This window comes from Micromys minutus (genome assembly GCF_963924665.1).
Source record: "Micromys minutus genome assembly, chromosome: 13".
In the NCBI taxonomy this organism is placed as follows: Eukaryota; Metazoa; Chordata; class Mammalia; order Rodentia; family Muridae; genus Micromys; species Micromys minutus.
Genome location: NC_137982.1, coordinates 7,770,474 through 7,820,965, shown reverse-complemented (window position 1 = coordinate 7,820,965; position 50,492 = coordinate 7,770,474). Strand labels below are relative to the sequence as shown.

The 50,492-nt window shown below is 53.7% G+C and overlaps 1 protein-coding gene across 1 annotated transcript; it reads left to right on the top strand.

The window, feature by feature from the left end:
- Positions 1-21,201: 21,201 nt before the first annotated feature.
- On the top strand, positions 21,202-50,030 carry FIBCD1 (fibrinogen C domain containing 1; the record flags this gene model as incomplete). The annotated part of the gene is made up of 7 exons (XM_080927563.1): positions 21,202-21,273; positions 27,966-28,439; positions 32,168-32,327; positions 32,609-32,745; positions 44,840-44,936; positions 49,139-49,318; positions 49,771-50,030. 7 exons carry the CDS (start codon positions 21,202-21,204, stop codon positions 50,028-50,030), a joined length of 1,380 nt encoding a protein of 459 aa, XP_080783689.1.
- Between the last annotated feature and the right edge of the window lie 462 nt (positions 50,031-50,492).

Sequence of the window (50,492 nt, the reverse complement as noted above, 5' to 3'; positions counted from 1 at the left end):
GTGGTGCCATTTTCTGGGTTTGGGTTCTGAATTATGTTAGAGAAAGAGCCCAGCACAGGCCTTCCTTCTTGGCTCTTGACTGTGGGTGTGGTGGCTGCTTTGTGGGGAGTGTGTGTGTAGGGGGGAGTGTTTGTGTAGGGATTGTGTGTGAAGTGTGGGGGAGGGAGTGTGAAGAGATGTGGGGGGGAAGTTTGTGTGTATAGGGAGTGTGTGGGGGAAGTATGTGTGGGGAATGTGTGGAGAGGGAGTAGGGGAAAGAGTGTGTGTGTGTGTGTGTGTGTAGGGAGTGTGTGGGGGGACTGTGTATGTGGAGTATGTGTGTGGGGAGGGTGTGTGTGAAGTGTGTATAGGGAGTGTGTGGAGGCAAAGAGAGAAAGAGGGAGAGAGAGAATGAGTGTGGTTGACTGAACATGCAGTGCCCCGCCCCCACGCCTGAGACCCAGAAATGGCAAGGCCTCCTCCTGTTCCATGTGCAGATGTTGACAATGCCTCTAGAAAGTGTCCACAATAGCTTCCTCATCTTGGATGTATATAGAGTTCTTAAATCCTCAAAGCGAGGACTTCCACGCTCTGTCCTAGGAAAGGTGACACCCCAAATCACTCACAAGAAGCAGTCTTGATGCAAACTGCAAGAGGATTTTTATTCCAAGCATGCTGGGGCCCACAGTTGTACACCATGCAGGGGTAGAGGACCGTGGACCCCGAGTGCAGGATCGGGACAACTTTTATAGGGTTCACAACAAAGCCCGTGAATCCCAAACCAATCATGGCAAAGCCTGCAAATCATGAACCAATCATTTTAAATTATCTAAGCCTGTGCTTTCTAGGCCAATCATTGTAAACCATCTAAGCCCGCACTCCATGGACCAATCCTGTTCCCTATAGTCTCATAGGTCTGTATTTGCATGGTCTCCTGGGTGGGGGTGACAATGGCACTCAGGATAAGTCACTAAGGTGGGGGGGTTCTATGGTGCAAGCAGTTTGCAGAAGCCAGATAAGTGGTCAAGTCAGCTTATCTCCTGTTAACTTACTAGGCCCGGCTTGTGTATCCAAGGGCCTGTCCTACGCTCTTTCACCCAGTTTCATACAGAAAGCTGCTCCGGAACTGCAAGTAGTGTGACCTTATATCTACTTACTGGCAGAGAGCAGGGTCTGTAATTTGAGTTATTTAGGGGTTCTTAGGTGCGGGGGTTAAGGCTCCTTTAGCTTGGGGTCCTTGGAGGGGTTAGGCTATATTTTTTATCCTTTCAGCGTCTATTCTCCTATGAAGAATAGCTACACTTCTCTTCCTGTAAGTGGCCAAAGGTGACCTGTGAAGATGGTTTGCTACTCTTTTGACCCAGAAAACCCCACAAAGTCATGCAAATCCAGAGGTTCAAACCTTCGTGTTCACTTTAAGAACAAAGGGAAACTGCCCAGGCCATCAAGTGTATCCATATCCACAAAGCCACCAAGTGTCTGACGGATGTCATTTTAAAGAAGCAATGTGTGCCATTAGAGTGGTATATTGGTGGAGTCGGTAGGTGCGCAAGGCCAAACAGTGAGACTGGACACAGACGGTGGCCAAAAAGGACTGCTAAGTTTTTTGCTGCACATGCTTAAGAATGCAGAGAGTAAGGCTGAACTTAAGGGTTTAGATGTAGATTCTCCAGTCATTGAACACGTCCAGGTGAACAAGGCACCTAAGATGTGCCGGCGAACCTACAGAGCTCATGGCAGGATTAACCCATACATGAGCTCCCCCTGCCACACTGAGATGATCCTCACTGAGAAGAAACAGATCATTCCAAAGCCAGAAGAGGAGGTTGCACAGAAGAAAAAGATATTCCAGAAGAAACTGAAGAAGCAAACGCTCATGGCACGGGAATAAATTCAGCATAAAATAAATGCAGATAAAGTAAAAAGAAAAAAGAAAGAGAATAGCTACACCTACCTCCTCCTTCAGTTGTGTGTGTGTGTGTGTTTGTGTAAACCTACCTCAGCTCAGATGTGTCAAATAAATGCACTGAGTTTCTGAGCTGTTGGAGCATCTCTGTCAGAGCAATGGGCCACTGGACTCCAGCTTTTCATACACACACCTATTGTTTCTTCATTCCTCATCTCCCCAGGTAGGTCAGACCCTAAGCTGTGAGCTGCAGTACTGCTGCAAGACACTACCAGTTTTGTTTGTTTGTTTGTTTTGTTTTTGTTTGTTGCCTGAGTGATGCCCTGTGACCTGGAATTCTGACCCTTTCTGCCCTAAGTCACTTCTCCCCCAGGGTATTTTATAAAAGGAAGGTGAGTAGGGCAGTATTTGTTAACTCTTCATTCCTTTTATAGGGCTAAATAGTATTCCACAGTCTCATGTGTCAAGATGACACTGTTTTCCTCCTGACTCATCTGGAAGAATATGTGTCCCCAATGCTTGTCTATCAGGAAAAATGCTGCCTGGGATGTGTGTGCTGGGATGTGTGTGTGTGTGTGGGTGTGGGTGTGTGCTCGAGCAACTGTCACTTTGGCGGGCATTTTACCTGACACCTGAGCATGGAGTGAGTGCCTGGACCTGTGGCCACACTGCTGCTCTCCACATGCCAGGGCATCAGTTAGCATCACCAGCCGGATTGTGTGTTTTCTTTGCTCTTTGGGGCATCAGCTGCACAGGTGTGAGTGGTGCTCAGCACCTCTGCCGGGAATCCTGGGAATGACCCTCGTGCTTGGCGTACACTCCTACCCTTCTCATCTCCTCAAATCACACTGCGAGGCCAGGCCCCAGAGTCCTGCCATCTGTCCTGTCCACACCAGTGGGAGCCAGAGGTGCTCAGGCTGTGATCCTTTCTGAGGTCATTGCACCAGTCCCAGCATTGCCACCCACCTCTGACTCTCAGGGTCCCTCCCTGCCAACCTCCTTCCCTTCAGCCCCCTGCTGTGAATAATGTTTGGATATTTTAAAGTCTCGTGAAAGGAAATTAATCAAAGACGATTGTATAAAGTCTAAGATATTTACTGCTTGACTCTTTGGAGCTGAGGGATTCTATTCAGCTTAGTGGGGTAACTAAGAACAGGGCCTACCAGCCTGGGGCGTGGCCGTGAGTAAGGTTGGAACAGTGTCTCCCATCTGTGCCTCGCCCAAGGCCTAGGTGCTGGCCTGGGATCACACAGCCCACGTTCCCCTCAGCCTAGGCTCTGCCTGGATCCCTAATACCTTCTCCTCTTCTCTTCCCTCCCCCCATCCCAGGAGGAGGTAAAGAATGTGACACCTCAAAGTGGGGCATTAAATTTTAATGGGGGCCAATGCATATTTAATAGGGCTTAACAAAGCGTCCTTAAAGACATCCCAGACAGCCCCTGGGGGCTAAGGGCAGGCTGCTACAAAGGCCGGCCTGCCCGCCATTGCCTGTGTCCCCTCATCTGTCTATGGTGGCATCCTGGGACAACTTGGCATTCCAAACTCCTGCCAGAGCCCAGTGCAGGCCCCTAGTCTCTGAGGGAACTGTCCTTCCATTATTAATATTTGCGAGCTGTCTGATGAGCCCCCGAGGCAGGCGGCCCAGTCACAGCTCTGCGACTGCAGGCTCAGCATAGCCCTTCTTCCTCACATCGCAGCTAACACCAGGGACCACTGTTGGAGGTAGAGGGTCAGAGAAGAGGCATGGGCAGGTCCCCCTGAGGCTCTGTGATGAGGAGATCGATGCCTGACTTAGTCTAAGAATCCTGGTGTCTTGGATTGACTCCAGGCCCTACTACTGGCCCTGAATGATGGACCACATGGGTTCCAGGACTTTCACTCTACGGTCCCCCACTCCCAGTCTACTTTCAGACTTACCTTAGACATTTCTGGGGGGTCTCCAAGGGTCTTCAAATGAGGAACTCACCTGTACTTAGGGGTACTCCCATGCAGAAGAAGCTCTTCCAACCCTGGATACGTAGAGTACAAGGACAGCCCTGGTCCTTTCACCCCAGCACCCTGGCATTATCTTTGCTCTCTGGTTGTACAGACAATGTCCCATAGCCTCCAGCCTGCACCAGTAACCCACCTGGGTTATATCCACACCTGGTCCACACTTGGGTGACTGTTGCCTCCTGTAGCCCACCTGGCCTATGTTCACACCTGGGTGACTGTTGCCACCTGTAGCCCACCTGGGCTATGTCCACACCTGGGTGACTGTTGCCTCCTTGCTTCCCCCATGGGACTTTCCAAAGCCCACCCTAGCTCAGTAGATTCATCCTGAGGCTTTAGAACTTTGGCCTAGTCCTGGCCCTAAGCTTCCCCTTGAGGGGAACTAGTCCATGTCAAAATGTTCAGGAGAAATTCCTGCTCAGAAGTTCTCTTCACAACCACTTCTCTGATACCCATAGCTGGCATTGTTCTTGCTCAGACCCCCACACCCCCCATGCTCACCCCTCACCTCTCTCACACCCCCACCCCACACACCCATGGTTCCAGTGACCATACCTGTCCTGACCTCTATGCAGCTTCCAGCTGACACTATTGCATCAAGTCTCCAAGTCCCTGGCTCTCTCGCTGAAGGAAAACAAGCCCCTCATTCCAACCCATAGGGACACTTTCTAGTTCCCCATACCATGAGGGTCTGGGGGTCCACAGAGATGCACAGACCAAGCATTCTATTCTGTGCTGGTCAAGAGTTGAGCCTTAAAGCAACCCAAGGTGACCTCAAGTCTTCCAGGGTCCATCCTCAGGATAGTTAATATACACATTCTTATGTATATATGTGTCTGTGTATGTGTGTGAATGTGTATATAAGTGTGTATGTGTTTGTATATGTATGCATGTGTATATGTGTATATGTTTGTGTATGTGTGTATATGTGTGTATGTGTGTATATATATGTGTGTATATGTGTGTATATGTATGTATATGTATGTGTGTATATGTTTGTATGCGTATGTATATGTGTGTATATATGTGTGTATGTGTATATGTATATATATGTGTGTATATGTTTGTGTATGTGTGTATATGTGTGCATGTGTATAAGTGTGTGCATGTGTGTATATATGTGTGTATGTGTGTATATATGTATATATGTGTATATGTTTGTATATGTGTGTATGTGTGTGCATGTTTGTATATGTGTGTATGTATTTGTATATGTGTGTATCTGTTTGCTTTGTGTGTATGTGTATATATGTGTTTGTATATGTATGTATATGTTTGTGTATGTGTGTATGTGTGTGTGTATATAATGTGAATACTTGCATAGGTCAGAGGACAGACAGCCTCAGGTGTCATTTGCCAGGGAACATCAACCTTTCATTTGTAAGAGATGGACTCTGTCACTGGCTTGTCGAGTAGGCTGTGCAGTAAACCTCAGGGGCCCACCTCTCAGACTTTCCCATTGGGTTCTGAGACTCCAACTTCCCTGATTAAACTATGTCTGAAGTCCCAGCATATGCCTTCTTCCTCACATCACCTGTCTCAGCTGACATAGCAATACAGTCACCACCTGGGCTAGCACAGGGCCCTGATCTACACAGAATCTTGAAATTGCCTGCTACTGTGTTAAGGGAGATGGTTCTATGCCATGGGCAGACCTGGGTGTTGGGGACAGAAATGTAGGTTAGTGCTTGCTTGGCACATCTGAGACCCTAAGCTGAGTCCCCAGCATAAGAGAGAGGGCACGGGGGGAGGAGAGAGAGAGAGAGAAAGAGAGAGAGAGAGAGAGAGAGAGAGAGAGAGAGAGATAGAGATAGACAGAGAGACAGAGACAGAGAGAGAGAGAGACAGAGAGACAGACTGACAGACAGACAGACAGACAGACAGAGATAGAGAAATTGCACAAAGAAGCAGACATCTGTGCCTGCAGCCCCTGGCTCTCTGGAGAGACTTCCATGAGACTACATTGTGTAGCTATTGTACTTTGAAGAGATCTCAAGAACCTGGGCATGGTAGCCAAACCTTCAATCCTGGTACTCAGGGGCAGATCTCTGTGAATTTGAAGCAAGACTGGCCTACATAATGAGTTCCAGGCCAGCCAGGGCTACAGAGTGAGTCAGGATTCAAGCTAAGCAAACTTACAAGACTCAGGAAGCAGATGAACTTCAATAGTTAGAAAGGGGCCAGTGAGATGGCTCAGGAAGGAAAGGTGCTTGCTGCCAAGACTTGAGGACTTGAGTTCAATCCCCAGGATCCACAAGGTAGGTGAGAAGCAATTCTTACAAGATCTGACCCTTACAGGCAGCCATAGCTCTCACATGCTCCCCCTCCGAACAAACAGATGTAGTCAAAATTTTAAGCTTAGAAAGTTGCACGTTTCACAAGTCAAAAACAGTAAGCAGCCTCCAGGGAGGAGAGCCTTTCTGGTGCAGCTGACAGACATAGGGAGCTGCCACCCAGGCTGTGGTCACACACACTCCTGTGCTTATGGCCAGTCAACAGACCTGAGTAGAGTCATTAGAGTTTGGGTTTGTCACCTACACCCTATCTGATGTGAACAGAAGTTAATTCGTGTCTCATCAGGAAAAGTCACACAGCAGTGGGCAGGAGAGGCTGAGGGAGGAAACGGGACACCAAAGTGACCAGAGCATTAAGAGAAACAGACCCAGAGCAGCTCTGCTTCTCTGTCTCTGTCTCTCTCTGTGTCTCTGTCTCTGTCTCTGTCTCTGTCTCTCTCTCTCTCTCTCTCTCTCTTAAGGGGGAGCTCCCAGATGATACTTTGTTTCAACAGGGCTTCACAGTTAAAGCTTTGCCAGACACTTCCTTTGACAGATGAAGAGGGGACTAAGACAGGACTAGGAGATTCCCCTGGGGCTTAGGCATGCCCTGGACCAGTGAGACTCTGCAGTGCAAGGGGTTCTGCTACCTTGGGAGCAACTTGTCACATCGTTGCTCAGAAAGAACCAGGTGTCCTTTAGGCTCCCCAGCCCCCTTTGTGTTTCCAGCCCCTCCCCAGCAGCCCACGCCCACCCTCCAAGCTGGCATGCATGAGCCCAGCTCACATGTGCATGTGTTTTCAATTCCTTTACCATTTGTTATCTTGTTAAAAAAAATACATCTTCTTCCAACCGTCCTGGGAGGCCTGTGAGTCCGTGTCTAAGATGCTCTGGTCCCCAGACTCTATCTAGAAGATTCTCAGTGTTGGAAGCTGCCGCCCTGCATCTGGAGATGGGTGGGTGCCTGGCCCAGGGACATGGCCCTTCAGACAGCGGCCTCCACCCTGGCCTCAGGACTTGTGACATGAGAACTGAAAGAAAACCCCAGTGCTATATTTTGGGATCCCATTCGGAGACCTTAACCTGTACCCTCCAGCCCAGGGACAGTGATTCCGTGGAGGCCGTCTCCGGTCAGATGAATCAAGACTGCTTCACCGGAGGATGGTCTGTGTACTGTGACATGTTAAACCCTCTGCTACAGTTCACCCCTCTCTTCCTTCTTGTAGCTGAGTGCCCTCTCCTCCCATAGGGCCACCAACCCTGGACCTCAGACTTGTTTTGGAGCCTCTAGAGACACAGGGTGTGCGTTTCCTGGCAGACTCAAGGCGGTGGTAAGGAGGTCAGATGGGCCACTCTACTGACCACTTTGATCTGGAGAGTTTAGAGTCAAGTTGTAGGGCTTAGACAGAGCAGTCGGGAGAAACTTCCAGAACAAAAGTCAAATCTAGTTTCATCTCCCATTCCCAGTCAGTGTTCCTGAAACCTCCCCTTCTGCAGGGCCTCAGGGGTGGGGGCCCAGGGCAGATGGCAGGGCCTTGGTCAAAACACTCTTACCCTGTCTCCCCACAGGCTTCTCTGAAACTCCAGTCCCAGGAGTCGGGGGCAACCTTGGTTTATTCCACTTGGCTCTTTTGTGAGCCCTCTGAAGTTCATAATTTATGGGGACCGTAAGGGACAGAGTGTCAGGTGGGAGCCATGAGCAGCAAACCTAGGCCAAAAATAGGCTCTTGCCTCATAATCAGGCCCCACAGGTGGCCCTGAGCTGGCATGGCTTTGGAGCCTGGTAATCAAGGAATTAATGCTGGGTCTGTGTGAGTGGGCATGCTTTAGCTCTGGTACTGCCTGTTCAAGGGTGCGGATTATATCTGGGAAAATATCTGGTGGTCTCTGCAGAGAGCAGGGCATGGAGACTTTGTGGAGATGGATGGGAGGGGGTAGAGATAGCGCAAGTGGTGGAGCGGGGATGGTGGAGGTGAAGGCGGGGTGACAGTCATGGTGGTGGTTGTAATGGTGATGATGGCTGGTGGGAGTGATGGTGGGGGCGTGACTGTGGTGAAGGTGCCGGTGATGGCAACAGTGATGGTGATGATGAAGGTGGGGATGAATGGAATGGTGGTGATGGTGGTAAGAGATCGATGGCTGAGGGGGTGATGGCAGTGAGGGGGTGATGGCCATTTCGGTGATGCACGTGTCCTAGTCAGGTTTCTAGTGCCGTGATAAAACACCATGAACCAAAGCACTTTGGGGAGGAAGGGGTTTATTTCAGCTTCTAGCTCTACACCATAGTCCATCCCTGAGGAAAGTCAGGGCAGGAACTCAAATAGGACACGAACCCCAAGGCAGGAGCTGGTGGAGGGGTGCTGCTCACTGACTGTTCCCAGGCCTTGCTCTGCAGATAGCCTTCAGGCCTACCAGCCCAGGGGCGGCACCACCCGTGGTGAGCTGGGTTCGCTCACATCAATCATTAATCAAGAAAATACCCTACCGACTTGCTCACAGAACAGTCGAGTGGGGGGCATTTCTCAATTTGGAAAAAGGTTCCCTATTTCCAAATGACTCTAGCTTATGTCAGGTTGACACGACTAGCCAGCACAGTGAGCGAGGGGTGTGAGAACAACTGTGACCCTGTACCCCCTGTACCTGGCAGGAGCAGACATGGCTACCCAAGCAGGCTTGGCCTATTCTTTGTTTTTTTTTTTTTTTTTTTTTTAATCTGAGAATAAACAAGTAGAGACTTTGAAAGATGCTGTTTCTTGCCCATGATCCTTAAAAGCAGCAAGGCTGGCCCCAGTACCCATGCCTGTTGCCTCCACTGCTCTGGGCCCTGCTTCAGGGATGCAGAAGCTGATCAGCCAGAGACGCACCATGGTCCACATCTCTCCCTTTCATAATTGACCACACTGTGAGCCTGTGTGCACTCAGCGGCCCTTCTGCAGAGTGGTTTTGTGTTTCTTATCTCTTTGACTTCTGTAAGGAAGCTGGTTAACAGATGGGGAAACTGAGGCCAGAGAGAAGCTATAACCTAACAGAGGCCACAGAACACAGATGAGGAGGTCACTTACCCGCCCAGAGTACCTGACTCCTGGGTTCTCCCCTGGTTTCCCTGGAGCCCCCAGCTGGGCCCTCATGCTCTGGGACAGGGAAGAGTATCCTAGGCAGGTCGGATCACGCTCCTGAACATGGCACCAGACTCTGTCTCAATGCCAGGAGGAAAAGGACCCCACACTCATCCTACTGTCCCTGTGGTGGGGCCTCCTGGCATGGGGACCCAGCTGGGCTATAGTCCCCAGTGCCCAAGCTGCTGAAGGCAACATGAAGAAACAGAACCAGATGCCTCTATGAATGCTCCTGGCGTTCTCCCCTCTCTGAAGGCTGGAGCTCCCCAAATGCTTGTACTTCCTCTCTCTGCTTCCTGGCTGCTGTCTCCAGGTCCCCCACCCTGCAGGTGACAGTCCCCAAGACAGGCACCTCCCGGCCAAACTCAATGGCTAGCCTAGCAGTCCTGCAGTTCCCCAACTCCCAAATTGCTCCCATTCACTGGCCAAAGCTCTGCTGGTGATCCAGACTTCCACACTCCTGGCCAATCTATCCATCCCTGTGCAGGGGCCTAGTCTACCTGACAGGTCTCCACCTGTCTCTTATCTTCTCCTAAGAAGCCATGGCCTTGGCCAGCCCCCAGAGGCCTCCTGCAGAGGAAATGAGGGTCAGCTGTGCTGGAGAAAGGTGACTTTTGTTACCTCCTGGGATCAACGAAGCAACAGAGACAGGGCTGGGTCCCTTGGGGATCCTGCTGCTTTTGCCCATTGGCTTGGAGGAAAGTCAGGTCCCCAGGAGACAAGCAGATGCAGAGGCCCAGCTCTGTGTCTTGAAGACCCTTGTTGGGTTGCCTCTCTCCCTGATGACCCTCCACGCCATTGGTCCCAGGGTCTTCTGAAGAAGGAGCTAGAAAGGGGCTCCTCTGGACATGCTGAAGGCCCCGGTGGGCCTCAGTTTCCTATCCGGAAGTCAAGAGGGCTAAACCGGCTGGCTGTTAGCAGCTCCTCCCGTTCTGACATTGCAGGGATGGAAACAGCCCCCACCCCTCCTGCCCCACTGCAACCCCATCTCCATCACTAAGGGAAAATAAAAAGAAAAAACCCCCACCACCCACCCCATCTAATCCTTTGCCGGCTTATACCACGCAGCTCAGCTCTCTCTCAGCTCCTCTGGGGGATGATGGAAATGTGAATTTAAATAGAGTTATGTTGAAAGAACATTACCTCGCATGGTCCCAGCAGGGAGAGGTCCTGCCGAGATGCCGAGGCGGCCGGGTGAGGCCGGCTGTTTATGAGCAAGGCCAGCACCTTTGGACAATTACAATCAGGACAGCTTGATTAGCCCTCCTTGCCTCACCCCTTCTCATGAATCTCTTTAATAGCTAGCTGCTTTCTTTTGGGGCGCTGGGGCCTGCTGCTGAGAACTAGCCACGGGTAGATAATCTCCAGGTGGCGCCGGCATGCCATTGGCTGCTAACCCAGACTCAGCACCAGCTTTCTGGGCAGCTGGTTCCCCTGCCTCGCAGGGTGACCATCGCCCGGGACAGGATTAACATGGCTGTCTGCTCTGAGCTAAGGCTCCAGACACAGAGCTCTTGGGCAGAATGGAGTGGGTGTTACAAGCTGGGAGCACCCAGAAGGCCCCTTTTCCCAGTCTACAGCCTAAGCTGGACCATCCTATACCACCTGAGTGACAAGGAGTCCGCTGTCTCTCCTGCTGGCTTCAGAGTGGGTGACTGTGGGGAGGGCAGGGTAGGCAGGATTGTGGGAAATATTCTTCATGGAGGTATCCGGGCTGCCTGGAAGAGGTGGCAAGCCGCAGCTGGCCTTGTCCCCAAGGTATGCCTTCATCCTGGAGTTCACAGCAACCCCGGAGGGGATGGTCAGGAGCAGAGTAGAGACAAGCTTGCTGAGGGGTACAGTTCTAAGAGGTACAGTTGACCCCAAATATAGTGGTGGTGATGAAGATGACAGGGTAATATAATAATGCTTCTGTTGGTGATGGTGATGGTGACAATGGCGGTGATGAGGCTGTTGATGAAGGTTGATGAAAGGTTCTGGCTACAGACATTTTTCTACCTCCTCTTCCCCCCCCCCCCATCCCTCAGCAGCAAGCTGCCTTCTCCCTGTGAGGACCATACTTGTGACACCATATGGGGGGTGGTCCACAGGGAGCTGCTCTGTGACTGAAAACAGATGAAGTCAGACCTCCTTCCTTTATTCATTCATTCATTCATAATCAAGTCCGCCGTGTGCCGGAGCAAGCATAGTCCCTCGCAGCCTTGCTTCTCTGTGGCAGTGCAGACTGCAGGACAGGCCTGAGATGTCAGGATGGAGGCTGTCCCGTGTCCTCGGGTGCAGAGAAGGCTGGAGTCTTTCCAGAAACCCTGGGCTCCAGACACTGTGGGAAAGAAATCCTGAGATTGTAAAAGCAAGGCCAGGCTGGGAGAGGGGATGGGGTGTCTTAGAGATGGGCTTGGCCTCTGACTCGGTAATTCCCTTCCTGGGAATCCATCTAAGGGAATAATTAGCGAGATGCTTGGGAGTCTTCACTGTGATGCCGGCTGTTCACGGTGCGTTATTTATCAACAGCTACAAAGTGGAAATAAATGTCCAAAAAGAAGCAAGATTTACAAACACACAGCTCCGCCATTCCAATTCTGGAGGCAGGCCACATTTGCGGGGGGGGGGGGTCCAGGCTTCCCTGGGTGGCCTTTTGAGGTCTTTGTTCCCTCATCTGTAGATGGGATAACCTTACTAAGAGATGGCTCACCTGTGGAGGGTGAACTAGTTAGTATCTAGAGCACCTCTGGACACACCCCCTAGAGCACCTCTGGACACACCTCCTAATGCCCGTGTCAGACTTGCATTTGGACAGGAGGTTTAGGATATTTGCCATGGCACCTTGAGGGCTCCTACTCAGATCTCCCTTGTCCCTCTGGTGACCCCAGTTGTCTTAGAAGATTCTTCCTAAAACCACAGGCCAGACACACCCTTCTGAAAGGTCTTGGATGGGCCACATAGATGCTCTGGAGCATAAAGGCACTGGCTGCTGAGCCTTGTGGCCCGAGTTTAATTCTCAGGATCCCACTTAGTGGAAGAGGAGAACTGACTCCCAAAAGCTGTCCTCTGTTCTCTACTTGCGTGGAGCACAATGTACATATGCATGTATGTAACGCACACATACACATACCAGCTCGTATGCATACACACAAATGCACACGAAAAATAAGTAAAATGTAATAGAAAATTTAAAGTAAATCAAATAGACACGTGATTTGAGAAGGTTAAGAACATGGACCCTTCGCCCAGCCTGGTGATGCAATGGTGTATGTAGTTAACCACAAAGCCCACCTCTGTTCAGCCTGAGGGGCAGCCCCTCTGCACTGAGGACACAGATGTCACATGCCCCCCATAAAGACAGACTGTGCCTGGTGTCAGGCTATGGTCTGAACTCTGGTTAGATCACAATTCACTGATGGTAACAAGTCTGCCTACGTGGTATTGGCTGCCTCATGAGCTTCCCAGCTATACATACCAGAGAGATCTGCTGATGACCCCAACGCACTGAGGTCAAGAGGGGACAACGCCAGGAGGAAAGGTGGCCATTATGGGCTCAAACCTACAGTAACCTAGAAAACAAGTCAGCACTGCCTTCCTCAAAGGTGAGCTCTGAAGGGGTCTGTGACTAAGGGTTGTCCCCGGACCAGGGTGCAGTTGCATGCTTTGATGTGGTCTAGAATGGCAAGTGCCCAGAGCTGAGTTCCCAGAGGTCAGAGGTCTGACAACACAGGCTGCGATGGGCTGTGGGAAATATTGATGAAATCGGTTGCTGTTTTCCTGTCTAAGCCCCAGGGGCTCACACTGACACACCCCCCCTCTGTCTCCAACAATGCCAGACAGCATACACGAGGGCAGGGAAGCTCAGCTTCCTACCCAGTGCCTACCCAGCATGCACCAGGCCCAGGGTCCTCTATCCCCAGCACTACATAACCCAAGTGCGGTCGCTCCAGCCTCTAGTCCAAGCACTTGAGAAAGGCAAGAGGGTCGTCAACTCAAGGTCATCCTTGACCACACAGCAAGTTCAAGGTCAGCCTGGGTTACACGAGACCCTGTCTCAAAATTAATAAACCAAACACAGGTTTGAAAGAAGTGCTCTAAACCGGTAACAGAGACGGTTTCTAGACCCAGTAGTGGGTGACCTTTCTACATGTATTCAAGATCACTCTCCTCTGCTTGTGCTGCTTGTGCATTAGTTAGCTACGGCTTCGGCAGTGCCGGGTAACAAGCATTTCCAACACGGCGGCTTACTACACAGCATCTATCTCTCTGACTGGCAGCTCAGCTGGGGACAGTAGCTCCTCAGAGCCCTGAGAGGAATGCAGGAGTACCTCTTAGGTTGGTCTGCGTGCCCTGGCTCCAGCTCCTGCTTTCCCTGCTCCATCTCTTACAGCCATAATTGGCTCTCTTCTGTCATGTCTACATGATGGTTGCTTTCCTCCCAAACTGGGAGCCAAGACATATCTTTGGGTCCTTAGGTTGCTTCAGGTCACACCGGCAATAGGACAGAGTGACATTAACCCCACCCCCATCTGCTGTCTGCCAGGCCTCCCTCCTGGCTCTCTCCTAGGCCCGCCCCACACTTGTTCAGCTGCCCCAGTCTGAGCTGCTCCACCCCGTGCAGTCTCTGCAGCCTCAGTAGTGGCCTGCCCCAGCTGCCCTTAAAGCTCATGCAAAATGCGGTAACTGACCGACAAAGATGTCTGCTGGATGTTGCTTCCCCTACCTCTGCCCGAAAAGTCCACAGTGCTTCCCATACTGAGTGGTATAAAGTTGACACGGGTTCCCTGTCTTGTATCACACAGCCTTCTTTCTGTCTCTGACAGCCTCTCTCCATTTTCCTGTCCCTAATACCTGCCAGTTCTATTGGGACCCCAGGACCTTTGCATCTGCTTCTTCCTGTGTCTGGTGAGAGAGAGAGAGAAAGAGAGAGAGAGAGAGAGAGAGAGAGCTCCCCCTCAGTGCCTCCCTCTCTTCTCTGAAGATGAGCACTCAGCAGCTCTTCCCTAGTACTGTAGCTAACACCCTAGGCTCAAACTGCACATAGTAGCGCTTAATAACTATTTGCTGAAGGTGCTTGCTAGCAGATTGGCTGTGGGAGGGGAGGGAAGCGGCAGAAGGGAAAGCTAGAGAGACAGCTCCAAGTACTGAGGGGTCAAGGGGTCGGCTGAAGTCTCTGCGAGGCCAGGAGGTTGTTACTGTGCAGTGACACCTGTCACTTCGGCCGAGGGTCTGAGCAGGACTCAGAGCACAAACTTCCAACTCCAAGGCCAGTTGGGAGACAGACTCCAGCCAGTCACGCTTTCGTGATTGTTCCCACAGAAAGGTTGGGTACATGGCAAGGGGCCGTGGGGCTCAGGATCTCCCTGCAAGTGTGAGTGTGGATGGATCCAACTGCGCAGGAAAGAAAGGAGGTAGCCCTGGGGGGGGGGGAGGACCAGTGCTGTGTTCTCTGCGGGGAAGGGGGCTGGGCACTGAAGCCCACAACACTGGGAGGAGATGATGGACAGTGCCCTTCCTTCCCACTGACACTGTTTCTGAGTGTTGACCCATGCGTCAACCTCCTTGGAAGCACACTGACAGCTGAGCTGCCTGCCCTCTGGCAGGCAACACTGAGAGTATCCAGGGAGGCAAAGCTTTCCCTGGGGATAGACACCCTTCCCTTCAGTCTAAGAGTCCACATGGAATGAGGCCTGCTGGCCTGCTGGGCATGGTGTGATGAGGCAGCCAAGGGACAGAGTGACAGGTCCACCTGGGAGCATTGTCACCACCCAGATTGCCACTGAGCAGCGGGGAAGAGAACCATGTGGCTGGAGTCCACACTTTGTGGGCAGGGGTGAGTAGTGGAGCCGTCACCACCAACGCCAGCTCCTTCGGGGTTAGACACCCTCCCACTCTACGCTCCTGCAGAGCGCCTCGAGGGTGTGCACTAGGTGTGTGTGCACCAGAAACATGTGCACAAGGGCTCGAAGCAGTGCCAGCACCATTCCTTACAGCCCTGAAGAGAAACAGACCAGATGCCCACCAACACAGAGACAGCAGCAGCAGAGCCACAGGTGGACCGACGGTCAGGAACACACACAGGCGGAGGAACTGTAACCTTAGGGGGGCTTCATGCTCTCTCAGAGCCTCAGTTTCTTCACTGAGTGAGCCAAAGGTTCCCCAGGGCTCCCTGGTCAGCCAATCTATCCTGAAAGGTGGGCCTCAGGTCCCAGCGAGGACTGTCTCTGAAGACAAGGTAGATCAAGCCCAAACAGGGACACTGGAGACTGGCCTTTGGTACCTGCTCCCTTCCTCAGGACTCACAAAAAGGGAAGAAAAGTGTCTCCACAAAGCTGTCCTCTGACCTCCACACATGCTCCGTGGCACAGGTGCCTGCCCGGCCCCACTCCCAAATACTCATAAATTAAATTAAACAATTTAAAGTAAAGACTCTTGAGTCTGGAGGGAGAGCTTAAGTTCTCATTATGGTTTTTAAGAGATGAGCAGTCATCCTCCATGGATTTCCCTCACCTTCCTGTCACATGGTAATACAGAGGGCGCTCAGAGGCCAGCCACATGGCTGACACTTAAACCAGCTGTCCTGGGACACCCCAGTTACTTCCTGTCCCTCCTGCTTGGGTTTCCTGCCTAGTGGTGGACTCTGCAGCTGGGGTTACCCGTTCCCCAATTCTCCTTTCTCCTGCCTCTTCTCCCAGCCTCAGGGGTGCCAGGGTCTTGAGAAGCACACATCCTCCACGGGGCATGCATGTGTGGGCTAGCTCCCACCTTACCTGCAGGGCTCTCTTCTCTGTTTTCTCCCCACCCTCCATCTGGGCGGGTCTTTACTTCTCTTGGGTTTCTTGTATCTCTTGAGCTCTGCTCTGCTCTCTCCTTGCCAGTGAACCTGAAGCCTTCAATTAATGTGTGTGTGTCTGTGTGTATATGTATGTATGTAAATGTGTGTATGTGTGTCTGTGTGTGCATATGTATGTTTGTGTGTGTATGCATGTGTGTGTGTCTGTGTATATGTGTATGTGTGTATGTGTGTATATGTGTGTATATGTGTATGTGTGTGTATATGTGTATCTATGTGTGTGTCTGTATGTGTGTGTATGTGTGCACATATGTGTGTACATTTATGCATGTGTGTATGTGTGCATGTATGTGTGTATGTGTATGCATGTGTGTGTATGTGTGTGTATGTGCATGTGTGTATATGTGCATGTATGTTTCTGTGTCTGCACATGTGCATATTTACATGCCACAACACTTGTATGGATCACCTCCCCACTTTTTTTTTCAAAGACAAAGACTTCAACAAACCTGAAGCTTGCCACTTCGGTCACACTATCTGGCCACCAAGTCCTGGAACCCTGTTTCTACGCCCTAGTGCTAGGAAGAACAGAGGTGCTACACCCGGCTTTTATGTGGGTGCCAGGATCCTCATGTTTGCAGAGCAAGCACTTTACCCAGTGAACCATGTCTATCTCCCCAGCCCAGTGAACCTCCAATTTCGACAACTAAATGGCCCATCAGACTGCTCCGTCCAATAAAGCCCAGCTTTCTTCCTGAGAGAAACTCCGCTGGAATGTTCAGAATGACATATTCCCTCCGTGCCCTGTATTTACCGAGTGCTGAGTATATCTCAGAGGCTCTGGGAAATGTGCTGGGGACACAGGGATGGAAGGTGCCATTCAGGAAAGGACTGTACTGTCCCGCTCCCGGTCACCAGCACTGGCTGTCACAGTTCAGCCTTGGCGCGTGGTCTCAGATGTAATGGTAACATCTGACACACTCACCCCAAGATTCGAAAGATGCTGTCCGGTGGACTCAAAGCATGGACACACAGTAGAGCTCTCTCTCTCTCTCTCTCTCTCTCTCTCTCTCTCTCTCTCTCTCACACACACACACACACACACACACACACACACACACACTCACACACACATATACCACATACTTGGTTTCTGCTAATTCTTGCCTTTGATAGCAGCCTCTGGCTTGTCATCATGTTGACAAAGCAAAAGTTAAAAAAAAAAAAAAAAAAGAAGAAGAAAGAAAATAGAAAGAAATCTACCCAGTCACTCGGACTCCCCCATCCTTGCCCAGCTTGGCAGCCCCCCACCCCCGCCTTTGTATTATGAGTTTGTGTCAAGGTATGTTGGATTCTAAATTAAATGTCAGCCCACTGTACATTTCTGGCTCCAGTGCAGAAAATGAGGCGCTGGCTCTGGAGCCCATCCAGTTGTTCAGCTCCCCGCTTCTAACCAAGAGGGTGACAAGCTCACTGAATCACTGCACGGCACCTTCTCATGCCAAGGGGAGCCAGGATGAATTTATTTTTAATGATAAATGTGACTGTCAGAGGTGAGTTGAAACCGCTTTACCAGAAGAGTGAAGTTCCCCGGGGCAGCGTACGGGGAGAGGTGGGTGGATGAGGGCCAGAGGTCTTGACCTCCTGGCCCACTGCCTCCAGGTCTCTGGAGACAGGCACATTTGACATGCAGCCCACGTTCCGGAGCTCTGCTGCGTGCAATGCTCTCTGGGAATATCGGAGAACAGCAAGTGCTGTGACTTTTGAGGAGATGGGCTCCAGCAGAGCACAGCCCAGGATTCACATTCTGGATCTACCAGCTGCTGTGTGATCTTCGCCAAGGTGCTTAATCCCTCTGATCTTTCAGTCACCTCGTCTTTAAAATGGACATCTTACCACCGTTCACAGGTCTTTGGAGAGGGGATAGAGTGTGAAATCTGTTGATACTGAAAATGAACGGTGTTCCACGTGTGAGGAATCCTTACTCAACTGTTGACAGCACAGTTTTAGATGGTTGGGTAAATTATTTAATTATTTATTTTATTATTTTATTTCTGAGTCCATTTTACCATCCTTAAATGAGGCTAGTGATAACTCTGATCTGTCAGGGGAGCTGGGAGAACCCTGGCACCACACAGGGCTGTATGGAAGGGTAATGCTTCACAGATGGAGGCCACTTTGACCCGTCCAGAGGCATGTTGTCACTCTAGACCCCTAGCTACTCTCTCTCATCTCCTCTCTGCCTCTCTTCACTTCTGTCCTCGCCGTCCATCCTATACCCCTCCCTGTGAAGACAACCAGAAGCCATGGCCCCCTGTTGCACCGCAGTGAGGGCCCTGTCGAGGACAGCTACCTTGGGCTAGCTGACAATTTGTAATGGATGGATCCAGGATCAGAAGGAAGGGCAGGACTCGGCCAGTTAGATCCTCTCTCTAGAATTTCAACTAACATTTCCAGACGGGGTAACTGCCTGACAGTAGAAGTTAGCACACTCAGGGGACTTCTAGAAGGAGGAGGAGGGGGAGGCAGAGGAGCAGAAAGAGGAGGAGGAAGAGGAGGAGGAGGAACAACCACCACCCTATATACATGGTGAGCCAGAGAGGAGGGATCATGGTGTCAGCCAGTTCTGGATTAAGCCTTTGTAGTTCATGAGTCCTGAGTTCTATCTTCCACGAGGCCCTGCCTGGTCCGCAAGCTGACTAAAAGGCTGCTGTTGCAGTGGTCAGCATGCTAAACTCAGCCATACTTGTAGGTGACGCTTGGTCCCTATCAGCGTGGTAAAAAGTCACAGGCCATTCGGACGGTGTTGGTCTACGCTGCGGCTTCTCCCAAGAGCTTCTCCTTTGTAAGTTCCTCTCATTCATTCACACATCCCGGTGGGGATGGTGAACATGTGTGCTCTGGGCTAGTGCAGTGCACAGGGATGAGTATGCTCATGCCAACCCCAGGTCACCACTGGTCCTCCTGGTGTCACCTGAGCACAGCTGTTGTAGAGCAGTGGTAGGGCCAGGTCACCCCCATCTGCACCCCAGCAGGCAGGAGAATTGGGGACTCTTGCTGAGTAGGTGACAGGTCCCAGCAGCAAACACTGCCCGGAGGAACCGCTAGGTGGCTCCCGCTTACCTACCTGTCCTTCCACAGGCCCTGAAGCAGATGTCTAGAAGGCTCCCCTGCACACCTGCTTGTCAAGTTCACTGTGTCCCACTCAGCAGTTGGCTTCCCTAGTCTTAACCATCAAAGTGGTGTCCCCTGAACGAAGTTTCCACGTCCTAAAGAGGCCAACAGCTCTCCGTGAACACCCTGGGACCTTTGGACCCCTTCCCCCTGTTCAGGACTTCCCAGGGTTATTTTTAGTGCACCCCTTGCCTGGTGTCAGAATTCTCTCTGGACACTGTGAGATCAGACTTGGAATCCCTAAAACCTGCCTCTTGTGAGGGGTCTGGAAAACCCTTGATCTCATCCATTCTTGCTTGCTCAGTGAGGACACAGTCTTCGAGAATATGAAGCGGGCCTGAGGTTACAGGAGCCCTAACCCCTCAGATGCTTATGTATGGTGCCTGCTTCTGAATTCCAGAAGAGAGAACCTTTCAGATTGAGGTGCTGTTGACCCTCTGGATACAAGGGGAACCTATGTCAAGAGAGGTTTAGTGGCCAGTAATCACAGTTTCCTGCTTAGGCCTGAAGGATCTCTGGGTCACCTTCAACCTTCTTAAGTGATGGGGGTGGGGTTGGGGCGGTGCGGGGCAACACAGGTGCATCCTTAAGGAGCCAGCTTCTGACCCCAGCCTGAGGTTACTGGGCGGCTAGCTGGTGGGAAGCCGGGCTGGGACTGCGGAGAAACACCAGTCACCAGTAAGTAATACTGGAAGTTCGTGGATTGTGGAACCGCGTTTCTGGCTGGTGAAAGTCTGGGATGGCATGTGTCCCAGTGCCTAGCTCCAACTGTGATCCCAGGGACCACTTTGCTTGTGTTAGGCTCCGGCCCCACCCTCACAAGGCCTGCCTCATGCCTGCCAGACACCTAGAGGGACGGGACGAGAAGAGGGACGAAGACGAAGATGGGGCGACAGACTGGAAACCGGTGGGAGAGAGACGACGCTGGTGCCAGAGAACAGCAAGGCGGCCAGAGCGCCCCTGAGCCGGAAAACAGCTTTAAGAAATAGCGGGGGGCCCAGGCGTCTCTGCGGAGCTGGGGGAAGGGCGGCCGGCGGGGCGCGGCGTGGGGGCGCGTGGGAGCCACGCGGTCGGAGCCACAACAGCAGCTCGTTAACCGCGCAGATTAAGGACTTTGTCAATTACCTCCGAAGGCTGCTCGGGCGGATTAAACGCTTTAAAAAGTGTTGCTGGTGGGAGGGACGACTGAGAAGCCCCCACTGGTGGCTCAGGTCCCTCCTCCAGTGGTTGGGATAGCTCCAGGCCGGCTTTGGCGGGCGGGGATGGGGGGCGAGGTGTAGGCGGGGACTCCGGCTGGGTAGATGCCACGGGGGCGTGCAGCAGCCCAGCTGCGGAGTCGAGGACTCCAGCATCAGGCCCCAGGGTTGGAGATTAGCGGGCCACGCGCACACTTGCCCCGGGACCTGGAACCCCGGATCCCCTCAAGGGACACTAGGTCTCCGCTTAGCCCCTTTCTTAGGGGTGATCCCCGCACCTGGGGACTTAGATGAGTCCTGCCCCAGAGGAAGTTTGCGCGGGGCGCCGCAGGGCGCGCAGGTTCCTCGGGGAGCCCGTGGCTGCCGTCACGCCCGCTACTGCTGGCTAGTTCCCCCCCCCCCACACCAGTGACCGGGCTGGGGCGGGAAGTCACTCTTAGAGCCCTCGGGGACCGCGCGCGCGTGCCCGGGAAGCCGCGGGGAGCAATAAAAGGCCCTGAGAGTCCGAGACGAAGACGCGGAGACTGAGCCGGGAGGAAGAGGGCGGAGCGCGCGGGAGGCGCGGGAGCGGGACGCGGGGACGGCGCGGCGCGGGCGGCTCTCGGAGGCTCGCGCCCGCGCTCCCAGCAATCACACGCGCTCACACGCAGCCTAGCTTGCGGCCGCCGCTCCCGGGCCACCCCGGATCCCCGGCACCGAGAGGACCTCCTGCCAGTGCAACGCACCCTGCGCACCCCTCGCCTCCTTTGCGCTCGCCCTCGCCCCGCACCCCTGCGGGTCCTGAGGGAAGATGGTCCACGAGCGGTGGAAGACCGTGGGCGGCGCGTCCCAACTTGAGGACCCACCGCGCGACAAACCGCAGGTACCCACGGGCGCGGGGACGGGTATGGGGGCTGGAGTTTGGGGAGCTTGTGTAGAGCTTGTGGGGAGCACCTGCTCTCCTCTTCCCCCTCAGCGGAGACTTGAACTCTAGGTACCCTGCAGAAGGCACCCTCTGCAGCCAGTCCCCACCCCCATCGGAGACCCCTGTGCTTGCTCCTGCAGAGGGGAGAGAGGACCTATAGTTGGTTGTGGATCAGCCCTTCAGTTGGGGACAGCCGACAGATGACCGGCGCGCAGAATCCCGTTCGCCCACAGCCTCACTGGGGGTCCCTACACTTGCAATTTCTTAATCTGTGCCAGGCGCTCCGCGTATCTTTTTGGGCTTCAAAGCAGGACCGCCCCCCCCCCCGCCCCAGGTCTGCCCTCTTTACCCAGGCGCCCAAATTCAATTGGGGAACAGTAAATATTAATCTCCTATAAGAAGCCTAGGCACTACGATTCTCCGACTTTAAGAACAGGAGAACAAGGCTCAGGGAGGTCCCGCTGCAGCCCGAGGCCACACAGCCCTATAGGGATTTGAACTTGGGTCTGGCAGATCCTCCTTACCTACTGCCTCTGCAGGGACAGTGAAGTGTCCCGGCTTGGAGGGTGCCCAGGGCTGTGCACTGCACCAGCTGGGACAGAGCAGGGAGGGGCTGCTGAGGTACTGGGCATCCAGTTTCTGAGGCAGAGGGGTGGCCGCAGGACTGCCCCAGGCTGAGCCATCAAGGGACTGGGATAGACAGGCGTATTGAGGAGGCCATTCGCCTAGGAGAGCAGATAATGGGGCTGCCCGTTTTAAATTTTAAATTTCTCCCAGACAGATGTCACTGGGGAAGGAACAGTGAGAGTTTGCAACCAGAGAAGGAGGAGGTGGCAGGGGCGGGCGTGGCTACCCCTCACGATTCCAAGCTGCAACCTGCCTTTCTTTCAGAGCAACACTGGTCTGGCAAGGGGACCAGCCAGCTACAGTTTGCAAAGCTAGCTCTCCAGAAGTAAACGTTTCCCACATCCCAGATGAGGATCAGGGAGGTTGAATGTGCCTAAGCCACACAGCGTGTAAGCCAGAGAGCAAAGACTCTACCTTCCTAACCTCAGACTGGTTCCATCGCCTTTCTGGGTGGTCTGTCCACTTTGCCTCCCTTAACTCTTAACTGTTCCCATCTTCACTGTGTCCCCAGGTGACAGGGCCCTTCCTGCTGAGATCTTGAAGGAGCAGTGGAAACTTCAGGACTTGTCCCCAAGACTGCCCCAGCCTGGTCCAGTCTTCCCTCCCTTTGGTACATTATGGGTCCTAACTGCTTGTTTCCCTCTCTGGGCCACATTCCATTTCTAGACGTTTGCTCTCTCATTTGATTGACACCACTAGGCTCCCAAATACTGCACACCCAGGGACACCCTACTTGTTCTACTCTGTGTGGGGAAGAGGCCGCCTCCTCTTGGAGGTCTTCCTGGTTTTTTTAAAGTGTGCCCCTGGTTCTGGCCCTCCTCCCCTTGGAGTTCCCTGGAGCCACAAGTTCCACCATTGCCCCTCCCCAGGTTGATGCCTTTTCTGGAAGCCCAGCTGAGGTAAGGGCCATTGCTGAGGTCAGATGCTTGAAACTCTGCCAGGAGGAGCATAGGAAAGGAGGGGTGGGGGTTTCTGGGGAGTCTGCTAAAAATGGGGCTTCAAGGTGTCCTGGGCCAGGTGTGGCCTCCCGGATTCTGCTGCCCTTGGGAACCAGCTTCCAGCTGCATCAGGTAGAGCCCAGCTAGGTCTTTGCTGGATTTGGGGGTATCAGATACCCCTTCCTTCTTCCATGCCTACTGTATGCTGTCGTGGCCACACAAGGCAGGGGATGGGAGAAAGAGAGGTACGCCTCAGCTCCCCCCTTGTTTTCTGGTTATATCTTGATCCCTGACATGCTTGCGTTTCTTGTTGGTGCATCTGTGAAAGGGAGCAATCATTCCCTCTTCTTCCTCACGCCACCTGGCATGACGGGGAAGACCAGTGAACTTGTGGTGTATTTGTAAACCTCAGAGTGCCACGCACCCACACACAGGCTGGTTCTCCAAGCAGCCTGTCCCCTGTCACAGCTGCCCTCTCTGCTCCCACTGGAAGGAGACTGCTCCAGCATCAGGCTAGCTCACACCCTTGCCTGTCATGTCTTGGTCACACCACCCTAGGAGGCTTGCAGATGAGCACACGGGGGCTAGGCTGTTTGGGAGGTGAACCAAACCTGTGACCTCTGGAAGCAGATGGGGCAAAAGGGAAGGGAGGGAGGGAGGGAGGGAAGGAAGGAGGGAGGGAGGGAAGCCTATTCTTCCCTGAACTGGCCGCTTCCAGAGCTTAGTCATTTAGCCAGGCCTGAGCAGAGGTTCTCACCCTTCCTCACAGTCAGGTATGGCTACTTCCGGAGATCTTACTGGACCTGCTCTACCTGGCTGTGTTTCAGAACTGTCTGCTCATTGGATGGATGACAAATGGCTGGCTCCAACTTCATTAGGGTATCCTTCCTGCCCCCTGTACAAGGTCTTGTGGACCTTGGGGCGGGGAGATGAGGAGCAGTGAGACTTGTCAAATAGAAGACTCTAGAAGCACACAAGGGGTCCCCTGGGATCTCTGTAAGATGTCACTCTGGACCATCTCCTTGGAGGGAGTGGTGACTTCTTGCTGAGCGGGCCCTGAGCCGGCCTCTAACAGTCAACCTTCCAGCTGGGCTTCAGCCTGTGTTTCAGTTATTCCAAAACGAGAAGCATCCCAGTGAGTGAGGAGACCACTGTGGGAAGCCTTTCCTGGGGTCCAGCTTTAACCCCTGTCCATTACTTCACTCTATGGCTGTTTGTGGAGACCCTACATTACACCAGGAGATGCAGCCTAGGCCTCAGGGAAACACAGAATACCCTGGGGACCAACCTACAAGTCACAGGCCATGGTGGACACCATAAAAGGAAGACTTCTCCTTCTTCCCACTTACTAGACTATGAGAAGTCACCATCAGATTTGGGGTGAGGGAGGAAGAGTCCACTGGAGGCACACCCCTTCAGCTGTCTCTTGAGTCAGCATGGCTTGCGTGAGGCTCCCAGGACTGGCAGAGATGGCCATGGAGAATCACATAGAGCTATGTTGGTGACATTTGGCTGAGAAGGGCCTGGGTAGCTGTGGCCCAGGGGAGAGAGCAGCAGACACGGAGAGTGTGCGCTTGGGTCTGGGCATGGCTAAGCTTCCTATGTGTGGGGTCTGGAGGGGTGTAAGGGGCCAGTATTCTGTCTGCTCTGTGTTCGGGCCACAGGTGATGCTGGTTTGAAACGGGTGATAGAGATGTGGACAGGTTGGGGTACAGAGCTAAGGCTCAAGTGAGCCATGTGGAGGAGGGCAGGGTCTGGGGGCCTGTCACAGACACCTGTGGAGACAAAGCGAGAGCCACGCCCGGGTAGTGACAGCGTGAGTATCTTAGGGCCCCTAGGAATCATGCTGCAGACAGCACCACCTTTGTCACCTTGGGTACCTTCAGTGGCTGCTCCTAGAACCTTCCAGAAAGCCGGAGCTCCCCAGATCTTTAGTGCACAGCCAACAGCACCAGTCTTTCCCAAGCACAGCTGCAGCCTCTGGCTGGGGCTCCCTGGAGGGGAAGGCAGAGTGGCCCTCCAGATACCCTGCCTCCCTGGCCCACAAGAGATAACCTTGTTCCTAATGGCTGACAGCCAAGATGAGGCGTTCTGTCTCGGACCCTTGGGACTGGACCACCAGGGAAAGCAAGCTGAAGGGGTGTGTGCCATATGCGGGATTGGGGGTTATCAGGACCCCTTGGTATTGAACCTTGTCCCCCAGATTCCAAGTTCTCAAGGGCTGGTGGCTCCAAGAAATATACTGGACAAATGTTACCTCCCAGTTAAAGGTGTTTTGGGAGGCTCCTCAGCAAACCCCACTTAACTTTCCTTTAGGCAATGGCTTACTTTTTTTTTTTTCATTTTCATTTTATTTTGTGTGGTGGGCGAGCAGGGTTACATGATCCACAGTGCATGTATAGAGGTTCCGAAGACAACTTTCGGGAGCCAGTTCCTCCTCCCTCCTTTGTGTGGGTTCTTGAGACTGAACTTGGGTTGTCAGGCTTACCAGCCCCTTTACCTGATGAGCTTCTCACAGGCTCTGCCAGGGGCTGCGCAGGGAGCTGCTGCTGACCCCATTGCAGGGATCAAAGACATCCCTTAACCTGGGAACCTTCAACCCCATCTCCTGACTCCGGCTTCCGGTTCCTTCTAGGCACTGCGCCTTGTCCTTGGGAGGCTCTGTACTCCCTCTTCTTGTATGTGAAGGTTGGGGTCCACCTTGCACTGCCTGGCCAAAGACTGATTAATAAACTCCAGCCCAAGGCACCGCGCTGGCCGCCCAGCCTGGGCCCCTTATTATCTCCGGCGATTTCTCTGCCAGGCACGTAAGCCGAAGCCTATAAAAGCGAACAGCTCTTCATCTTTAAGGTTGATCTCTGAAGACTAATTCTCCTCCAGGAGTGAACTGCTTCTTCGCTGAGCTCCCGTGCCACATTGGCTCCAAGGGACCCTGCAACTCCCTCCACCCTCTCCATCTCTGTCCCCTCTGTCCCCACTCCCCTGGGAAGATGTGTGCCCAAATCCATCAGGATGAAGTCCTGGAGATGTTGAGCCTCCCCACCCGCCCCCATGCTGGCTGGAGGACCTTAATGATACAAAATCAGAGGACACGGCTTGGAGATGCTCAGGGCAAGGTGTCTCCTGATGGGTCAGAAGCTGGTGTAACAGCCATTTAACTGCCAACATAGTTGTGTCCCTGAATCTCCAGCCTTGCTTCTCAGGGAAGGAATGTTGGAAGACATTCAACCCATGGCCATCCAGCCTCAGGTGTCTTAACACATTCTCCCCCACCCCCACCCCTACCCCCACCGAGTCACCTTGGGACTGGATCTTTGCTTCCTGGGCCTCAGTTTCCACATCTTCAAAATGAGTCCGACCACAGCCGGCAGTGCCTGCAGGCTTCAGGGGCAGGGATGAGGCGCATAGCTGAGGGAAAGCACCAGGAGCTCCCTGCAGGCTGCTGGCCTGCCTGGGCGAGGGCTCTTGGTTCAGCCTGGGGCTGCCACCATTCTATGTGTGCCATCATGGAGAGGAGGTAGTCCTACCTCAGACTCGAAAGCTCTGGCTCTGCCAGGAAATCCTGAGGCTCTGTGGGGCCAGGCATCCCAGCTTGTCCCAAAGGCATGGCCTGGCCCACCCACCTTTCCTGCTTCTGTGTATTCATCCGCTTCACAGGTGAGGACTTACTTACCTGTGCCCGGTGGTCAGACTGGGTATGGGGCCGGACAGATTTCCTTCCCCATGGCTTGCCCGTTCCTGGACCCCCAGAAACGTTGTCCTCAGTCTTTGTCAGAGCCCTTTTCATGCCTCCAGCAAGGCCAAGAATCAAGTCTATAGACACAGGCTCCCCCTGGAGCAGACACAGGGTCCGAGCCCTTCTCATGCCTCTATTGGAGTCCCAGAGCCTGGCTCGTGGGACTTGCTTTGAGTGAAAAGGTGATGAAATCTGTCTTGAGATGCCTATGGGAGCAGTCACTCCATGCTGGGGCAAGGGGAGAAAGCAGTCAAGGAGAGCTTCCTGGAGGTCAGCCCTTTGCCACCAGCCTCTGCTGCCAAGAGAGTCAGGAGATGGTGTTTGAACCGTTTGCTTCACTGCTTTCTCAGCAGTAAATGCAATGGGTATTTTCTATATGGCTAGGGAAGCAAGCTAGCCACCAGCTACACCCAAAAGGTCTTGCCATGTTTGAGAAAGGGAAGGTGTCCTCCCAATGCAGAGGACACGCGGAAATAACACTCTGGGTGGAAGATAAAAACCACCTCCAGATGCTCCGCGCGCATTGATCATGAGATAATAAAAGCCACTAATATTTATTGCAGAAGTGTAACGTGCCCGGCACGGCTCCAAGGGCTTTAATATACTAATTCAGTTAAAGAGGTATCTCCAGTTCAGGAAGTTGGGAATGTAGGGGCAGTGTGTGGGAGCGAATTTGATATAGGAGGTGCCTGCCCCCTCCCTGAAATCAGGGGCACAGATCCAATCAGAATGCTGTTTCTAATTGGCTGTGTGACTCTGGGCAGATCCTTGCCCTCTCTGGGCCTCTGTTTTTCCCATGTATAAACGTTCAGGGGCTATGAATGGCCTGGTAGAATGAGTGGGTCCCCAAGGCATTTGTTGCCACACAGCCATGGCACCATCTTAAATTACAAGTGACACTCTGGCTTTGGTTTCAGCTGTTATTAAGCCCCTGTTAGGACAGCTTGGTGCACCAGCCCCATTCTTATAGCGACAGCTCTGCCCGGTATGTCCCTTGCATCTACATGATGGCCTGGGGATGTCTGCGTCACCTCAGCCCTTCTCCACAGTGGCCTCAGAGCTCCTCTGCCTGGTTCTCTGACCTTTGTCCTGTCAGGGCCCTGCTCTAGGAAGAGAGCTAGGCAGAGAGATGTCTCAGTGCTCTCTGTCCCTCCCCTGTCCCAGCCTCTTTGCTCTCTCTGCCTCTGTCTCTCTGACCGGTGTACAGCTTTCTTTGAAGTCTTTTGCCTTTCTAGCCTCCTGAGCCTCCCTGGGCACAAGCTGGCCTCTAACATTTGCCTTCTTTTCCCCTGTCTGTCTGTCTGTCTGTCTGTCTGTCTGTCACTGCCTGTGTCCTGGGCTGACCTAAGCGAGCAAGCTGCAGTTACGTCCTGTGCACAGTGCTCCTGTCCCTTGCAGTGCTGCTGGCCGTGGCTGTCACCGGCGCGGTTCTCTTCCTGAACCATGCCCATGCACCAGGCACAGCGCCTCCACCCATCGTCAGCACGGGGGCTGCCGGGGCCAACAGTGCCCTGGTGACTGTGGAGAGGGCTGACAGCTCCCACCTCAGTCTCCTCATCGACCCTCGCTGCCCCGACCTCACTGACAGCTTCACCCGCCTGGAGAGCATCCAGGCCTCCGTACTTCGGGCACTGAGTGAGCACCAGGCACAGCCACGGCTGGATGGTGCCCCCGAGCTGTTGGACGCACTGGCTGACCAGCTGCCCCGGCTGCTGGCCCGGGCCTCTGAGCTGCAGGCTGAATGTGCTGGGCTGCGCAAGGGACACAGCCTGCTGGGCCAGGGCCTCAGCACCCTGCAGAGTGAACAGGGTCGCCTCATCCAGGTGAGGGTAGGATTTCCATATTGCCGTGTGTGTGTGTGTGTGTGTGTGTGTGTGTGTGTGTGTGTGTGTGTGTGCGTGTGTGTGTGTGCACGTGCGAACTGGATTTGAGGGGTGGGGTCACAGGCACCGTTTGCTGAGTGTGTAATGTCCACAGTCTCAGTCCCTAAGTGGGCCTTGTTCTTTCATTTGGGGAGGGCTGTGTTCTCACATCTATGACCCACTGGCCCCCACCCCAGCCCCACATTCACAGTAACTCTGTAACCCTGTAGACCCAGGACTAGCGGGGTTTCTCAGGCTGACTGAGAGGCTGGGAACTGTAGCAAGGTGGGCACTGCCTCCCTGGCGCCCCCCTCCCCAGACCATCAGTAGCTGCAAACTGAGCTGGAGAGGCTTGCAGCTTGGTCTTGGTCTATCAAAGGACAACCCAGTGTCTTGGGGGGGGGGGGTGCGGCTCTGCTCATTTGCCTCTGCTCTGTTCTGAGCTGCTCATAGCTTCCCGGGGTTGCTGAGCCACTGTGGGGAAACCCAACCAGACCCTTGGCCTCGAGACTCCACCCCCACACCCCGCCCCTGCCAGGTTCCTTCGAGGATCAAGTGGAAAAGCTAGAAGCTCTCCTTGTAGGAGAGGGGACTCAGGACTGTCTCCTTTGCCTCTGCCATTTTCAGAACAAAACCAGAGGCCTGGAAAGTATTTGCATTGGTGTATCATGAGTACCACAGGTACCAGGCCTGCAGTGGAGCCCAGAGTACCCTGCCCAGCCTCCAGCCCTGGGCCTCTTCACCATCTGACTCAGCTTAGGACTGAAGTCAACCTCCACCCAACTGGCCATCACAGCTGTTTCTATACTTCCCTCCTTTGGGCACCCAAGGTGACCAGGCGTTTGGTCACTCATAGCTCATGAGCGGTGGCTCTCTCCCTCCCCTTGAAGGCTTGCAGCTGGAGAAATTACAGCCCTTGTCACCCTGTCTGGGTGACTGACGGGGTGATGGGTCCCCTGGGCTGGGGGACATACAGCCAGCTTCCTGCTGCGCCTCCCCCAGGCCCATCAGCAGAACAGATTGCCGGGTTCATGGTGACACAGAGGTCCTGCTCTGCTTTTCCTGAGCTCAGCCCTGGTCCGCTCAGGCTGGCTACAGAGGTCCCCTGTGAGCTGGAATGCTCCCCCCTCCCCCATGAAATGCAAGATGGATAGTGCTCCTAGTTTCTAGTGCAACAACTCACCTGGTACAGGACCATCCAAGATGTCTTCCCCTCTGGATCATTCAGAGGCAGCCAAGTAGGTCTCACCCTGCCTTGAATTTCCCTTGGCAGGGCACAGACCTGAGGTTCTGTTCCCAAAGCCACGACTGTCAGAGGCTGTTGCTCACCCGCCCAGCTTAGGTTAGCAGTTCTGCCTGTTAAATTGAGGGTACAGTGTGGAATCCATCTTAGCTTTGGGCAATCTTGGGTGGGCCACACCCTCTCTCTAGGTAGGTTCTTCCCACTTGTAAAATGGGGTAACAGGCCAAGCCCGAGGAGATGCTGGTGCTCCTGACTGTGTGGGGCTCAGCAGGCCTCTAGCATGTGGAGACTGTTGTCTCCATATGTCTACATATGTGAGCTCCATATGTAGACTGTTCACATGGGCACCATCACTGAAAACCTTTTTGAGAGTGGAAGTGATGGTCCACCCTGTAGGCACATTTCAATGCAATTACCCTGGGGGCAGGTGCCTTTGTTGCCCATTCTGCAGAGGGGCAGACTGAGGCTTAGTGTGAAAGGGCCTGGTGGGAGCCTGGCTGCTGCTGGGCAGCGCTGGAAGCAACTGCCCTGATTTCACGGCCTCTGGTTGCCGCCAGCTTCTCTCGTGATGGTTTGCGCGGCTCAGCGAGCAGGGACTGACTCCCTATTAATTCGGGGCAGGTTTATATGTTTCAGTGGTAATCATTTGCTAGTTTAAACCGAGGTCTCCTCGGCCTGCCAGGGAGAGGGAGGGGCCGTGCCTGAGCTGTTGGATGTCACGGCCACGGCGACTCAAAAGGACGGGCTGTGCGGTGAGAATTACCAAGGGTCTTTGTCACCCCCTCACCAAGGGCTGCCTGCGTTCCCACAAGGGCTCCATGGAGTAGGTCACTGTGGTGGGCTCCTGCAGCCCACTGTCATTCTCCTGACCACTGAATCACCTGCTCAGCAGAGGGGAAACCAACAGGGCCTAGAGCTTCACAGGGCCCTGCCTTCGGATGCGCTGAGAGTCACGTTTTGTAAACTGCTGGCTGGCTGGGTGTATTTCTCTCCGTTCCTCCGATGGGCTATTATCTGGCAAGTGACAGGTTCGGTGAGCAAGACTTAGCTTGCTTTGTGCTGCCAGCTGCCCAGTAACCCCCCACCCCACACACACACAACACGCTGGGTCCTATAGCCTTCTGAAACCCACGAGGACACATGAGGAAGGCAGGAGACCCCCAGGCCTTCTCAAGGAGACCCCCAGGCCTTCTCAAGGAGACCCCCAGGCCTTCTCAGTAGCCAGCATAGTAAGACGACCCTGGAGACCTGTGCAGCTCTGGTGTGCTCCGACCCATGGAGGGGAGACTGGGAGAGGTGTTACCTTGCATGGCTGGAGTCTTATGGAAAGCAGGTGATAGTAACAGTCCCCTCATCCTGGTCTGCAAATAGGGCTGTGTCACACAGCCACAACCCATTCAGAGAACACCAGCGCCTGGCCCCACCCACAGCCGGTGTGGTCATAGGACAATTGCAGCCTTCCTTCTTTGTCACTTGAGGAAGTGGCATGAATCCTGATTCCCCCATGGGTTTACCTGCCGGGGGTTAGGGGCTTGGGGTACAGGGTGGGGGTGGGGGATTCTCCTTCTGGGCTTCTGATTCTCTCTTGGAACATGGAGGTAAAAATCTCAAGTCTTGGCTCTTTGCCCTGTGAGTTGATATACACCAGGTTTCTATGAAGACTCCCCGTGATGTACAAATGGAGGTGGGGTGGGAAAGGGAACAGGGGACATCCTTGTTTGGAGCCCAGTTTGAACCCAGCAACATGTTCCCTGGGCTGTATACCCTTCCCAATACTCAAGTCTGTTTTCTCAGGTTCAGGGACTGTCCAGCCTCAGCTTTCTCATGTGGGGCTCTTAGAGGAGTTAGAAGGTGGGATGTGTCATAGCCAGGAAGGTAAAGCGAGGCCTGATGCCGTGCTGATGTGCTGGGCTGGTGTGTCATGCTGATGCTCTCCGTATGTGAGCTCACCAGTCCCCTAGGTTGGTGATGATAGCTCTGTTTTTCTCCTAACAACCAAGGGGACATGGCTTAGGAGGTAGAACGCTTGCCCAGGAAGCAGGAAGCCCCATGCTGGGTTCCCAGCACTGAATATAGTATAGGTGGTGGTACTTACCTGTAATCTCTACACTGGAGCATCAGGGGTTTAAAGTCAATGTGACGCCCTGTCCCAGTGAAAGAATGAAGCCGGCTTCAGGAGGAACTGGTTGGTGGATACCTCATGCTAATGCCTGCTGACGCTCCCCCCCCCCCCCCCGTGCACTGTCCCCATCAGCTGGGCTGGATGTGTAGAAGTGACCAAGCTTCCACCTGAGCCCTTGCCCCCTGAACCCCTTAGAGCCTTACTGACCCCTCAAAATGCCGCAAATATGACCCTGAGATCAGAGCAAGCGTGGGGGGGGGGAGCCTTTTCTGACCGGGGCTTCTGCAGACCTGTGCCTCCTCTGAGGCCTTCTGTGCTCCGCAGCTTCTCTCCGAGAGTCAAGGTAACATGGCTCACCTGGTGAACTCAGTCAGTGACTTCCTGGAGGCTCTGCAGAGGGAGCGGGGACTAGGCCGGCCCCGTGTCAAGGCTGACCTCCAGAGGGCGCCTTCCAGGGGAGCCCGGCCTCGAGGCTGTGCTAATGGTGAGTGAGCTACACATGCCATTGCTTTTTCTGGGTGGCTCTGGCACCCAGTACCAGGAAGATGGGGGGCAGTAGTGAGGGCTGCCTTCCATCCTCTACCACCTGTCCCTTGACTCTCACAGACAAGGGCATGCTGCGACCAGGGACTCAGAGTCTGACCTGTTGAGCTACGAGCCCATTTTCCAGATGAGAAAAGGAAGGATTTACCTGGAATTGGAGGGAAGGGATGACAGAAGGTAGTGTCTGGGGGATTGTCACCCTGATGTGGTTCCTTGTCACAGGCTCTCGGCCGCGGGACTGCCTGGACGTTCTCCTGAGTGGCCACCAGGATGACGGCGTCTACTCGGTCTTCCCCACTCACTACCCAGCTGGCTTCCAGGTCTACTGTGACATGCGCACTGACGGCGGAGGCTGGACGGTGAGTCTGGCTTGCGTGTTCATCCACAGAGGTATGCCCAGCACCCAGCCTAGCTCAGACTCTGCCCACTCCCTACAGACATCAGGTGAGTGGGTGGGTTCATGTCGTGGAGGAAGGAAGGGGCTCTCTGAGCCCTGTAATACCCGTTACCTGCCAGAGGGCATGGTGAGAAAATGGGATTCTACCAGGCAGCAAGGATGCTAGGGCCACAGGTGCCCTGCGGTTCCCCTGATCCAGCAAGCCAAACCTGACCAGTCTGCAGAGCATCAGGCAGGAAATGGAGGCTCGGGCTCAGCAAAGGCTCTGACGTCTGCTGGGTCCATTGTGGGGGAAATAAGACGAAAGGGAGCTGGGCTGGTTGTTCTCGCTGAGATCTGAACTTAAGAAAATGTTCATACAGTCTTCAGTATTATTCAGAGGGCACTGAGCAACAGGCAGCAGGCAAGAACTACTCCATGCACGGTGACTCACTGTCCTGGACTAGAGCTGAGGGCGCTGTAGGAGGTAAGCTTGCAACTCCTTCCTAAATTGGTAGTTCTGACCCTCTCAAGAGCCTCCCTCACACATTGACTATTGTGTGAAATTTGAAAACGGAAATCCTGCAGCCTTAGCCACAGCACTGGGGAGGGAGAGGCAGGCAGGTCTCAGAGTTTGAGGCCAGCCTGGTCTACAGAGTGAGTTCCAGGACATCCAGGGCTGCACAGAGAAACCCTGTCTCAAAAACAAAAATATGTAAAGAAATACAGCAAATCCCTTCTTCCTTTGTGCAGAGTGAAGGGCTGGGCTTGGCTGGAGAAAACTCTTGTTCTGTTCATCAGGTTCCCTTAAACAGTAGACATGTTTGAGCACCTACTGTGTACTGTGAACCTTGGAGGTGTAGAGATGAAGAGGTTCCTGCAGGGATTTAAGCTGAAAGTTGCTGTGGCGAGGGGCAGCCTGGGTTGGGAGGGTGGGTGTGGCTTTTGAGCACAGGCAGTAGAGAGCAGGTGACCTCTCGGGGCTCAGTCAGCTGGGGTGCGTGGCTGTGAGGTGAGGCTGGAGTTGGAGACAGGCACTGGGTATCCATGTAAGGTACTGAGGGGGAATGTCATGAGGCTTCAGCAGTGGTCTGACTGTGTGCTCTTGGGCAGAGCTGGGTCGCTCACTCTCAGGTGTCTTCGGATACAGGTGGAGTTCAGCTGACAAGGCTATAGCTCCTCTGCTTAGGGAGCACTGGGGCCCAGGGGTCACAGATGGGCTCCTCCTTCCATCAGTGGATCTGGCAATGATGTGGCTTATGCTGTGTGATCTTATGTAAGTTACTTAAGTTCTCTGAGCCCCAATTCTTCACACACTTGCTTCTCCTCCTTAACTCTGTGCGCTGTGTGTATATCTTTGCAGGTGTGTGCACAAGAGGTGAGTGAGTGGGACTTGAACTCAGGTCCCTTAACAGGCTCTTAACTACTGCGTCGTCTCACCAGCTCCATCATTAGAGCTTTTAAAGGCGAGTACCAGGAAGGGGCTGATAGGGGCACCAGGATCTTACTGGAGGGAGACGGGAGGCTGGAGACCAGTCAGACTTCCAGGCAAGGCCGGAGTAGGTCTGGTGTGAGCTCCAGTGTTCTAGCTGCTAGCACTCAGTGTTACATACTGGCCCAGCCAGAAACTCAAAGTCCCCTCTCTGGACGGGGTGGGGTCACACAGCTGTGCTGGAACCTGGCGTTTTAATATTCAGGCTGTGCTATGCCCCACTCGAGCCAAACCAAAGCCAAGGCCACAAGCTGAGGAGATAAAATTATTAGTCAGCAGAGTACGTGCCCCACGCATGGTAGCCAGGGACGATACCCGGCACCCGTGTCAAAGCCGTGTCTGGCTACTTGAGTCCGTGCCGCAGCTCTGGGGGCATGGAGACAGAAGATTTCACGGAGCTTGCTGGTCAGCCAATCCAGCCTCAGGGAGAGACCCTGTCTCTAGCAAATAAGGAAGGGTACCATTGAAGAAGACACCAGAGGCCACACTGAAACCTTCCAAATCACGGGCACTCACACATACATGTGCACACACCTACGTGTGCATATGCATACATGCACAGTCTTATTTATTTATCTATTTATTTATTTGAGATAGGATTCCTCTATGCAGTTCTTGCTCAGAGATCCACCTGCCTCGGCCTCCCGAGTGCTGGGATCAAAGTTGTGCGAGATCACCCTGGGCTCAGTCAGTTTTTAAAAGAAATTGCAAAGTCCATTTCTGTGGTTCCTGATCTACACCGACCTGGAAGCCAGTGCTTTACCAGGAGCCAACTCAGATACTTAGCCCCACCCCACCTTGCTCTTCAGGAAGGGAAGCCCCTTGCTTGGTTCAGCGAAGTACAGGCACAGCTGCTCCTAGTGTGGCCACGCTCTGACTTTAACACCAGCTGCCTCCGCTGCTTACCCGAGACCCTTGGCATTGACTGTTCTTGGTGTTTGATGTCTGGGCCGATGGACGTCCAAGGGGGATTTTAACACCAGATAAAGCTACAAAGCAGAAAGGTAGGAAGTGTTTCCAGAGAGCACCTGGGACTTGTAGAGCAGGCAGCATGAGTCGAGTCGGCTTTGAAAGGGGTCGGTGTCCCCAGCAGAGGGGGATGGAGATATGGGGAGGCGGGGGGGGGGGGAAGCAGGCAGAAAAGAAGCAGAGCAAAGCCTGCAATTAGGAACCAGTCTGAGTGCAACCAAGGATCCCCAGAGACCCCGAAGATGGACATATCTCTAAACTTGTCTTCAGGCTCTAGGGGAGAGCTTTTAAACATCCTGGATCCGTGTCTGGGGTTAAAAGCTCTTTTGTTTTTCTAACTGCAAAGAGGCTGAGTTATGGTCTTTGCCTCTGGGATCCCTAGGCAGGCAGACCAGCCAGGAGAACCCCACCAGGCCCAGAAATCAGAATTAAGGGTTAAGAGGGCTTGGTGCCTGACTGAGGCTCCGCCATGGCTGCACATCTGTCTTCCACTCGGGCTGACTTGGATCCAATCTTCTGAGGAGTCAGTCAGGGTCTGGGCCTGGTAATTTCTTTGGCCTTGGCTTCAGGGATGATTAGCCAGGATGGGTGAGGAACAGTGCCCAGCTTAGACCTGACACCCCCTACTCCTGAGTGGGGGCTCTTACAGGAGAGGCCAGAGTGCTCTGCAAAGTGCTTTCGAGGTTGGGAAACGTTCATATCCATTTGACTTCTGTCTGAAGCAATCTTCCCCTAGACGCCTGCGGGCACTTGTCAGGATCACCCCCTCCACACACAGACTCTCCTGGATGTTCAGTTGTTGTTTGGGAAGGTGCTGGCCTCTCTCGGCCCATCCATCCTCATTAGGTTCCCCGTCAAATCTGCCCAGCTCCGGGTACCAACGCTGCGTGGTCCTCCCCAGCGGACTGGATACTGTGTTGGGCCTCAAACCCCTGAGTGGGCTTCTCCGTCACAGCATGACTTCTAGAGACTGGAGTGGGCAGGATTGGGCTCTGCCTGAGAGGCTCTTTGAAGTCTGAATACCACTTCCTGACTGGCACTGCCCGGTGCCCCTTCTATTCTTAGAGGTTGGCCTCTGCTACCCAGCCAGCCTGGCCAGGGAAAATCCAGGCCTTCTGAGGCAAGTCAATGCAATTAATTGTTACTGAACAATTAGTCGAGCCTCAGCCACAGGGAGCCATCTGGGACTGAGGCAGAGTAGCTGAGAGGGCAGAAGGTCAAGGGAGCTGGCTCGTGGGCCCTGGTCTTCGTCTGAGACCTGGTGATGGTGGACAGAGAGGGGCTCAGTGTGGGGAGCGGCAAGGCTTGCTCTGGACCAAGGCTGCTTCGTGTTGCTGACACATCTGGAACAAGAGTGTCTGAGTCAGGGGACAGTGGATGGTGGGATGTGTGGGTGATGGGCCAATGGAGTTGGGCGCCTCCTGAGGCATGAGCGAATTCTCTGCATCACAGGGTTTCCATAGGGAGGGGTGGTCCTGACAGACAAGGAGGGGTGTGACGATCGCAGAATGAAACTCTGAAGGGTAAATTCCATGGGCCCGGAGTCCTTGCTTCTGGAAGTGGGGGTGCCATATGCGATTGATAACACTTGGGTCTCTTTGCTACTGGACAGACCTCAGGACAGATGGATAGATGCTTCAAGGTGGCCTTCAGGTTCACTTGGTCCCTGAGGGTGACTAAGCCAAAGCCTTTGCTGTCCCACACTCACCAAAGACTCACACAAGTGAGGCCAGAAAAAGACCTCACAAGAGGGGCAGGGCACAGGAAGGGATGTCAGGACATGGCTGAACTTTGAACTTTGAACTTGTCCCTTCTCCAGAAAATGAGAAAAGGCAGCCACAGATGATCCTGTGACCCAGACCTTCCTCACTGGGTAGAGAGAGACCAACCCAGCCATGTCCTCTGCGAGGCCTCTCTGATCACCCAGACCTACTTCCTACTCTCCCTCCCTGCACCTCTCGAAGGTTACCACCTGCCTCTATATCTCCAAGTCCTGTCCTCAGCATGGTGGGGACTGTGTTCTCTCAAGATCACCTGGGCTTGGGACAGCACGGGGACAACTCCTGCACTGTTCTCATCCTCTAACTCTGCTCCAATGAATGACCCTCCCCTCTGGGGCCTCGGAGGAGAGAGCAGGTCAGGCAGGGGAGGAGATTCTTTGTTGCCAAACAAAGCCTTACCTTTGTGTAATCATGGGTGGGTCCCACATCTCTTGCAGTAGAGACTCAGGACAGACAGACAGACAGACACACACACACACACACACACACAAACTCATACATAGTACACACGTCACACACATTATACACACACATATGCATATTTACACACATACTCTCACATGCAGACACACAAGCCACCCCATGTTACCCACTCACACCTTCTGCCAGGCACCAGGCGTTCTCCCACTGAGCGAGCCGGGTCATGGGTTCAGATGTGCTTCTAATTGGCTCCATATAAGAGGAAGCCTCCCTTCCCCCACGTCCTCTTGTCTCCTCCTTAGGCTGCGGGGCAGGAGGAAAGCCGTGCCCTCTCTGTAGAACTTCAAAGGAGCCTGGCAGGCAGTCGGTGCAGAGAGAGATGAAAAGCTCCAGGGGACCCTAGGCTGGGGAGGCCAGGCTGCAAGACTGGGGAGACTATGGCCGGCCCCCTCCCCTCAGGAGGGCCAGTGACCTGCTGTAGTGTCCCCACACTTCTGCCCAGAGCCCACCTACCTTCACAGTGACTGAAGAGACTGGTGCCTCCTCCTTCTTGTTCTCCTGATTTGCTGGAGGAAGCTGCCTCCACCTGGTGCAGGTCAATTTTCACAACTCTGGTGTCTATTGGGGAGCGCACAGTGTCCATGGGACGCCACCCATGAAACACTAGGCACAGCACATGATAATGGCAGCTCGGAGCACTGTTTTGCCAGAGTCGGCAGGCACTGGCTGCCAAGCCTGGGAAATGTGGCAGGGTGCCAAGCCCGGGGGTACCATTTCCAGTCACAAACAAGGAGTGGGCTGTTTTCTTCTGGAACCAGCAGCTGTCTTTATTTTTGCTGGGGGGGGGGAGGTGCTGTCAACCTACTGTGTGTCATCAGCAGGTTTGTGGGCAGTTGTCAGACCTATTATGAGCCATTAGCTGATTTGGGGGCAACTGTGAGACCTACGGTGAGCCATCAATTGGTTTAGGGGACAGATTTTGGGCCTACTGTGTGTCACCAGTTTATGCTGACTTTGGTTCATTTTCAGGAATAAGAAAAAGAGCTCAGAGAGGGAGACGTGGCTTAGGAAGGCTTCAGGACTTGTTGCAAGTCAGGTAGCCATGGGAAGTGGGCAGAGCCTTCCATAGGGGCAGAGTACTTTGAGGATACCTTCAGAAGTTGAGCTCCCCTGGCTCCTCTCTCCTCTACTCCCAGAATTACCTGCTGGGTAGGCCCTTGCCTGTCCCCAGGTCAGCAAGCCCCTCAGACTAGGACAATCTGAAGTGTCCTCTCCTGAGGACATTCTAAGGTATAGGGACCACTACTGCCCCAAGTCATGGCCTGTGGAAGAACATCCCTCCTTCACCCCCTGGCTTTCAGTGTCTCAGTGATACCCGAAGCAGCCTCTTTGAGTATCCCAGTTTCCACAGAGGGGCTTCCCAGCTGCTCAGAGCAAACCTTGCACCATGACTGAACGCTGTGTGCCAGCGTGTCATGTGTGTGTATTGGCTTGGTTTTGAGACAGGGTCTCTTGTAGCCCAGGCTAGCCTCAGAGTTGCTGTGTAGCTGAGGATGATTTGAACTTCTGGTCTTTCTTTCTCCAGCTCCCATGCTTTGAGATCTCTGGAGTGTTTTCACCGCAGCCGGTGCTGAGGATTGAACCCAGGGTTTTGTGCTTGCTAGGCAAGGCACTCTGTCAGCTGATGTCATACATTCCCAGCTTGAACTCTGATTCCTCACATAAACTTTAGGGCCCGGGACTGTCACAATCTCCATTTAACAGATGAGGAAACCGAGGCATGACTGTTGGACACATCTGTGCCGTGTCTGCAGGCCTATGTGCACGAGTGTCTTAGGACTGCCAGCTCTCTGATGCTGTGCCCGTCCATGGATGCCCAGCACACGATGGGCTCTGGGGCAGCCATGATTCCATGGTAGAAGCCAAGTGACACTATTAGCGGAGTCTCTAGTACCCTGGCCCCTGGATGCCACCCCAGGGTGCTCCCCTGGGGTTGGGAGAGTGCAGGCTGAATTTCTCATTTACCAGGCCACAGGATGTCTCTATAGGCAGTGTACCTACCCTACCATCGCTAGTCTCTGACCATCCGTAACTCCAAAGGTCACGCAAAGTCCCAGTCTCGGTCTCAACAATGGCCAGATGGGACCCCACCCCCGCACAACCGCAGCATGAGGCCTGTTCTGTCCTCTGATCCCACTGGCCACTTAGGATACCAGCTCCAAGCTCAGTACTACTGCAGGCATGGAGTGGGCCGGGCTGGGTTATTCTGCAATGGACACTCCACTGGTCCCAGGCTTGTGGAGAAAGAGGCTGAGGAGGGTGTTGAAGTTACCTTCTGGCTCTGCTGACACACTCACAGGACAATCATCTACACCAAGTGCAATCTTGATTGTTCTTTGAAACCACCCAGCACCGTCTGCAGGACCATGTGAACCACACGCTTCCTTGGCAGAGCCCCATGGATGGTACTTCCAAGCTGTGCCCATGGCAGCAGGAGGCCGGGTTTTAAGAATCAGAACCAAGAAAACACACTCTGTCTGTCTTCCCACTCATGGCTCAGGCCCAGGAGGCCTCGGTGTCGGTGAGTGTTTCTCTGTTGCCTTCCAGCCGGAAGCCAAGCGAAGCTCAGGAGCTGGGCCAACAGCCACTGCAGGCCCAGGGTTGATCAATAACTTCTTTGCTCTGGCCTTGGCATCCTCAGCCTTTGCCTACCTGGGAAGCCTGGGGCTGAAGGAGGGGATGTAGCCACTCCAGGCCTGTGGCTGGCAGCCCCCTGTCCAGCTGAACCTTGCTCTCTAATTAAAGTCCAAAATCCTGTCGTCGTTACTAAAATCCAGCTGATTTTCAGAACTCCAAAGCCACAGCTGCAGTTTGCCTTGGGCCTCGGAGTTGAAACACACCCATGTGCCCAGCACCCTGGTCTTGTCCATCTGGCTAGCTAACCCTAACCTCTCAGAATTTGTGAGGCCACACGTTGTGCCGTGGTGGGTACCAGCGAGTGTGCAGGGACACTCCGTCATTCGATATTCGACCTGTGTCTAGCATGGCCCACGGCAGACACCAGGAACCTGATGGCAACGGTTCTTAAACTGTGGGCCTGGATCCATTGGCAGGTGGCGAAATCAATTTCCTGGGTTGCGATCAACGTTGCTTTTTTAAATGGAATAGAGTAGAACAGAAGACACAGTAGGAAGCGGCGCAGCCTGCGCTTATTTCCTGCCGCCGCCGTTTCCGATGCAAACTGTGTGTCTCTGTGTGGATGTGGGACGTGTACTTCTCTGAACCCTGGTCCAAAGATCTCAAAGTCCCATCTCCAGTGCCATAGCAGGGTGTATAGTGTCCCCTCAAGGGGTGGGTCATAGTGTGTCCTAGTCCAACTGCAGTGCCCATTTTGGCAAATGCTGGGGTTTCTTTGTATACGTGTGTGTGTGTGTGTGTGTGTGTGTGTGTGTGTGTGTGTGTGTGTGTGTAAGCACATGTCCATGGTCTCTGCCTCCCCACTGTGTGTCCTTATACTTGGCTTAGCTTTGTGTATTCCTGTGTGATACAGGCGTGGGTGTGGGTGTGTGCCATGCTTGCAGTGCTGACACCAGAGGAGGACATCGGATGTCTTCCTCTATTGCTTTCCACATTATTTCCTCAAGACAGGATCGCTCACTGAACCGGAAGCTCGTCATTTCTCCGAGCTGGTTGGGATCCACCTGTCTGTCCTCTAAGGCAGAGACTAAAAAATGCAGATAGCCACATCCAGTTTTCTACGGGAGTCTAAGCGTCTTGACGCAGGCCCTGTGCTTGCACGGCAAGCAATTTTGAACTGATCTGTCTCCCAAGGCCAACGTTATGATTTCTTCGGGGCCAAATCTAACAGTCTACCATGAATGTTGGCCGTTCAATGTCACTTTGCTGGGTAGAAAAGAAGCAAGGATCCCTGGGGGCAGGATTTTGTGTCTGCCACAGGTGACCATTCAGGTAGAGTCCACAGTGCAGTGGGGACAGTCTGGTGGTTGAGAGCAGCTGAGTCAGCTGTGGAGTAGAGGCTGAGTGTGTGCTGTCCCAGCTCTATCTGCCACAACACACTCGGAACACAGAAGCAGCACAGAGCCCATCTGTGCCGGAGGAGGGATGAGGTGCACGGCGGGTGCCTTGGAGGAAAGCGATGGCTTGGCACCATCTGTCTGGTGCTCTGCCCTCCTGGCTTGGATGTGTTTTACTGTGCCTTTTAGGGTTAGGAAAAGGCTGGACCAGGCCAAGCTTCAGGAACTATAGCTTGGGACATCTGAAGAGCAGAGGGCCCGGCCCACTGCTCTGAGCTCTTTGGGGATGGGGTTGCAGACCTGGGAGGCTCCATCCAGAAAGTTTGTTTGTTTTTTAAAGAATTATTTATTTAATTTATGTCTGTGAGTACACTGTAGCTGTCTTCAGACACACCAGAAGAGGGCGTTGGATCCCATCACAGATGGTTGTGAGCCACCGTGTGGTTGCTGGGAATTGAACTCAGGACCTCTGGAAGGGCAGTCAGTGCTCTTAACTGCTGAGCTATCTGTTCAGCCCCCATCCAGAAACCTTAGTGTCCCTTCTGTCCCTTGGTCTTTCAAGAGGGGCACAGCTGGACTGTGTGCATTCAGTTTCACTACCTGCAGCCTGAGCTGAGTCCGGCTGCCTGTGGGAGGTGCTGCTCCGCTGACCATTCTTCTCTACAGCAGGCTTCCCAGTCTGCTCTCCACAGGCTTCATTCGCACAGGAGACTGGAAGCCTGAAACCCCCTTTTCACTAGGCACTAGATGGGTCTCTTTGTGGAGATCCTGGGATGCAAAGCTTGCTGTCAGAGTTGAGAAGGACAGAGCTGAGATATATAGCAGGCCAGTGGGGTGTGCGGGTTCTGTCTCCCCCTAGGAAGCTGCATGTGTGTGTGTGTGTGTGTGTGTGTGTGTGGTGGAGAGTCCCCTGCACATAAGCCCTTCTGTGTTTTCCTGGCCCAAGATCCCTGAGGGCAGCCTGGACCTTGTGCCTTCAACTTAGTTATCCCAGAGAGACTGGAAGGGACCGTATCCCCAAAAGAGGCTGGTGGCTGGAGAAGCCTGGGGAGGAGGTGTGTAGAGCTGGAATTTGGAAGAGAAAATGGGGTGAGAAAGAGAGGGAAGCAAAGGATCCTGACAGCCTGTGGTCTAGCCTGTGGTCTTTCACAGATGACAAAACAGGTCTGGAGAGGTGAAATGATCTGTGCAGCAGTAGGGTCTGTAGTCCAGGCTCTTAGCACCCCCATTTGACAGGGCTGGGTTCCCCCAGGGTGGGGGGCCCTAGGGCCTCCAGCTGGAGCTTGACCTGCAAGGGGGGGCATCCAGACTGCTGGTCCTGCAGATCTCCTCCTTTTCCAGCAGAAGCAGGCTCAGCCTGTCTGCCGCCTTCGCCTTGCCTTCGGGAGGGCCTAAGCTTCTGGCAGGATTAAGCCTTTCAAAGGGCGCGTGCTCAGGGTCCCAATGTGCAGCAGTCAATACGGCTCTCCACACCGCTCAGATCTCCCCAAGCCTTATCGAACTTCCTTCCACCCAGCGGGTCCCTCCTGAGGACTTGATATTTCAGGGCAGGACTAGGTCTGGGGAAAGCAGGGGGAAAAAGTGTCATCTTCCCCCCTAGCGTGTGACGTCAGAGCTGCCCAACTGTCTGTGACTGACGTGTCCCTGGGGACCCGGTGGATCTCGAGAGCAGACGCCGATGCTCCGGCTGGGCACCCGGGCGGTTCCGAGCTGCCGGAACCGGGCTGCTTAGTAATGAAAGTGGCAGCCGGAGCTCTGACATCAGACAGACACAGATGGAGGCAGGTGGGCGCTGCCTCTGCAAATGAGCAGGAAAAGGCTTGTTAAACAGAAAGGCGGCGTGGGCCAGGCGGCCCCAGAACGGGACTGTCAGCGATCGCGTAAATACTCGTCAGCTCGGCCGGGACCAGCACCGTTCTTATTTCAAGGCAATTTAACCAAGGGGACTTCAGACTCCCAAATCGAGAATGTTATTAAAAAGAACAGAGGCGGCTCTGGCGGCTCAGCGGCTCGTTGGTACCCGAGTCACACCCGAAGCCTGCTCAGGGCTCATGGGCCTCCCTCGAGAAGTGGCTAGGATTCAGGGTTCCCAGGCCACACCCCCTGGATCCTGCCAGGAGTGCGTGATTTGTGGAGAGGAGCTGCTGTGTGGGAGGTGGGGATCTGGAGGTAAAGGTTGAGGTGAGGAATTGCTTAAGAACTTGAGAATGGACTGCGTATTGTGGTGTATGCCTATAATTCTAGCATTTGGGAGGCTGAGACAGGAGGATTGCTAGGAATAGTGAGTTCCAGATAGACATGGGAGATCCTGTCTCAGAAACAGACAAGTCCAATAAAACATCAGTCATATGCTCCTCTCCTTTCTCTCTCCCACCCTCCCTCTCTCCTCCCACCCTCCCTCTCCCCCTCCCTTCACTCTCTCCCCCACCCTCCTTTTCTTCCCCCACTCTCCCTCTCCCCCTCTATCCTTCCTCTCTCCCTCCACCATCTCTCTCTCCCCCACCTCCCTCTCCCCCCACCCTACCTCTCCCCTCACCTTCCCTCTCTCCCCCACCCTCTCTCTCCTCCTCTATCCTTTTTCTCTCCCCCCACTCTCCCTCTCCCCCTCTACCCTTCCTCTCTCCCCCCACCATCTATCTCTGCCCACCTCCCTCTCTCCCCCACCCTTCCTCTCTCTCCACCCTCCTTCTCTCCCCCTCCCTTTCTCTCTCCCCCCACCCTCCTCTCCCCCCTCCCTTCCTCTCTCCCCCCACCCTCCTTCTCTCCCCCCTCCCTTCCTCTTTCCCCCCACCCTCCATCTCCCTCCCCACCTCCCCTCTCTCCCCCTCCTTTCCTGACTCTCCCTGTTTCTAGCTTTGTCTCTTTCATTTGAGACAGCGTTTCATGAAGCTCATGCCCTTGGATTTTCAGTGTAGCCATAGATGACTTTGATCTGCTCTTCCTGCCTCTGTCTCCTGGTGCCACACCACCATGCCTGGCTCAGGCTGACAAAACCCAGAGAGCTCATGAACAGCTTGCAAGCACCGTGTCAGCAGGGCCACAGCTTCCTGGTGAGAGCCAGGAAAGGCTCAGCCTGGTACCCACAGCAGAAGTGGGCCTGGGAGCTGATGTTTCCTCCTCTGGTGACTCCTCCTTGTGGGGACACTTCAGGGGTCTTTGGTGGGTTAGTCAGACCTGCCTCTGGTCACCACAAACCTCTGAGACTCTGGTCTGCTCCAGGTCCCAGAACCAGGAGCTCTTGAGAGACGTGGACAGCCTGGCCCCCACCCCAGCCCACCCCGTGCCCCATGCTTGCAGGGGACCTGGGAGGAAGGGTGGGAGTCAAGGGTCTGGGGTCCTCATCTCGTGGGCTCCAATGCTGTACCCGCTTTGCCCTTACAGGTGTTTCAGCGCCGGGAGGATGGCTCTGTGAACTTCTTCCGAGGCTGGGAAGCTTACCGGGAGGGCTTCGGCAAGCTCACAGGGGAGCACTGGCTGGGTAAGCTTCCGCACCCTGGGGATTCCATACATGCCCGGTCCCTGCCTGTCCTTAACAGATCCCACTTGAGTCTCGAGGCCATTCACTAGCATGTGGGAGTAACTCAGGAGGTTCAAGTGATTGAGAGCTTGGGAGTAGAACCAACCATATGCATGGGTCTCGTGGTCATGCAGTGTGCAATGTGTCAGGGAAAGCTGGGTGAGGTGGCCCCAGCACCCAGAGGGCAGGAGGACCCCAGTTCCATGCCAGCCAGCTTACATGGTTTAAGGCCAGACTGAGTCCTGTCCTTCAAGACCAGCAAGAAAAATAAAACCAAAAAGCTACACATGATGATGGTTCATGCTTGCAACCCCAGCACCAGAGAGAGGCAGGAGGATTGCTACAAGTCTGAGTCCAGCCTGGTGTGCTTAGGATTTCCAGACCAGACAGTGCTACGTATTAACACCCTGTTGTCTCAAAACAAAACAAAACCCAATAGCAACAATAATAATAATAAACCAAACTCAGCAAGCAGAGGCACTTGCCCCGCCCCCCGACATAACTGTTCTTCAGTTCTAAGGACTCTGTAGGGAGGGGTTGTCTCAGTAACTCTAGGTGGGAAGCAGGAGGCATTTTCCTGTTTGGGGACTGTCTAGGATCCCTCTACAGTCCTGGGTCACTGTAGCTATGGTGGGTATGAGGACCCCATCTCAGGCATCAGGAAGACTGATTATCCTGCCCTCGGACCAGCAACGGCCATGCTAGAGATGCTCAGTGTGAGCCCCTCCCCCTCTGTGAGAAGCCAGTTCATGTGCCTCCTGAGGGGTAGAATTCTGGGGGTGGGTGCCAGGTGGTGTTCTGGTGAGAAAAGACTTTCATTGAACCTGTGGGCGGGTGGAAGGCAGGCCCCATGACAAGTTGGAGGGAGATACCCATAAGGCACCAGGATGCTGACGTATGGTGTCAGTTAGGTCCATGTTCCTTGGCCAGAGGCTAGGAGGGCAGGGTCCTCCCTATCCTGGTGCCCAGATGGGGATATTCCATAGGGAGAGGCCTCACAACATTTGGACCATGGTCAGAGTTTGCTGTGAGCTCATTGCGTGTGGGGGGTGGGGTGGGGGACACCATTTAAATGTCACACACCAGTCCCTGGTGCCTCACACCAGCCAGGAGAGCAGTCCCGTACCCATCACCCCCCTTCTACAGATAACAAAACTGAAGTTCAAGACGGGAGGCCACAAGTCCCACCGTATGTGCTGGGTGTGGGAAGGAGCGTGGTGGGCTTCGATGATATTTTAAGAGGGATTGCAAACAGGGATGGGTGGGAAATTCCTCCTTACCCACCTGAGGTGGTTATGTGAAGGAAGAAATGGTGGTGGCTGGTTAGAGGCTGTCTCCACTTCCCACCCATAAGCTTAAAGCAGGGTTGGCGCCTCGCTGCTAGCTGGCATCTTAATTGAAATCTATCAGCAGCTGTAGAAGGTGGGGAGGAAGCATTTAAGCAGGGCCTTGATTAGCTCTGCAGACGTGAAGCCCTGACAAGAATGTCAACCGGGAGGCCCTCAGCATCCCTGTGGCATCACCTCTGCTTTTCTACCCCTCTGTCACCTTCTCATTGAGGGCTTCCTCTGTTTCTATTGATTTACAGATACTCTTTATATATTATGGCTACAGGTAGCCATCACACATCTGCTTTCATTAATTTACCTCTCATTTTCCCCCACTATTGCTTGTTTCCTGAAGTTTTAATTTTTGTATGTGTATGTGGAATGATACGAATGCAGGTAGGCATGTATGTTTGTGTGTGTGGCCAGAGGTTGACCTCAGATATCTATTATTCCTCAGGCATTATTTACCATGCTTTTAAATTTCATTTGTTCTTTTGTGTGTGTGTGGGGGGGTTAGAATTATTTATTTGTTTATTTATTTTATTTATGAGTACACTGTAGCTGTCTTCAGACACAGCAGAAGAGGGCGTCAGATCTTATTACAGATGGTTGTGAGCCACCATGTGGTTGCTGGGATTTGAACTCAGGACCTCTGGAAGAGCAGTCAATGCTCTTACCCACTGAGCCATCTCTCCAGCCCCCTTATGCTTTATTTGTGTTGTGTCTTAGATTCGGGTCTTTGAGCCTTGGAATTCCCTGGGGTGATTGTGTGTAGTGTGGGGTCCTGTGTCACTCTGAGCTCCCAATCCATTGTCTGGGGAGTCAGAGACGTGGCTGGCAGAGATCCTGGGTCCATGAGATCTGGACCTTCCTAGAGTAAAGATGGAAGGAAGCTGAGGAACAGGAACTAAGTCAAGTCTCAGAGGTCCACCCCTTGGTCAGGCAGCTTGTCCTGCCCCCCAGGGCAAGGCACTAGGAAGGTGCACCCAGAGTCCAGGACTGTTAACCCCAACTGTAGCATGCTGGCTGTAGGTCTTTGGATCGGACGAAAAAGGCCATCTCCCAGCATCCCCTGGGGCTGTCTCCATCATACAGTATTCCTGGGAAATGCAATCTGTCCCAGCTAAGGCCTGAAGAAGAATAGGGGTCTGGGCCTTTCTGTCTGGGTTCAAATCCCAGCTCTGCTGCTTGCCAGCTGTGTGATCTGGCCAGGTGACTGCACTTCTCCGAGCCTTCCTTCTCCTACCCACACAATGGGGCATCATTGTGCCCACCTCCCAGTGTCTTTGCCCAGTAGCAGCTAGTTCTGGGCAGCATGTGGTGGCTTGGTCACACAGGCTGTGCGGATGCTCTGTAATTAATCATGTTCTGATGTCGCCTGATTGATCACTATGCAGGGGGTGCTTAGACTGTACCTGGCTTCCAGGTGAGTTGTTGTCATTGTCACCTGCTGCCTGAGCATTTGTCTGTCAGCCCAGCACAGGTGTGCAAGCAACGTCCAGAGAGGGGACCATAGCTTGCCTTGAGGACACCAGCCCTGGGAGAGCAGGGTAGGCAGGGAGTGGACCCCACAGCCTCCAGGTCTCCAGGCTGAACAGAGTGAGCAGCTCTGAGCAGGGGTGAAGCATGGACAGGGATCCTGGGGTGATCTGCTGATTGCCCCGGAGAGAACACTGGGGCTGAGCAGGGAGGGCCCATGAAGCTCTGGTGCCACGGAAACCCAAATGCTAGCCCATGGGGAGGGACTGATGGAACACTATAGCGTGGGAACCTGTGAGGCGTTTAATTAAATGCCCTCTTCATCAAGGGTTGGTCTTGATGGCAGGGAAGTGCCCCGTTTGTGTGAGACCCTGAGATGGCCCAAGGGCCAGAGAGCAGGAGGGTGGGAGAGAAGAAGGGGGTAGGTGGCAGGGGTGTGCTGAACCAGGCCTGGGGATAGCAGGAGATGCAGGCACTGCCTTGGCACTGTGAACTAAGTATTTATCGAGCACTTGCCATGCCTAGTCCTGCTGTGCCCACCGGGGTCACAACAAACACTGGCTGTAGAGTTGTGCTTGGGGAACTAAGCTGACTGGGGAATTCACAAGGAACTGGGGAGAACCAGAACGACGAACGTTAAGAAGAAGGAGGTGTCTGGGTCAGCACGGGAGGGAGACCAGCCACCTTCCCAAGGCTGAAGAGAAAGGCAACGGGCCGATAAAAGACAGGCAGAGAAAAAAGCACACACGAAAGCTCAGACTCCTGTGCCGCCACCCATCTGAACTGCAGAGTCAGACCATCTCTCTATCGGCTGTCACCTCAAAATGCATTTGGGGGACTACGGAGATGGCTCAGTCGATAAAGGCAACCTCAGTGTGGCTCCTTATTCCATGTTTAAAAAAAAAAACAACAACAACAAAAACCCAAAACTAAGTTCAGTGTCATGTACCTACATCATGTATCCTGGTGCTGAGGGCGTAGAGATGGGGGTACTCGGTCCTTGGGGCTCACTAGCCAGGCAGCCTAGCTGAATCAGTGAGCCCCAGGTTCAGTGAGAGACCCTGCCTCAAAAAAAAAAAAAAAAAAAAGTTGGAGAGGGACGGAAGAAGATTCCCAAGATTGGTGGGTACATGGGATGCCAACACTAAGTTTGGAAAGAACAGCCCGATGGAAAACAAACGTGACAACTGAGCCTCGAGCTTCCTGCCCAAATCCTGCCTGCAGGGAGAAATGGGCCAGAGAGCAGAGCACACACTTAGCAGTTGTCCCAGTTCCTGTTTGGGTGGGTGGAGGGTATCCTTCCCCATCCCTTGACATCATCCATCTCTTCCCCCACCCCCCACCCCCCGTCCTCAGGGCTCAAGCGAATACACGCCCTGACCACACAAGCGGCCTATGAGCTTCACGTGGATTTAGAAGACTTCGACAACGGCACCGCCTATGCCCACTATGGGAGCTTTGGTGTGGGCTTATTCTCTGTGGACCCTGAGGAGGATGGGTACCCACTCACCGTGGCTGACTACTCCGGCACTGCAGGTGAGCCTCCAGTGCAGCCGGGCACTGACCTGTCGGGTCAAACCCCTCTGCCCTCTGGGGTCAGGGTCTAGGTCAGAAGTCCTCACTCCTGCAATCCTGTGGAGCCTGGGTGATTTACCCATTTCACAGAGGAAAATGCTGAGCCCAGAGCTGGAGCCAGGAGATCCATTAAGTTGTATTAGTCCAGGGGCTATTAAGTTGTAGATGAGACCTCTGGGCTTATCTCAGACAAAGGAATGGGAGGAAGTTGGAGGAAGCCTGGACACAGAAACAGACCGAATGCCTGCGTATGGCATGGAATTAGAAAGTGAGCTGCCTGGACAGGTGTGATGGATGGGTGTATATTCACACACCCACACTCACGTGGTCGGTGGACAGTGTTCGGGGGCCTGTGCATGCTTCTGCCCGGGAGTCTGCGCAGGTGCCCACCCCTGTGTGCCCATGTTCTGCAGGTGACTCCCTCCTGAAACACAGTGGCATGAGATTTACCACCAAGGACCGGGACAGTGACCACTCAGAGAACAACTGTGCTGCCTTCTACCGAGGTGCCTGGTGGTACCGCAACTGCCACACATCCAACCTCAATGGCCAATACCTGCGTGGCGCACATGCCTCCTACGCCGACGGCGTCGAGTGGTCCTCTTGGACGGGATGGCAGTATTCACTCAAGTTCTCGGAGATGAAGATCCGGCCAGTCCGTGAGGACCGCTAGACTGGCACGCTGCCCAGCGCTAGTGTCCTCTAGTTATGTCTAATCCCCACACATCTCATCCCATGCCCACTGCTACAAGAACATTCTCTGCCCACCTGTGCATGGCTGGCCTGCTCTTTAGTAAGGATGGCCCAGGGCCAGCCCTGAAACTCAGCTCCCTGAGTCAGTGACTCCCCTTCCTAACCAGGTCCCTACTTATCAGGTGACATGATCTTTTGTTTTTAACAGTGGAGCAGGCACCTGGAAACCCCAAATCCTACCTGCCTGGGCTTTGGTCCCTGTGCTTTGTCTGCCAAATCCTGGTAGGGCTGCATCCCCACTTTTCTTGGCTTTGCAAAAACATCCCAGAGTTTTGTTTTGAAAAAACTAACAGCACTCTGGCCCCTCCCTCCAGCAGATAAGAGTGGAAGGTTCAGACCTTCTGCATCGGACACCTACCTACCCAATCTCGATCCACCAGGG